Genomic DNA, 70,344 nt, shown 5'->3' on the forward strand with positions numbered 1-70,344 from the left:
GTGAGTATCGCGGCTATACTGCCGTGTTCCCAGCGACCAGAGGACCTCTAGCTTAATTAAATGGGTTGTCGAGCATCACAGAGCTATGAAAAGGCTTAAACGAGAGAGAGAAGAAGATGAGCTGACCGGAGTACGGCTGGCCGCGGTGAGGTTGAGTTTCGGGTGGCGGAGAATGGATTTGGGGGAAATCTTAAATTCGAGCTCTTGGAGGCACGGTTGCTAACGATTGCTGGTGACTGGGTGGGTGATGACGTTACGCAGCTAGGGGAGGGCTCAATTTATAGGCAGCTTCGTCGGTGGCGCACAATTTGGTCGAGCAACGCGGCGGCCGGAGGTGAAGAGGATTACTGGCGCGCGTGAATCGCTGTCTCATGTCGTGGCAAGCTCTCCGGCGTTGATTAGACAACAGTGGGGGTTTACGGCGATGGAGTGTGTAACACCACTGGTGTTTATATTCCGCTCGACAGCAAGTACGAATTTAAACACGTAATATCAGTGGATAAAACGGGTGCTAAATTTTAATCATCTTCGCCTATCGCGATTTTTAATATCGGATTCGTTTCGTTTGTCGCAAGTTCGACATCGTTTTTATCTATCCGGGCTCTTCCTAAATTTTCGTAATGTTTGGAACATCGTTGTTCCGAAAATCGGTGCGTCCGATGATTATTTAAAATTCATCGCTCGCGCGGATGCGAATTCGGAAGCCCGCCCCACTTTGATGATTTTTATCCCGGGCAAATTAGTTTGAACCCGACGACTAAAATGTTTGGGGCAAAATAATCCGAATCGCGCATCGTCCGAGTGAAATCGTGCGCGAGGTTATGATCCCACTCATTCTTCAGCACGCTGTTGTGGCGACAAAATCGCGTATATATTAGCAGATTTTGTTTCGGCTAATTTTAGTCGAATTACACAGAGCAAATTAACGAAGCTAAAATCCGTTTAATTCGGTCTATTGTTTCTTGTCCCGATCTAATTCTTTAGATAAAAATTATGGGTAGAAATTAATCTGACTTTGGAGTAGTCATCAAATTAAATCAAGTGCAGTCTGTACTAGTTGGACTAGTATCTTTTGTTTCGTCCGATTTACATCTTACGCAGACTTAATTTGAGAACAAAATTATCTGTGTAGTCTTTTGTAACAAAAATTGAAGAAGGAAAATTCTTTTTCTCGAGTTGTTGGCCAATTGCCTTATTTCCTAGCAGCTTCTTATCCATCCACCACATTTTCTCTAGCCTTATTTTTCTCCTTACCGTACAGCCAATGCCCAGAACATTTCTATCCCTCTCGCTCGTCATACGCAAGCCGAATAGCCGACTCATGGGATATTTTCCCAGGCCTTAATCTGTATTGGATGCCGCTCATCAGCCTACTGTTCTCTGAAACGAAAAATCTGATTTCCCTTATCCTTATCCGAGCGGTTCCTGGAGAATTCCCCAACCCCCTTGGCTTATCTTCTCCCACGCGCGCGCACGCAGTCTCATTCCGCTGATGCCTTCCTTAGCTTCTTCTCTGCGTCGGCCATCATGGAGCCCTGGTCTTCTCCTCTAACTCCGGTGGTCGACTCTCCGTTCTTCTCGGTTGTCCCTGTATCTCTAACTCCCACAATGTAAGTTCTCTTTGATAAATATCCTAGGTTCACCTCTCCAGTAGCAAGCCCCATCGTCTAGATTTTTTTCTATTTGCCCAGCCATCTCCTATCTGTGCACGTACTCAAGAAGTTCACTCACGTCAGCTGATCCTTATCATCCTGTGAGCGTGCATGGGAAGCCTCACTCTGTATATTATTCTACCAGCCATCCTCATCTCTTCCTCACTAGAGCACATTATTCTCTGGAATATCTCACCACGCCAGCTCCTGGGACGCGCGTCCATCTACTGCGCTCGGTTCCCTGGAAAATCTTCACCACTCGGCCTCTCTGTCACGTATTCCTTCAGCCTGGGATTTTTCCTGACATCGTTCTCATCCGCGCGGGTGGGGTGGGAACAAAATTTGCCGCCGTTCAGGGAAAAATCTCGCCACCGCCCCCTGTTCTTTTTATATGCGCACACACGGTGGTCTTCCTGCTCGCCTGGCTGCGCGTCCAGGAGCTCCCATCGTGGCGCAGCTTCTTCCCAAGCCGCGCTCCACCTCCGATGGCGCTTGGCCGCCCAGCTCTCCCGCTGTCCGCCCGCCTGGCGCCCAGACCATGGCCGCGGCTCTCCTCCAGCTCGCCCTCAAGCCCCAGCCCGGATCTTCCCGTTCCTGGCCGCGCCCCTGGTCCCTGCCATGGCGGCCGTTCCCTGGTCGGAGTGGATCCTCAGCTCGGAGGCTTCCTCGAGCTCGACCGCCCACCTCCCTGCTCGGTCCCTGCTCCAGCGCCTGTTCCAGCTCCAGTACGCCGAGTTCCTCGCTGTCTGCGCCATGGAGCTCGCACCGACGACCGTCAGTTGGTCCTCCTCTAGCCGCGCGTGGTGCGCGCTCTCCCTGGCTCATGTGCCCAACGCCGTCGGCTCTAGTCTCTCGCTCGGGGTGGTTCCGTCGTCTTCCTCAGGCTCGACACGCCGGTCCGACAGCCGCCATCCCCTGCTTGGTCATGGTACCTAGCCGTCGCGCCCCTGGCTCGGCTCTGCTCGCCCCTGTGCTGTCGCTCAGCTCGCTGTGGAGCTTGTCCACCATGGTACTCTGCATTCTGCTGCGCTCCAGACCATCGGATCCTGCGCTCACCCCGGCCGCGACCTCGTCGTCGTTCCTCAGCTCGCGGGTGCCGTTGTTTCGTGTGCTTGGCCATCAGCGTTCAACGGCCGTCACGACATCCCCAGTCTATCGCGTCATGCTCCGGTCGTCGATCGGCTGACCGTCGTCGTCGTGTTCTCTGCTTCCCTCGTCGGTCAACCTCGCCGCGGCTAAGTCCATCCGCCGTGCTATGTGCTGTGGTCTCTGGTCGAGGGACATCAATACTCTATGTCCCTTGCTCACCTCCCTGGTCGTGCTCGCCGGGACACTATTCTCTAGCCAACTACCGTCGGTGGAAGCCCTGCCATCGATATCGCATGATATTGGTTGTCTTCTTCGACCACGTCATTGCCTCACAGGATTTGGACACCTTGTCGACACTCGACCACGTGTTCGCTCGTTACCACGCCATCTTCAGCATCATGGTTCTATAAGACTCCGCGCACTCATCGGCACCCGGCTGTCAATCTCCACCACGCAGCGCTGCATCGGACTTACCCTGTATGATGTTCGACGACAAGCCCAAACCAGAATTTATCAATATTCTCACAAGTATTGAGTCACGTTTGAATGCTGGTAAGCAATTTATTTGCTTAGTAATTTTAGGGCTTTGCCGGTAGGCGCTATCGGCATTTTATGCGAGAAATTTTAGTTGTGGAGTAAAGTCAGTACTATGCATTCATGTGCATTATGCAAATCATTTAGGTACAATAATTAATCACGTGATGCGGAGGAAAAGAGCCAAGTCGACCCCAAGCGTGGGCTAATCCGCAGGATGATGCTGATGGACGAACCGGAAGATGGATAATCTGAACGAGTGTCAAGCCAAAGGATGCTCGCCAAGTGGTCGCCTAACAAACACTAACCTAGTGTTACTCAGGCAAGCCCCGGTGCATGCAACCCCTTCATTGTGTTTTTAAATTATTTTTACACACTTTAAGTCTAGTGACTGTGCATTAGGTTCATAGGAGTTGCTTGGAAACCCTTTGGTGCATTGCCTACCTTGAAATCCATACCTTTTATAGATACTTCTGGTGAAGTATCAAAATATGATTTTCAAAAAATGCTTAGCCCTGCTTATAAGCAGATAGAGTTTGTCCTTTGCACTTATGCCTAGCTCAGGTTTATCCTGAGGAAGGATGATTTCTACCTGCAAGAATATTTCCATTGGGAGCATGGTGGGATCTTACTGCAAAGTTCCCTATAATGCTCTTTTCATCCTAGGGAGCACAAACACTCCTAAGGATGAAAGTACTTAAATCGAGACTTGGGCTAGGAACAGGTGATGCTCCGTCCAGGTTAATTAAGGATTGGATGCGTATGTAGGCCTGTTGATCAAGGACTATCTTAACTGGCCACATGCCCTGGAAATGGGACAGGGTAAGCTTGAACCCGGCTATTCCATACGTGAAAAGACAACCGCGCACTGGGCGTGGGAGATGGTGGGAGTAGCGTGTACCCTCCTGGCTAGAGGCTGGATGGAGGAGTACGATGCTCCCGGGTAGCGCAGACCGGTTCACGTTGTGGAGGATCTGTGGGAACGGTTGACATATGCAAGGGTTAAGTGCTACATATGTCGTGTGGTTAGAGATCCTCAGCTGAGTAAATCGATTCGGATCGCCGTTATATCCCCGGAGAGTGGAGACTTGATCTCCGACCTGCAACCTAAGTCAGGATGTAAACATTATGAATATAAATGATGTTGTATTGATGAGATGGTGAAATTAGACCAGATGCAAACAGAGTCTATTAATATTTAATCTGGCGTTAAAATATTGAAAGTAAGGACTCACTTTAGTAAGCTATTTCTGCAAAAATATCTAATTTGATTCTTGCTAAAACTTTTCCTTGATTCCCAAATCCAGCATACCCTTGAGAGTCTTTTCCTTAGTCGGGTAAGACTTGCTGAGTAATTCCATACTCAGGGTTTTATTCCCTGTTGTTTTTCAGGTTCTAACCTTGTCCTGCTGTGATGGTGTTAAGTGCCGGTGGGCTCGGCCTTCTTATAAGTCTAAGTAACCCTTCTATACTTCTTATTGAGGATGGTCATTTGAGCTAGCATATATTTCAAACTTATACTTTTGTAATCACTCCGATAAAATAATATAAAATTTTTGTAACTTGTAAAATTTGGTAATAAGATTTCCGCTGCAAAAATATTGGTGTGTGTGATTTGTGTTACTTAATCCCGCGGTTCTGGTTGTAAGTGGTTTATCCGGTGTTCTTGGGGCAATCGGACGGATCCTGTTAAGTTATCTGGTGCACATGCATGGCCGTCTGAGGTCTTTGAGACAAGGACAGGTGCATGTGGGCCCGATAACTTGGAGGTTCTGCCACAGCTGGTATCGGAGCTGGATTAAGTATATACGGTCACATACGTATTTTCAAAACAAAAGTTTTGGTTTTAAAAACCTATTTTTAACTAAACACATTGTTTGGCTTTGAAAAACTGTTTTGAAAAACTATAATGCTAGCGACATCCTCTGTTAAGCCCTATACTAAGGATTATCAGGTGGCTTAGTTAAAACCACTAACCCACAACCGGGTGGGTATTGCATACATGTGTAATGTTATTTTTGAGGCCATTCAGTCTTGAATGGATCGACGCTCAAGGTAAGGTGAGATGTGAGAGCATGACCGAACAACCGTCGGTCTAGGGAAGTGCTTAATTGTGGCGCTTGATTATATACATGTTTTACATATGTATATATGAAGGCTGCGATGTGGAGTATTTACTTTTCTGGGAATCAGTACCCCATGGATGTGTATGGGTATACAGACATGGGAATACTGAGAAGTGTGATGTACTTGTAACGACGTACCTATACTCAGGTAAGAAGGTGAGTTACCATAATGGGTTGCCCTATGGTTAAAGTGTGGCAACGGCGCCTATGTGTGGCTCAGCGCTTAATGATGAGCTGGCCTCCATATAGCGATATATGGAGTATAACCTGTGATAAACTGTCATGCGTGAACTGCATCATGGGAAAATGGGCTGTGATGGATTTTTCTGCAGGTACACTAACCTCGAAAACGTATGTGTAGCTGACGACTAGCAATATACCGTGAGAATCGTACGTATGCCACCGAGATAGAACGCTATTGCCACAGTATGTTGGCAAAATCAGTGAGGACGAATAGGACGAGCATGCATCCTGATTGTTGCATCATGTTTGTCACCTATACACTCAAAATGCTTCTCTCATCCTTATTCCAGTAACCATTGATTGTAAATAATATGGTGTCTTAGCTCTCAGGTTGTTTTAATCTGACCATTAGTGCAAATGTGTTTGCCCTAGTGCTTGATGTGTCGATAGAAGGTTAGTGACTTGTTTTGCCTAAACCCAAAATTAGGCCATGTTCTTAGTTGGTGAACCATGACCTAAGGTTGATTTTCCCGTTATCCCTCCCTGACCAAACTCACAAATAAATGCTTAGATAATTTATTTGTTGGACATTAAATGTACCCAAGCTTTAAACAGAGTCATGTCTCCATCCTAAACCATGTCCTTGTTCAGTTGGTGCAAGCTGATGTACCTTATCCAGTTTGCCTGTTTTTATGGACCGCCATGTTACTTTATCGACCTAACTTAGGAAAGACACGTCCGACCATTTTCTTAAAGTGTGATGCCTTTGGTTTCCTCTTGTCTCTCGAAGGCATACCCACTTAACCATGTGATTGTTTTCCCTTCGTATCTAATCAGATACTAATCCTTGTCCTCGTGATCTCTATGATGGGCATAGAAATATTCTTGGGCTGAAGCAACAGTCTCCCATCATACTCCTTTCATCAAGTTTAGGTTTTGGCCATATCATGTTCATTTCATCGGTCCATGATCTTTTTAGCTCTCTACTTGTAACCATTCTTACAGGTGGAGTATCTCTTTGTATATTGTCACCCTTGATTACTCTAATGGTGTGGCGCGAGATTTCTTATTGATTACATCTGGTAATGGTGTTATGACTAAAACCGATGGCACCACGATGAAACCGAGGGCCTCCTGTGGGTGATCAGCACATGGTTGCGCTACTTGGCACGCGCTGGTATCACCGTTAGTAGTCATAATCCATTATGAGACTATCTCAATATGTTATCTCTGCACAAATTGTTTTTACCACGTGAGATTCATTATTGGTGCCAGTTTTGTAATGGTGTCATGGTTAAGGACTTATGGTACCGCGGCGAAACTGAGAGCCCCTTGTGAATGTACACGCAAGGTTCTGCTGCTTGGCGCATGTCGATATCGAAGTCTCTAGACATGATCTGTTATAGAATTACACTGGTGTGTTATCTTCCGTGGATATCTTCCTTGAAACGATTTCTATTTTGTTTGTCAAGTGATCAAGCAACATCTATCATCTCTGTTGGATCAAAAGGGCATACCCCTTTCATGTGTGGTCTATTTTCCTTGACTTTGATGGTGACTTCACACATACACGTTCCCTTTGCATCCTTTGTGTAAAGGTGAAGCCTTGGAGCTTTTTAGTGTTGGAAAATAGCTGATTAGCTCTCAAAATGGAGATTGACTTTCCCTGCTGCTAATATGCAGGAGTTTGTTCATTCACTCTCTTATTCAATCCATGTATTTCCGGACCAAGTCATTTCATCTCATATGAAGAAACGGATGAACAACCCCGATCAAATGGATCTCTACCCAAATACATGATAAACTGTTAACAAGAGTAAACTCTCGACCATTGGACTGCCGATGGTACTGAGAGGACTTACTCAATGTCAAAAGTAGTTCAACAAGTTGGTTTTACTAACTTGTAGCTACATTGTGAACAAAGGTTGAGTTTAGAGATCGTTTTGTCGATTTGTCTAAACTCACTTTTGTACAACCCATCTTAAGGAAGTATTTATAAGAATCGAGATTAAGTCGGCCAGTAACCACCCAATTATCGCTCTAGTCATGCCTCGATTGCCTCACATGTGTTTTTCCAACACGTGTGACTAGTCGAAGTCACGCTAGTGCGGGATGAAATCGGTTCATCGTGAAGTCAACATTTGCTGATAATCTTCACTGATGTTTCCTCGAGTCTCCATTAGCATCATTGGACTTGGATTTTCTGGCTAACACGAGTAACTGTGATGTTATTCGACATTCACACCCGTCTCATGTGCTATGAATTAACCGTGACCACTTGTTGGTAAACCTCCTTTTGTGTGTTTTACCCAAGAGGTTGCATTTGACTCTGTTTGGGTAATATCGCGTATTTACCGCTCGCCCAATAGACTCAGATAATACACTGTCATCAGAAAAAGCAAACTACACACATGGAACCTTATGTGTTTTTTTGGCAGATATTGTCTCTATTAGTGGATATCTCTAAATTAGCCTAAGGCGATGCATGTTATGTCCACTAGAGAAAACAACATCCTGAGACACTCATCTTTGCTTGAAGCTGTCTTATGATTATCGCTGATATGGATATGGGTTACATGCTACTCTACTCTTAAAAGTCTTTCGCTCCGAATCTCGGGACGAGATTCTTTTAAGGGGGGAGGGCTGTAACACCACTGGTGTTTATATTCCGCTCGACGGCAAGTACGGATTTAAACACGTAATATCAGTGGATAAAATGGGTGCTAAATTTTAATCATCTTCGCCTATCGCGATTTTTAATATCGGATTCGTTTCGTTTGTCGCAAGTTCGACATCGTTTTTATCTATCCGGGCTCTTCCTAAATTTTCGTAATGTTTGGAAAATCGGTGCGTCCGGTGATTATTTAAAATTCATCGCTCGCGCGGATGCGAATTCGGAAGCCCGCCCCACTTTGATGATTTTTATCCCGGGCAAATTAGTTTGAACCCGACGACTAAAATGTTTGGGGCAAAATAATCCGAATCGCGCATCGTCCGAGTGAAATCGTGCGCGAGGTTATGATCCCACTCATTCTTCAGCACGCTGTTGTGGCGACAAAATCGCGTATATATTAGCAGATTTTGTTTCGGCTAATTTTAGTCGAATTACACAGAGCAAATTAACGAAGCTAAAATCCGTTTAATTCGGTCTATTGTTTCTTGTCCCGATCTAATTCTTTAGATAAAAATTATGGGTAGAAATTAATCTGACTTTGGAGTAGTCATCAAATTAAATCAAGTGCAGTCTGTACTAGTTGGACTAGTATCTTTTGTTTCGTCCGATTTACATCTTACGCAGACTTAATTTGAGAACAAAATTATCTGTGTAGTCTTTTGTAACAAAAATTGAAGAAGGAAAATTCTTTTTCTCGAGTTGTTGGCCAATTGCCTTATTTCCTAGCAGCTTCTTATCCATCCACCACATTTTCTCTAGCCTTATTTTTCTCCTTACCGTACAGCCAATGCCCAGAACATTTCTATCCCTCTCGCTCGTCATACGCAAGCCGAATAGCCGACTCATGGGATATTTTCCCAGGCCTTAATCTGTATTGGATGCCGCTCATCAGCCTACTGTTCTCTGAAACGAAAAATCTGATTTCCCTTATCCTTATCCGAGCGGTTCCTGGAGAATTCCCCAACCCCCTTGGCTTATCTTCTCCCACGCGCGCGCACGCAGTCTCATTCCGCTGATGCCTTCCTTAGCTTCTTCTCTGCGTCGGCCATCATGGAGCCCTGGTCTTCTCCTCTAACTCCGGTGGTCGACTCTCCGTTCTTCTCGGTTGTCCCTGTATCTCTAACTCCCACAATGTAAGTTCTCTTTGATAAATATCCTAGGTTCACCTCTCCAGTAGCAAGCCCCATCGTCTAGATTTTTTTCTATTTGCCCAGCCATCTCCTATCTGTGCACGTACTCAAGAAGTTCACTCACGTCAGCTGATCCTTATCATCCTGTGAGCGTGCATGGGAAGCCTCACTCTGTATATTATTCTACCAGCCATCCTCATCTCTTCCTCACTAGAGCACATTATTCTCTGGAATATCTCACCACGCCAGCTCCTGGGACGCGCGTCCATCTACTGCGCTCGGTTCCCTGGAAAATCTTCACCACTCGGCCTCTCTGTCACGTATTCCTTCAGCCTGGGATTTTTCCTGACATCGTTCTCATCCGCGCGGGTGGGGTGGGAACAAAATTTGCCGCCGTTCAGGGAAAAATCTCGCCACCGCCCCCTGTTCTTTTTATATGCGCACACACGGTGGTCTTCCTGCTCGCCTGGCTGCGCGTCCAGGAGCTCCCATCGTGGCGCAGCTTCTTCCCAAGCCGCGCTCCACCTCCGATGGCGCTTGGCCGCCCAGCTCTCCCGCTGTCCGCCCGCCTGGCGCCCAGACCATGGCCGCGGCTCTCCTCCAGCTCGCCCTCAAGCCCCAGCCCGGATCTTCCCGTTCCTGGCCGCGCCCCTGGTCCCTGCCATGGCGGCCGTTCCCTGGTCGGAGTGGATCCTCAGCTCGGAGGCTTCCTCGAGCTCGACCGCCCACCTCCCTGCTCGGTCCCTGCTCCAGCGCCTGTTCCAGCTCCAGTACGCCGAGTTCCTCGCTGTCTGCGCCATGGAGCTCGCACCGACGACCGTCAGTTGGTCCTCCTCTAGCCGCGCGTGGTGCGCGCTCTCCCTGGCTCATGTGCCCAACGCCGTCGGCTCTAGTCTCTCGCTCGGGGTGGTTCCGTCGTCTTCCTCAGGCTCGACACGCCGGTCCGACAGCCGCCATCCCCTGCTTGGTCATGGTACCTAGCCGTCGCGCCCCTGGCTCGGCTCTGCTCGCCCCTGTGCTGTCGCTCAGCTCGCTGTGGAGCTTGTCCACCATGGTACTCTGCATTCTGCTGCGCTCCAGACCATCGGATCCTGCGCTCACCCCGGCCGCGACCTCGTCGTCGTTCCTCAGCTCGCGGGTGCCGTTGTTTCGTGTGCTTGGCCATCAGCGTTCAACGGCCGTCACGACATCCCCAGTCTATCGCGTCATGCTCCGGTCGTCGATCGGCTGACCGTCGTCGTCGTGTTCTCTGCTTCCCTCGTCGGTCAACCTCGCCGCGGCTAAGTCCATCCGCCGTGCTATGTGCTGTGGTCTCTGGTCGAGGGACATCAATACTCTATGTCCCTTGCTCACCTCCCTGGTCGTGCTCGCCGGGACACTATTCTCTAGCCAACTACCGTCGGTGGAAGCCCTGCCATCGATATCGCATGATATTGGTTGTCTTCTTCGACCACGTCATTGCCTCACAGGATTTGGACACCTTGTCGACACTCGACCACGTGTTCGCTCGTTACCACGCCATCTTCAGCATCATGGTTCTATAAGACTCCGCGCACTCATCGGCACCCGGCTGTCAATCTCCACCACGCAGCGCTGCATCGGACTTACCCTGTATGATGTTCGACGACAAGCCCAAACCAGAATTTATCAATATTCTCACAAGTATTGAGTCACGTTTGAATGCTGGTAAGCAATTTATTTGCTTAGTAATTTTAGGGCTTTGCCGGTAGGCGCTATCGGCATTTTATGCGAGAAATTTTAGTTGTGGAGTAAAGTCAGTACTATGCATTCATGTGCATTATGCAAATCATTTAGGTACAATAATTAATCACGTGATGCGGAGGAAAAGAGCCAAGTCGACCCCAAGCGTGGGCTAATCCGCAGGATGATGCTGATAGACGAACCGGAAGATGGATAATCTGAACGAGTGTCAAGCCAAAGGATGCTCGCCAAGTGGTCGCCTAACAAACACTAACCTAGTGTTACTCAGGCAAGCCCCGGTGCATGCAACCTCTTCCTTGTGTTTTTAAATTATTTTTACACACTTTAAGTCTAGTGACTGTGCATTAGGTTCATAGGAGTTGCTTGGAAACCCTTTGGTGCATTGCCTACCTTGAAATCCATACCTTTTATAGATACTTCTGGTGAAGTATCAAAATATGATTTTCAAAAAATGCTTAGCCCTGCTTATAAGCAGATAGAGTTTGTCCTTTGCACTTATGCCTAGCTCAGGTTTATCCTGAGGAAGGATGATTTCTACCTGCAAGAATATTTCCATTGGGAGCATGGTGGGATTTTACTGCAAAGTTCCCTATAATGCTCTTTTCATCCTAGGGAGCACAAACACTCCTAAGGATGGAAGTACTTAAATCGAGACTTGGGCTAGGAACAGGTGATGCTCCGTCCAGGTTAATTAAGGATTGGATGCGTATGTAGGCCTGTTGATCAAGGACTATCTTAACTGGCCACATGCCCTGGAAATGGGACAGGGTAAGCTTGAACCCGGCTATTCTATACGTGAAAAGACAACCGCGCACTGGGCGTGGGAGATGGTGGGAGTAGCGTGTACCCTCCTGGCTAGAGGCTGGATGGAGGAGTACTGTGCTCCCGGGTAGCGCAGACCGGTTCACGTTGTGGAGGATCTGTGGGAACGGTTGACATATGCAAGGGTTAAGTGCTACATATGTCGTGTGGTTAGAGATCCTCAGCTGAGTAAATCGATTCGGATCGCCGTTATATCCCCGGAGAGTAGAGACTTGATCTCCGACCTGCAACCTAAGTCAGGATGTAAACATTATGAATATAAATGATGTTGTATTGATGAGATGGTGAAATTAGACCAGATGCAAACAGAGTCTATTAATATTTAATCTGGCGTTAAAATATTGAAAGTAAGGACTCACTTTAGTAAGCTATTTCTGCAAAAATATCTAATTTGATTCTTGCTAAAACTTTTCCTTGATTCCCAAATCCAGCATACCCTTGAGAGTCTTTTCCTTAGTCGGGTAAGACTTGCTGAGTAATTCCATACTCAGGGTTTTATTCCCTGTTGTTTTTCAGGTTCTAACCTTGTCCTGCTGTGATGGTGTTAAGTGCCGGTGGGCTCGGCCTTCTTATAAGTCTAAGTAACCCTTCTATACTTCTTATTGAGGATGGTCATTTGAGCTAGCATATATTTCAAACTTATACTTTTGTAATCACTCCGATAAAATAATATAAAATTTTTGTAACTTGTAAAATTTGGTAATAAGATTTCCGCTGCAAAAATATTGGTGTGTGTGATTTGTGTTACTTAATCCCGCGGTTCTGGTTGTAAGTGGTTTATCCGGTGTCCTTGGGGCAATCGGACGGATCCTGTTAAGTTATCTGGTGCACATGCATGGCCGTCTGAGGTCTTTGAGACAAGGACAGGTGCATGTGGGCCCGATAACTTGGAGGTTCTGCCAGACAGTGGAAAGGTTGAGTCACGCGGCGCACGGCCGGGAAGCGGCGGTCGCCGGTGAGCTTATCTGTTCCAGTCGTAGGGTAGAGGGGGAAGCACGGGAGGGTCACCGGAGTGGAGCCCAGCTCACGGCGGTGAAGATCTTTACTGGGCGATGCTTACCTGCTGGCCACGGTGCACGAATCACGACGAGCGGCAATCGACGGCGACGGGCCACCGGTGACGGGCAGGGGGGAAAAACCGTGATCTGTTTCAGTTTGGGGTATTGTACCATGGCGAGCTCGTTTCAGACAGCCTGACAGTCAAGTTTGGAACCAAATTTCCTCTCAATTCCTAATGATAATCCATGTCAAGCTCTATAGCAAAATTGTAGAGTAATGTACCATCTACAATGTTGCCATATGGTGTTGCCACTGAAAATCATTGGATCATGTCTGAAATTGGGCTAGAAGTTGGTGGTAGTTCACTGTTAGTCTGAAAATTCAGACCAAACCAGCCTGACAGCCTGACTTTGAGCAAGATTATCTTCCAATTTCTCACAAGAACATGGCTTGCATTCTTAAGCAAACTTGTTATCCATTAATAGGTCTACAAGTTTGATGTGGTACTCCAGGGCAAAAACCCTATATTTGGAAAGATACAGGGCTTCAAAGTTGAGTCCTCAACACTGAATTTCAGACTTAGAATAGAACTTAGGTGAGGTCCATTTTGCATTTAAGTCCAAAATCCAACATTTGGCTTACAAGTCCACATATTTGTGAACCAAATGATTTAAGATACTTATTTGACTTGGTTTTTGCACTTTAGTCCAAAAGTGGACTAATTTTGCACATAGGTCCCTAGGGTTTGGTTTTAGGGTTTTCCAGGGTTCTAATTGAGATTTTTGGTATCCCAGGGGTATAAATGTGATTCAACTTTGTTTTTGGGGACATTTTATGACTCTTTCCCTAAAGCCTTTAGGTTTTCTCAATTTGGGTTAGGTCTTACCCCTTTAATCCCTATTTAGGGTTAAGTTCCCTATCCAGGGTTCTATTTGCAAAACATTAAAACAATACAACTTGTTTGAAATTTTTACCTAGTGAATGCACTCTAGTTGTATCAAACATATGCAATGCCAATGCTTATGATGCTATGCTCAAGTTTTAGTTACAGTAACACCAGGGGTGTTACAGAGTTGCTCAAGAGGTAGCCCAGAAGCCATCACCAGAGCCTGCCATCGAGGATCTGCCTGCCCCAGCTTTGGAAGGCAAGCCCCGGTTTTATACATAACCGTTATATATATATGCTATTTTACTGCACTTAATGTTTGTAGGCTTGTACTGTGCACTTAAGTGTAGGAGTTGACTGAAACCCTAGTTGCATGAATTCAGGATTCCTTTGAGATGGATACTAGTATGCTAGGTCTAGGTCGAGTAGCTACTTTGCTAATTAGGGATCTCGGTAGAAGTCGAGTGATTTTTCTAGCACTCACGCGAGGTCAGGAATTGGTTGTACCCATTTTTATATCGTAATGATAATGGTCTGTGGACAACGATCCATGAGGATGCGTTGTCTACGAGACGGAAATTGGAATAAGGATTAAGGTGTGGTACCGTGTGTCAAGCATTTGAACGTACTAAACACATGCCGAGAAATATGGTAAATCGGTAAGCCTAGTACCTGAGTGAACCTGCCCGCAGACTTTACCCCTCACACGACCTGAGACGTGGTCTCCCATTCCGGTTATGGTGGGTACAAGTGCGGTCACTGCACGATGGCAGTCGGGGTCAGTGAGGCATTGTACGCTAAGGCGGTAAGCCCTGATCTGTTGACGGGGAATCGATGGGGACGGAGTGCCTCGCCACGTCGTGTGTTTAGGTTTACCTAGCAAGGATAAAAACTCGATTCGAATCGTCTGCTTCTCGCAGCTAATGAGACTGCTTGATCCATGCTGCTACATTGAGTAACAAGTGGAAAGGTGTTGATTTGCAAAAGACGTTGTTTGATAAAAATGTTCGATACCATGTATGATTAGCTAGGTACACAACTAGTTTAAAAAGGATCATACTAAAATTTGAAAATCTAAAACATGATTTTAGACTCAGCTAGTGCTTTTGGCAAACCAAACCCCTCAACCAAACAGCTGCATGTCTAGAGGTAGTGGAGTAGACTCCTCACACCAGGTAAGTCTAGCTAAGTATTAGTAGACTCATCCTTGCTTGTGGCATAATTTTTTACAGGTTCTCTGGAGGATATGGTTGCTGGAGTGACTTGGTCGTTCAACTTGCCACCGGGTTGGACAGTTGAGTGGGACCCTACCTCGGCTGGGGAGGAGCATGAGGAGTGATGGGCCAGGCTTCCCCATCCCTCCGTTTGTTTACCGTTAGTCATATTCCGCTGCATTTCAAACAATGATCACTACTTTTGCAAAACTTTGATGATGTTGCAATAATTTTATGTACTCCTTTAATGTATGGTTTTATGCTTTATTGTATTTGCTCTGTGTCTCACCTTCGAGTGAGTACGTGGTACTTGATCCTGTTAGTGGCCTTGTCGGACCAGATCCGAGGGACTGACGTTTTATTCCTATTTAAGTGTGGTCTAGCCTCTAAGGTGAGACTTGGACACTTAAGTTGGAATAATTCGGGCAGTTCCACCACAATATTAGGTATGGACTGGTTGTCTTCACATAGTCCTTTGGAGATTCATTGGCAAGATCAGTGGTTAGCTTTTACTCATGACCAACAAAGAGTGGTTCTTCATGGTCAGTTGGCGGATAATTCCACACCCGAGCAGATTTCTATTTGCCAGCTGTATCACTTGGACAGATTGGATGAACTTTGGTGCACGATTGAATTGCAACACATAGCTGAAAAACAGCCCAACACCAGTCTGCCTCAAGAGATCACAGATCTTATAAAAGATTTTGCCTCCTTGTTTGACCAACCCACTAGTTTGCCACCTCCTAGATCACATTGTCATTCAATTCTGTTGATTCCAGGAGTAACCCCTTTTCGATTGAGACCTTACAGATACAATCCAGCACAAAAAGATTTGATTGAGCGCCAAATATCAGATTTGCTTCGAAAAGGGATGATTCAGCCGAGTTGCAGCCCATTTGCTTCACCAATTATCCTAGCACAAAAAAAGACAGGTGATTGGAGGTTCTATGTTGACTATCATCGTTTAAATGCTCTCACCATAAAAAATAAGTACCTGTTACCAGTGATCGATGAACTTTTGGACGAGTTACAAGGTGTTGTATGGTTCACTAGTCTCAACCTTAGCTCAGGATACCATCAAATCCAAATGGATCCCAAAGATATACCTAAAACAGGCTTCCAGACTCACAATGGACATTTTGAGTATAGAGTGATGCCCTATGGAGATACTGGAGGTCCAGCCACTTTTTAGCTCACTATGAATTTAGTGTTGTCTCCCCTTCTTCATAAATGTCTTGTCGTCTTTATCGATGTCATTTTAATTTTCAGCAAATCTTGGGACCTTCACCTACAGCATGTTCGAACGGTCTTTTCCCTATTGTAGCAACATCAATTTAAAGTCATTAGTCAAGTGGGAGTGGCTACAAATCTGGAAAAGGTTGCTGCAGTTTAGTCTTGGTCGACCCCAACCAATGTCAAAAAGCTCCGTAGTTTTTTGGGTTTAGTAGGTTACTACAGAAAATTTGTAAAAAAAAATTGGCATCATATCTCGCCCTCTTACAAATTTGTTGAATAAAGGAGACCTTTACATCTGGCATTCAGATCATGACCAAGCTTTTCTGATGCTCAAACAAGCTTTTGTGACCACCCTAGTCGACCTTGCCCTGCCCAACTTTACTCAAACATTTGAGATTGAAACTGATGCTTGTGATCGTGGAGTCTGTGCAGTTTTACACCAAGTTGTACACCCTGTTGCTTTTATCAGCAAAGCCTTGGGGCCTCGTCATAGGGGGTCTTTCCACTTATGAAAAAGAGTGTATAGCCTTATGGTAGTGGATCAGTTGCGATCATATCTGATTGGCAATGAATTCATTATTCGGACTGACCACCGTAGCTTAGTTCATTTGGATGATCAACGCCTAATAACATTGTGGCAACAGAAGGCCTTGACCAAGATGCTTGTCTTAGGTACAAATTTGTTACAAACAAGGACAAACCAATCAAGTAGCTGATGGTCTATCGAGATTACCATCCGATCAACTACTATCAGTGACGGTGGTTCAGTCGGATTGGCTTCATAGTTTATCTGCAAGCTATCCTCAACACTCGGACACTGCCTCTCTGTTGCAGAACCTCTTAGTACAGTCTCCTTCGGGTCCTTACACCATCAAAGATGGGCTCATTATCTACAAAAAATGGGTATTGATACCAGCTCAGTCAGAATTCCCTAAGAAATTATTTCTCACTTTCCACACATCCCCTATCGGTAGTCACTGAGGATTTGTTGTCACCTACCACAAAATCAAACAGTTATTCAGGTGGTTTGGTATGAAACAGATGATTCAGGATTGGTGTCAACAATGCATGATTGTCAACAAGCAAAACATGAGCGAGTCAAATACCCTGGTCTACTTCAATCTCTTCCTGTACCGGATGCTGCATGGAAGGTGATCTCAATGGACTTTGTGGAAGGCCTCCTGAAGTCAGATCAATTCAACTGCATCATGGTGATAGTTGACAAATTCTCCAAATACAGTCATTTTATTCCCATGCGTCATCCCTTTACTGCCTTGATGGTGGCCAAATAGTTTATGGACAATGTTGTTGGGCCTGTGCTTCGTCGCCGAAGGTCTTCTAGGAAGAAGCGGCCTTCGGCTGAAGCTGTTTGTATAAGATGGCCGAAGGTCCCTCTTCATGAAGCTTCGGTATTACAAACCGACTTAAAGATAGAATGACCTTTTAGTCCATAAAGGTCTGAGTCAATGTTGTAAACTTTTATAAGGGGCATACTTGTAATCCCTCACAGGCTGCGCCCTGTGCCTATAAATAGTGAACAGTATTCCCTTACTGTTCACGGATTCTGGTAACTGCAACCGCACATTCCGGAATTCAACCTTTTGTCAAGGCAGAGGTACTATTGTATTCAATGATGGGATATATTAAGAAAATATAATATAATTCGTCTATGACTTGTCTATCTCTTTTGTACCTTTTATTTTATGTCATCTTGCAATATCTATTGAAATCTTAGTACGAAGATCTAAACTTCGTAATTTAACTCTCATCAACCTTCGTCCAAGACCCATTATCCTCAAGGGAATAATGTTTCATGGACGAAGGACGTTGACATTTAACATTTTATGTTGCCTTGTTCTTAATTCATAGCACTTGAGAACGAGTCTCCAACATTGGCGCCCACCTCCGGTGAACTCACTTCCACTTTTCGAGCTGATGGCTTCGTTCAACGATCAAGCTGGAGCTGCTTCGGACCCGAAGCTGGTGCTCCCAATCACAGGTGGTTCGTCCTCAGAGCCAGCTAACAAGAAACAAAAGAAGGAAGCACAGAGAAGGGTACAGCATGTTGGGGTGCAAGGACCCTACATCAAGTCAAGATGGTCTCACATTCCTATTACCTTCTCCCAAGAGGATCTTCAGCTCAAGGATTACCCACACAACGATGCCATGGTTATCTCTTGTGTTATCAAAGGATTTCTGGTCCACAATGTCTTGGTTGACACAGGCAGTGCAGCTGACATCATATTTGCTAAGGCCTTCAGACAAATGCAAGAGCCAGAAGATAAGATTCATGATGCTACACATCCTCTCTGTGGCTTCGGAGGAAGAAAAATTGTAGCACTGGGCAAGATTACCATGTCAGTGACCTTTGGGTTCATCAACAACACTAGAACTGAGCAAGTTGTGTTTGACATTGTTGACATGGAATACCGTTACAATGCAATTATTGGTCGTGGCACCCTCAATGCTTTTGAAGCAATTCTTCACCCTGCCTATCTTTGCATGAAGATACCTTCGGATCAAGGACCCATCGCTATTCATGGAAGCCAGGAAGCTGCCAGAAGGGCCGAAGGAAACTGGACTGATTCAAAAGCAATCCATTACATAGATGGAGCTGAAGCTTGTGAACAGTACAAATTCAGAAGGGAGAAAACAGCTTCAGCAGATCAGCCGAAGCCCATGCTCTTATGTGAGGATATAGCAGAGCAGAAGGTGCTGTTGGGCTCTCAGTTATCCGAAGAACAAGAGAAAACCTTGATAAGGTTTTTGTTCAACAACAAAGATGTTTTTGCATGGTCAGCCAATGATCTCTGCGGAGTTAATAGGGATGTTATTGAGCATTCGCTCAATGTCGATCCATCCTTCAGACCCAGAAAGCAAAGGCTTCGGAAAATGTCAGATGATAAGGCCGAAGGTGCTCGCAACGAAGTCAAAAGACTCCTCAGTGCAGGAGTTATCAGAGAAGTAAAGTACCCAGAATGGTTAGCTAATACTGTTATGGTAAAAAAGGCCAATGGCAAGTGGCGAATGTGTATCGATTTTACAGACCTTAACAAGGCTTGTCCGAAGGATGAATTCCCATTGCCAAGGATAGACTCTTTAGTTGATGCAGCAGCTTCTTCAGAGCTCATGAGTCTGTTAGACTGTTATTCAGGCTATCATCAAATCTGGATGAAGAAGGAAGATGAGCCAAAGACTAGCTTCATAACTCCAAGTGGCACATATTGTTATCTTCGGATGCCTGAGGGGCTCAAAAACGCTGGAGGAAGTTTCAGCAGAATGACTGCGAAGGTTCTCCAGTCTCAGATAGGCAGAAATGTGCTAACTTATGTTGATGACATCATTGTAAAAAGCACGAAGCAGGAGAATCATATTGCTGACTTGCAGGAGACCTTCGCCAGTTTCAGACAAGCTGGCTTAAAGTTGAATCCAGAAAAATGCGTCTTCGGAGTAAAGAAGGGGAAATTTCTAGGATGCTTGGTTTCAACAAAGGGAATTGAAGCTAATCCAAGTAAGATTGAAGCTATACTTCGGATGGAGCCACCAACTACAAAAAGGGGGCTCAAAGATTGACAGGAAGGTTGGCATCTCTCAATAGATTCATATCCAGATCAGCAGAGAGAAACTTACCATTCTTCGAAGTGCTGAAGTCAGCCGAAGTCTTTCAATGGGGACCAATCCAGCAGAAGGCCTTCGAAGAGCTGAAGCAGTATTTAATAGATCTAACAGCACTAACTCCACCTATGCCAGGGGCTCCTTTATTATTATATGTGGCAGCTTCGCACTCAGCGGTAAGTGCAGCACTTGTCTAGGAGAAGCTTGATGGCCAAGCCAGGAAACATGTCCCAGTATATTTTGTATCTGAAGTTCTTATTATATCAAAGAAAAACTACACAGAATTAGAGAAGGTGTTATATGCTGTTTTGATGGCATCCAGGAAGCTTCGGCACTATTTTCAAGCTTACAACATAATTGTTCCTTCTTCACAACCTTTGAAGGATATTATGAGGAACCGAGAAGCTACTGGTAGGATTGGAAAATGGGCTGCAGAGCTCAATGAATTTTGTATTGAATATGTTCATAGATCTTCGATTCAGTCCCAGGCGTTAGCAGACTTCATTGCTGACTGGACGCCAGGGGCTCAGGAGGAAGAAGCAAATAAAGATACCGAAGCATGGACAGTGTTTTGCGATGGGTCCTGGGGAACCTTCGGAGCGGGAGCGGCTGCTGTGTTGGTTTCACCTTCCAAAGTTAAAACTTGTTATGCGGCAAAGCTTGATTTTAGTTGCACAAACAACATTGCCGAGTACGAAGCCCTGCTTCTGGGTCTTCGGAAGCTAAAAGCAATGGGAATCAGAAGGGCTGTTCTTAAAACTGATTCCCAAGTTGTTTCGGGTCATATCGACAAGAGTTGCAAGGCTAAAGATCCGAAACTTGAAAAGTATCTGGACATGGTTCGGAGAGTTGAAGCTTCCTTTGAGGGATTTTCTGTCAAAAATATCCCTCGGGGACAAAATGAGCATGCTGATTTGCTAGCTAAGTCAGCAGCACAGGGGCTGCCCTTACCTTCGGATGTCTTCTTCGAAACAATAAAAGCACCTTCGGTGGAACTTCTTGAAAGAGCAGTCCTCAATATATCTCCTGTTTATAGCGAAGATTGGAGGACTGAGATCATCTCTTATCTTCAGGGTAAATTCCTTTCAGATGACGAAGCCTATAACAGGAGGATAGAGGCAAGAGCTCGTCCATATGTCATGATAGAAGGAGAGTTGTACAAGCATGGAGTTTGTGCTCCGCTACTCAAGTGTTTATCCAGAACCGAAGGTATAGAGTTGATGAAAGAAATACATACAGGCAGTGTGGATCTCACATTGGATCTAGGCCGTTACTTGGAAAAAATTTCCGCCAAGGATTTTATTGGCCGAAGGCAGCTTCGGATGCAGCGGAATTAGTCCAAAAGTGCGAAGGTTGTCAGAAATGTGCACGAGATCAAAAACAACCTTCGTCTTTAACACAGCTCATACAACCCATTTGGCCATTGCAAAGGTGGGGCCTTGACTTGTTAGGTCCGTTACCACCGGCCCAAGGGAACCTAAGATATGTTGTAGTGGCTGTGGAATATTTTTCTAAATGGATTGAGGCAAAGCCTTTAGCTACAATAACTTCGGCCACCGTCCAAAAGTTTTTCTGGCAAAATATTGTTTGTCGTTTCGGGGTACCAAAGGTTATCACTGTGGATAATGGAACACAGTTTGACTCCGAAGCTTTTAGGGATTTCTGTGATCAAATTGGTACGAAGATCCATTTTGCATCAGTCAGACATCCGGAGTCAAATGGACTCGTTGAAAGAGCCAATGGCATTATAATGACAGGAATAATGAAGTCAATCTTCAATCAACCAAGGGGAAAGTGGCCAGATCAGTTAACCAAAGTGGTGTGGAGCCATAATACAACAACATCAAGGTCTACAGGCTTTACCCCATTCAAGTTATTATTCGGTGACGAAGCAATAACTCCAGAAGAAGCTAAAACCGGATCAATAAGGGTAATAGCTTCGGCAGCATCAGGTTCCGAAGCTGATTATTCTGTGGAAAAAGATGCTTTAGAAGGGATCAGGTTGCAAGCCGTGGAAAACATCAACAAATATCAAGCCGAAACAATTAAATGGCGAGATAGAAAGGTTCGGCTAAAGAATATTGAGCCAGGACACTTGGTGCTTCGGAGAGTGGCCAACCCAGAAACAGTGGGCAAGTTACAGTTGAAATGGGATGGACCTTTCTTAGTAGCATCTTCGTCAAGACCCGGTTCATACAGATTGAAGGATATGGACGGCAACGACATTCCTAGATCTTGGAATGCGGATGAGCTTCGGCGATATTATGTATAATTCGATGTAATTTTTCATATTTTTTATTTTTCTTTCATGGCACCCTTTTCCTTTCCGAAGGGGGAGAAAGGTTTTTAATGGGGCCATCACATGTAATTTTCTTTTTTAGTTCTATAAGAGCAAAACCCCCCAAGGAATGTAAATGTAAAAACTGAGAACGCACCATCGAGTGCCGAAAAGTAAAAACGAAGAAGCTCCAAAGTCGTTCCTAAGGGAATGCAGAGCTTACAGCGAAAAGTCAACGCTGATTCCGCCAAAAGTAAAGGCGAAGAAGCTCCAAAGTCGTTCCTAAGGGAATGCAGAGCTTACAGCGAAAAGTCAACGCTGATTCCGCCAAAAGTAAAGGCGAAGAAGCTCCAAAGTCGTTCCTAAGGGAATGCAGAGCTTACAGCGAAAAGTCAACGCTGATTCCGCCAAAAGTAAAGGCGAAGAAGCTCCAAAGTCGTTCCTAAGGGGATGCAGAGCTGAGGTGTGATTAAGGAAATAATGGCTATGAGTATGGCTTGAGGTGTGATTGTTTGGCCATTCATTTGCACATCGCATTACATCATAACATTTGCATTCATAAACATTCATCCAGGCATATGTAGGATAATCATCTTCATGGTATAAGCGGTTGCTTCGGCAAATAAAAAAAAAGAGAGAAAAAAAAGGAGGGGAAGAAAGAGCTTCGTGTATAAAAAGGAGAGCTTCGGAAAGAAGGAAAATATTGTTTTCTATGCTTCGTTGCGTACGAAAAGAAGGGAAGGTGTTTTTTCGCCTTCGGCTCAAAAAAGAAAATTTTGTCCACATCAAAGCATTTCTCATACATCAATGGAAGGATAAGGATATATAACAAGGTATGAACAGAATTCATTAAAGACAAGTTTTAGTTACATTTACAAAAGTTATCTCAAAAGTTTCTCAAGTACTGTCTACAGTCTACTGTTTAATCTCCAAGGAGCTTCAGCTTCGGCGTCATTTTTTAATCATCGGCTTCGGCTTCGTCATCCTACATGAATAAGGTCGTTGTAAGTCAAAATCGAGCTTGCAAGAAAAGGTAAGCACAAGGTATGGTTTCTTACTGGTTCAAGGTGGCTACGAGCTTCGTCTCCAGCCTTTTCTCGCCCACCTTTTGTCCATATCATTTTTACAAATCTATTAGAGATACTTCGGGCGAGATCAGGAATGTCATCCAGAATTGATGGTGATAAAGTGAAATTTGGCCTATTGACAATTTTTCCATGATCGCAGCCAGCTTTCAGGAAGGCTGCAGCAGTGCCTCGAGAAGCCACCCAGGCACAGAAGTCACCGTGCCCAGCTATGACTTCGTCGAGCTCGTCAATCTCACCTTCAATATGTTCGAAGGTCTTCGGTAAATCTTCAGCTGAGGGGACGAATTTTTCATGCTGGCTCCAACTGAGTGAAAAAATTTTCTTAATCGATGAATGCATTTGTTGCTAAATTCCAGACATTTTTCATGAAGGCTTGTCAATAGTTTTCTCAAATCCGAATTTTGTTGAGCTTCGGCTTCAAGTTTTGCATTAAGATCTTGCTTTTCTCGTTCGAACTGTTCAGACTGGCGGAGAAACTTCGTGTTCAGTTCTGTTATTTTTGCTTCAGCTTCCGCCAATGAACCTTCGGTTGCCTGGAGCTCAAAGTTCTTTTTCTCGATAACATCTTATTGCTCCTTTATTTTGCTTTCCAAATTTTCAATTATAACTTCGTGTTTCTTGTCTTCAAAATCTTGCTGCATTTTCAAGGCTTTGCTCAATAGCATACTCTGCACGGAAACAACCTTCGTCAGACATGTTCTCGTTATTAGAAACAATAAAAGTTAAGGGAAAAATAGTTCACCTTGAAATTGGAATAAAATAAGCTACCAACGATATGCTGTCGTCGGTAGCGGCTGATGTCTGTTTCTAGCTTCGGAAAACCGATACTCTTTGACAGAGTACCGATAACTTTGGCCCCAGTTTGATCTCGAATACAATCTAATTTTTCGTCATCAATGCCTCCGAAGAGGAGTGCTCCAGGTTTGTATCCGCAGGATTTTGCATATTCTCTAAGCTCTTCTCTTTCAGCTTTTGACAGTTTTTCTCCAACTAAATTCTGGAATATGAACGCTTCGTTCTCTGAAGCTTCATCAGCAATTTCTTTCCCTTTCTCCGACGCTGTGGTCGCGGCCTCTTCGGCGGCGGTGGTAGCTTCTTCTGCAGCCATGTCTAGCAGTATTTTGTCAATGTGTGCGATTGTACTCTCCAGGTTCAAATCTTCAGCTGCGGCAGCTTCGGCAGCTGCGACCTCCGAAGGTACAATTTCAATATCTGTCCCTTCCGCAGCCGCTGGTGTTTTCTGAGCTGAAGCTCTTGGCGGTGTCTTGTCAATTACTTCTGTCACAGTGATAATTCTTTGTCTTTTCGCTTTGATTACTTTCTTCGATTTTTCGGGCTCCTTGTCCTTCTAAAAAAACTTTGTCAGTCGGGGCCTCAGTGGACTTAGCTTCGCAGGTAAGGATTCAGTCATTACCTTCAGAATTTCCTCAACGTCAGCGACAGAGGGTGATGCGGGGGTTTCTTCGTCGGATATTTTATGCTTCGGAGAAGATGCTTTCTTCCTCTTCGGAATTTTCTTCTTTGATAGTTCTTTTTCATCTTCATTTAAGGCTTCAGTTATCCTCTTCCTTTTTTGGCCTCCGGCACCTTTGTTCAGATTTTCGTAATCAGGGTATTCGAAACCCAGGGCGTCCAGCACTCGGTTTAGTCTTCGCTTCGGACGGGTGCCGAAGGCTGCGGTCATCAACTGATCTTCTTTTTTAGAATAATTGCCAAGTATTTCATTGCACATCGCTTCAATCGTTTCCAGCCACTCTTGGCAAGGTGTTTTAAAGTATTTCTTAAACTTGAAGTAGTAAGGTAAACGTACAAGTTCACCTTCTTTCTTTTCCCCCTATAGCTTCGGCATTTCCCATTCTTTTAAACTGGGAAAAACTTTGAAAGCCAAAAACTCTTGAACCAGGTCCCTTGTGCTGATATGCTCTGCAATAATTCTGAATTCATTCATTGCTTGTTGCGTTGGACCTTCGGGTGTCATATTGCAGCGAGGTCGGGTTTCTCCGAAGATTAATTCGAGTGGACTTTGCACAAGTTTTTCCTTGTCGTCATCAACCTTAACATAGAACCACTCTGATTTCCAGCCTGCTGCCCATTTGCTTCGGTAGCTAATTACAGGAAACTTTGTAGATTTCCGATAGGCGAAGTTATAGCAACCAAAATTGTCGTGCAATCCATCCTTTCTAGCCTTCGTTTGATAATGCAACTCGTGAACCCGGCAAAAGCTGTCCGCAAATGGTTCCACTGCTTGGCTTCGGAGTGCCCAGATATAAACAATAAGTCTGACGATAGCGTTAGGGGTCAGCTGGTGAAAATAAATACCGAACCTCTTCAGTACCTCTGCAATAATCCCATGTAGGGGGAATCTTAATCCAGCTTTTAGAAAGCTTTTGAAAATAACAATTTCATCCTTCTCCGGCTTTGGGGTAGTCTCTTCTCCCCCGAAGCGCAATAGCTTCTTCTGATTTTCAGTAAAAAAGCCCGATTTTACCATCTTGGACAGATCAGCCTTCGAAACAGTAGATTTCCCGAAGTCCAAATGGCTGGGTTTGCTTGGCATAGCAATGCGATAATCATCTTCGGGATCAGTTTCCTCAATATCTTCTTCCTCTGCTTCAGCGATTGCTTGTTCTGCATCTTCACTAGGAATCTTTTCCGAAGTCACTAGCCCGGATCGTTGCATGGCTTCGGAAATGGGGACAGTCTCCGAAGCTTCAATTTCGTCCCCCTCACGTTCAACCCTGGCGGTAGAGCGCACTCTGGCCATTTAATTATGAACTTGTGGAACTTTAATACTTTCTTCCTCCGAAGCAGGTTTCAAACAGGAGCTTCGTTCAATTCCGACAGACAAGCTTCGGCGACGGTTAAAAATTTTGGCAGCAAAACAGTGCAAATAGCAATGAATGCTGTGGTAACTTCACACCTACTCGTCTGTTTATATAGTGCTGCAGGTAAGAAGGCGAAGCGCCAGGATTTTTACACCAGGCGGACACCCGCTCGCACTCGCTGCGTGGTGGACCGCAGAGACCGAACAGTAACTCTGAAAGGTGGGGCCGCTACACGCTGAGAAATTGAATCGTTTCTCGACAACGAGCTCAGGGAAGGTGTTTTTTAGACCTTCGACGCTCCGAAGCTTAAGAGACTTTTTTCACGGATCAAGCTCGTTACGAAAAACGATCTAGCACCGCGAAAGGGGCTACTGTTGGGCCTGTGCTTCGTCGCCGAAGGTCTTCTAGGAAGAAGCGGCCTTCGGCTGAAGCTGTTTGTATAAGATGGCCGAAGGTCCCTCTTCATGAAGCTTCGGTATTACAAACCGAATTAAAGATAGAATGACCTTTTAGTCCATAAAGGTCTGAGTCAATGTTGTAAACTTTTATAAGGGGCATACTTGTAATCCCTCACAGGCTGCGCCCTGTGCCTATAAATAGTGAACAATATTCCCTTACTGTTCACGGATTCTGGTAACTGCAACCGCACATTCCGGAATTCAACCTTTTGTCAAGGCAGAGGTATTATTGTATTCAATGATGGGATATATTAAGAAAATATAATATAATTCGTCTATGACTTGTCTATCTCTTTTGTACCTTTTATTTTATGTCATCTTGCAATATCTATTGAAATCTTAGTACGAAGATCTAAACTTCGTAATTTAACTCTCATCAACCTTCGTCCAAGACCCATTATCCTCAAGGGAATAATGTTTCATGGACGAAGGACGTTGACATTTAACATTTTATGTTGCCTTGTTCTTAATTCATAGCACTTGAGAACGAGTCTCCAACAAATGTGTTTAAGCTGCATGGCTTCCCACAAGCTATCATTCAAACAAGGATAAAGTTTTTACGAGTGCTCTTTGGAAGGAACTCTTCCGGTTGATTTGTGTAGAGCTTCGCATGTCAACAGCCTATCACCCCTAAACGGACGGCCAGACAGAACAGGTCAACCAATGTCTTGAGATTTATCTTCGATGTTTTGTTCATGCTTGCCCCACCAAATGGAAGTAGTGGATTGCTCTGGCAGAATATTGGTACAATACAATTTATCACTCCTCCCTTCAACTCACTCCTTTCGAAACTCTATATGGTCATACTCCTCACCAGTTAGGAATGGACTTGCGTGATACTTGTATGGTTCCCTCCTTGCAGTCGTGGCTTCAGGAACATAAAGTAATGGTTCAACTTGTGCAACAACAGCTCCATCAGGCACAACAACGCCAGAAACGTCAAGCAGACAAACATAGGACTGAGCGTTTTTTCGAAGTGGGTGATATAGTGTACCTGAAACTCCAACCTTATGTGTAGTCCTCTCTTATCAGAAGAGCTAACCACAAACTTGCCTTCAAGTTCTTTGGTCCATATCTAGTGATTGCCAAGGTGGGGGTCTATCGCCTATAAGCTTGACCTACCAGCTTCTTCTCACACCCATCTCGTTTTTCATGTTTCTTCGCCGAAGAAGGCTATGGGTCCCCAAGAAAAGGCATGCTCTGATCTTCCTTTGTTTTCAGACGCCTTACAGTATCCAGAATCTGTGTTGCAAAGTAGGGTGCTTCATCGTGCGGGCAATCAAGTTTCTCAACTCCTCATCAAGTGGTCCTCCTGGCCGGCTGATCTGGCCACTTGGGAAGATGAAGACGCCATCAAGCATTAATTCCCCAATGCTCCGACTTGGGGTCAAGCCACGTCAAAAGGGGGGAGAGAATGTCACAAGACCTGTTGGGAGCCCAGAACCGAAAAGGACCAAACGACAATACAAGCCCAACAGAGCGGTGTATGGGTCGTACTGGACTCAGTAGGGGAGTGTATTTAGTCCTAGTCCCTTCGCCAGCTTCGTTAGGGTTAGGCGAGGATAGAGTTGGCTGGAAGAGAACAGCTTGGCCGGCTGCGTCCAGACTTGGAGAGTGTCGAGAGGCTTTTCATTTCCGTTTGCTACCATTGATCTATGTAACATGAGAACTTCGTGAGAGAGAGTACTGGGAGCGGTGCTCATCGTCACAAGATCCTTGGTGTGATTACACCGTAGCCAGTCACACAACACACTGCATTTGATTACCGTTGGCATACCATTGGATGGCTGGACAATGAGACGATGACGTGGCTCAATGTGGTGGCAGGATTGCTCCGGCGCTTAATATATAGAAAGAAAGAATAGAAAAAGATTAACCCACGTAAGGGTTTCTTAACGCGTATCTGCTCCTCCGGTGTAGGAAAAGAACAACAGGGACACGCAGCTCAAAATGGCCAGTACATCATTACTGCGAGCCCGCGAAGCGCTTGCATGTGCTACTGGGCTCTTCCACGGCGCTACTGATCTCCGATGCCAGCCCGGAGACTCGGTTCCGCGAGCCTGGCAGTTGGGCCTCCAGGAGGGCCGATCGACGCGGGCCGGCCACCGACAGGCCGTTTGCATGCTTGGTCGGCGTGGGCAGTCGGCAGCACTTGGCCCTGCTCCTCCCATGCGGCACACTGATGAGCCACAGGTGCACACTGATTAGCTGCTGGCCTAGCTATCTCCGTGCTGCTATGCTAGCCTTTTGCATGCCTTAGCTACCCGGCCTTTTAATTTCTCATGATGGTGGTCGATAGATGACGATGCTTTTATTAATATTATAATATACAAGAGTACGTGTCTTTAATTTGAACTCCGTCGTCATGATGGCACGGCCATAATTAATCAGGGCGTAGCAGACGTGGCTGCTGTGTACCACACACACGTGCGTGCATGCGCACATAAATGATGTCGTTTCAACAAAAATAAACAAGAAGAACTCTAGGAACGGTCCCGTACGTGTCCACACCGACTAAAGCATGATGTTTGAACGAATACAGAGACGAAACAGCTAGCACCCTCGCTAAAAAAATGCTATGATGCCGTCTCACCATCACGCAGCTAGCGTACCGTCAGCATCGGAACCTAATAGATCGTCGGTTCAGGTTTAATTTGACCTTTATTTCGACTCCTGTACATATATGCAGCAACAGCGTAACTGCCTTGAATAATTGGTATTCATATACATTTGTTTCCTTGGTAGTGTTTGATTTCGGAGCCAGTCGAAATAGAGTTACTCTATAAATACTTATCCACAAAATGATAGAGCACTAAATAAATTTTAGTTTAACAAATAAATAGAAATATAGTCTGTTCCTTAAATCTTATATTATAAAATTTATAGCCTATTGTCACCCCTCGCCCCCCATCCATCTCATCGTATTCCAAATTTCCAACCAAACACTACTGGCTTAGCCTCATATGTATGGCCGTACGTGTTGATCCGTCGTCCATATATATGGACACACAGCAATCCATGTATCATCATTAGCAGTAGTTAATTAGTCGACCACGTCGGCGTCCAGAATATGAATATGTATGTTGTTTCTGGCTGTCTAGCTAGCTAGCTAGCTCCTAATTAACCACCATGATGCACGGCGAAGGAAGGAAGGAAAAAGTGATGGATGGACATGGACGACTGCCGCCAGGAGCCCAGGAGGGCGCGAGCTTTTTGGATGCCTGGTATCCCGAATACTCGGCTTCATAAATATAGTCACCCGAATGTGTCAATTGCAACTGTAGTATTATAACAGCAGCTCGTTCGTTCGTTTGGTACCGTAGACGAGTTTAGCTGTTCTGGGACGATTTGAATGTGATTAGGAAGATGAACAGGACGACGGCGTCCTCCTCGCTGCTCTCGGTCGCGGTCGCCTCCACACCGCTGCACGCACGCACCAGGGTGCTCGTCGTCCCGCGGATCGCGACGCAGCTCTCATCCACGGAGGAGGATGTCAGCGAGCCTTCGACGACACCACCAGCTCCGACGAGGACACCGAACTGGCGGAGGAGGTGTCCAACGGCTTCTTCATCGTCGCCAGGCTGCCGCCGTCGTCGACGTCCGAGGACCCGAGCCCGGTCCCCGAGGGCGGGGACGACTTGGGCACTGCGGAGGAGTCGCTGGACAGGACTAGACTCTACCGCGCGCGCCATGGCGCTGCTGGTAGGCACGCGGCTGTCCTCGCTCTCCTCGGCGTCCTCCTCGCCGCTCTCGCCTGCCCATCGACGGCGGATTGAGGAACATGCAAACATCGGCCAGTGAAGGGACAGCAGCAAACACCGGACGACGCTGGGGAGACTCCCTCTCTACGGACTCCTCTGGCTGGCACGCACCTTCGATGTTGGCCGCGAACTCGTCGATTGCGAGGACCAGCGCCGGGACTGGCGGCGGCTCCATTGCCGACGAGCTCAGCTGCAGCCGAGCGTGGGAAGAAGCCGAACGAAGAAGAATGGGGAGTCCCGAGTTTGATCTGTTATGAGTAACGAAGAGCAGTTCTTCAACGAAACAAAACGGCCACCCTGTACTTTAGTTTTCGGTTGATGACACTCGGCAGCGAGTAAACCTCTGCACGATATCAAATTTGCAAACAAACGGCAGTTATAATACCACAAATCCAATTACAAGGTTGAGGATAATAATTTTACGAAGCCCTTGGTTCGAGATACCGAAGATCCAATAAACTCGGAGGGCGCAGCGCAGGCCAGGCGGCGTTGGTCCGGCGTCCTGGTTTGTGCGCGTACGTACGACGTGGCCCGTCTCGGCGTTTGTTGGTGCCACCGGCCGGTCCGATCCGGTCCCGTGACTCCACGACGTACGGCGACACGGCGACACCAATAGCTAGCTTAGCTTCTTTTTCCTTCGATTCTTCATACAAGGGATGTGTTGTGTTGTACGTGCCGGCCCATCGTATGCGTACGTACGGGTATCCAACGACGGTACACATGTGGCGCCGCTACTAGTCTACTACCGCGTGCATTGCATGCACGTACGGGCATATATACGCATGGCTGGCTGTAACACTGTTGTGGAAGCAGCGGCGGCTTGGTTGGTGGTCAGCGCCGCCGCCGCATGCAGTTCGTGGGCTACGGTGGAGCCCGGCGCCGGACGCTGCCTGGTCCAAGTCCAACGTAAAAGTGGTCGTTGCTGCACGCGGGCAGCTCCAGCGTCGGCTCACATGACAACACCAACCCCGCGTCGGCAGGTCCTGCGCGGGTGGTGTGTCCAGGCCTCCTAGCCCTGGCCCTCCGCTCCGACCGCACGGACGACTATCCGCGGGCCTGCCTGGCGGGTGTGTGTGTGTGTGTAAAAAGACGGCGTTTTTATCGCCGTGCAGAGTACAGGTGCTACCTGGTGCAGTGCAGGTGCAGGTGGCCAGGCGCAGCGCCGCTACGAGGTGGGCAGTGGGCTTTCTCTTCTCGCTCCCGCCTGCGGCCGGCGCGCGGCGCCCACGGTCCATATGGAAGGCGCCCAGCCTCTCCTCCGCCAGTCTGCCGCCTGATGCCATTGCCACGCCCAGCGTTTGGCTGGCTTTGGGCTGCCTTTTCACCCTATCCCGTGCCGCGTGCCTACCTCTAACTAGCCCCTGATCTCCGGCGTCCCTCCCCCGTCTCTCGGCGTCGGCGTCGGCTCCCCTGGCCCGCGCCCCGCGCCCGGCGTCCCTCGCTCCCTCCAAGTCCAATCCATCCCATCCCTGTGACCCTGTCGTCAGTGCCATCCCGACAGACCGACCTCTCGCTTGCATTGTTCAATCATTCCACACCGTACCCTGCTGTGTTCATCGCATCATCTATCCCAGTTTCCATGACTCAGTTCTCACGAAAAATAAATAACTAATTACGTACGATGCGTCAATGTTTTACATCGATGAAATCGATTTTTCAGTAACAGTTCTCAATTAACCATTCGAACCATTTCCATAGGTACATAGATAGCTGGATCTGAAAACGCCTGTAAAAGGGTTCTGAACCATCTCTACTACACAGGCTATTTGTACTAGTTGATATGTCGGGGACTAAGGGCCTGTTTGTTTACCCCCGAGATTATATAATTTGGATTAAATAATCTTAAGAGGCAAACAAACAGTCCAGCTTATTTGACTAGATTATATAATCTAACCCCTTGGATTATGATAATCCATAAGCAAGTGAGGAGGTGCTTATTTCAGATTATTTTTTTCCCACTTCCCCACTACCCTTTCAAGTTTCCTAGAAATTACCCACCATTGCCATTATAATCCACCGAATCGTTTTTGCGCCTAGTACTAGTCAATTTGGGGATGAAGAAGGTGACATGAATGCCTTCCGTGATAATATTGCTAATGCAATATTTGCCAATGTCAATTGATTTTTTTTTTCATATATGAGTTTCAACCTAGTACAAATATAAAGGGCATTCTTGTCTTTCTCATACAAAAAAATCTTATTAACAACTCAAATAATCTGGGTAAACAAACAGGACTACCGAGATTATATAATCCAGATTATATAATCCTCCAAAAATAATCCAGATTATATAATCCATGGGGGTAAACAAACAGGCCCTAAAAGGGTCCGTCGTCGCCTGTCAACTCAACCGCACCACGCACTTTGGGTACACCAAACCAAACCGCCGCTGCAGAATCGCAACGGATCCACTCACGTAGGTCTGGAACTGGAACAAGTATACGTCGGTCCGCAACAGAGACGGCACGGTGGTTGCGCGGTGGTTTGCCTTGCGATTTGCATGCATGCATGCATCACGATAATAATCGGCTGCACCCACCGGACACCGGCAGAGCAAGCAACTCGCTACCTAATCCTAATAATCGGCTGCAGCCACCGTACCTAATGACACCCTGCAGCAAAAGCAAGCATGCACGCAGCAGCAGGACGCGCGCCATCACTGAGACCCACCCGCTACGCGTCGCCGTCTCCCAGCCGCCATCCCTCCCCGCTAGCTACTATTCGCTAACGGCTAACCCTTTCTCTCTGCTCGCCTCGCCATTACTGTTCGGACTGAGCTCTGCCTGCTGGAGCCTGGACTACATCGTGATGATGGCGGAGGTGCCTGCGCTCCTCTTTAACAATTTCTCCCTTCCTTTCCTTCTTTCTTTCTTTCTTTTATGCCCGTCTCCTTTTCTTAATCTTTTTTCCCCTGACGAGCGTTCGAGCGCGCGAAGCCCTGGGCCTGCGCGTATCTTCCTGCAGGGTTTCATTTCGTCCTCCCGGCCCCTCCCTCTCTTTATTAGCTTTCCTAATGATTTCCTCTGGCCTCAGCTCGAGCTCGCTCGTGCGTGGGCCAATATAATCCTCCACAAATCCCACCCCGCCTCTCATCACGGCCTCCCCTCCCCTGGTACTATACGCGTGTTCCGCCGCGAGCTCCATTAGCGCGGCTAGCTCCCATGCTCATCGCTTTCGCTGACCTTTGAGAGCCATATTCTGTTCCTCCTCCTCCTCCTCCTCCTTCAGTTGGTAGCGCTCGTCATCATTCCAGGCAGCAAGATCGCATGACACACAGCTGAAGCTCGGCTTTGGCGCTTCTTGGTGACCGAAGCACGCGCAGCATCCATCCGCCATGGAGAGTGCCGGCGGACGACCAGAGGCGGCGGCGGCGGCGGTGCTCAAGGTCAAGGGAAGAGACGCCGGAAGAAGACCGAACGGGGCTCACTCGTCTTCTTCCTGCCTGCAACACCGACACTCCAGAAGGTTAGTTAGCATCAAGCATGAAGCACCCATTCTGGCTTTTTTTAGTTATTCACTTATTCCTTGTTTCTTTCTTTCTTTCTTTCTTTTTTCCAGCGAAACTGACCGTATGTTCCTTATATTATTATATACACTGCAATTCTCTGTGCCCTGTCTTTGTCGATCACTTCACTTCGCTTCAGTTGATATGGACCGCTCAGCAACGCTGAAACTTTGTGTTCTAGGCTTCTGCTGTACTTCCAGAGCTGTTTTTTTTTTCCAGCTACCGCTGTTCGATCCCTTTTCTGTCGGTGAATACTGAATAGCAAGACAGACACTTCAGCTGCACTTCCAGAGCCATTTTTCCAGCTCCGTGTCATCTGCTTGCTAGTTGCTACCATGTTTCTGGCGCCATTCTACTGGAAAAAAAAATAAAGAAAGAAAGATCATAGTTATCCAGTCGTCAGTAGCTTTAAACCACGCACCGATCCTCTTGTTGGCTCGGTGGTGTCCTTCTGACCTCAACCAGTCATTGTGTTTTTTTTTTCCAGAACAACGAGCGCGTCGTACGTAAATGCTCCCGACGTGTCGCCGCGACTCTCCGCCGGTCACATACCTGTGGGTAACCTAACCCGCCTTCGGTTCTTGCTCATGTTCGTCAAACTGACATACTGAAAGCTCGCGTCTTCCACGCCTTTTATTTCCATGCATGGTTGCGCAGGCGGCCATCAGTCGCAGTGAGGTGCTCGACGACACAAGGCGTTCGCTCGACCTCCCTGACCAGTTTCCCGAGCATCGCGTCGCCGCAGCCACAGAGAGAGCTGAAAGAAGCGGTTCGAAGGTTAGTGTTAGCTGGCTCATGATCTTGGAGGGCCAGGGCCTAGCTGTTTTTTCTTTCTTTCCAAAAGCTGTTATTAGAGTGCAGGTCTTCCGACTTCCGTCCATGCTTTATTACCAATCACATTCCTGGCTGTTATCCATCTCTTGTGCCAGCACAATGATGCTTTGTCATATCTAGGGAGAAGTGAGTAAAAGCCATGAGTGATGATTATGCTTCTCTTCTTCTTTTCCTTCTTAATGACGTACTGCCAGTACGTACGTGCTGTTGTCAGGGAACTGTATCCGAATTCCAAATTTTGAACATGATTTAGCAAGACAGACAGAGAGAAAGAGAATAGTTGACTAGTTGTAAACTTGTAATGTATGGATCATGCCTTTCATTCGATGGCTACTGATCTTGCTTCGAGCGCAGTCTGCCGCGGACCTGGCCTGGGAGATAGCCGTCCTGGAGGAGCAAGTCGTCCGCAAGGAGCTGCACCTGCTGTCCCTGTACAGAGCCGCGTTCGACCAGTACCTCGGCGTCTCCCCTCGCGCGTCTGCTCAGGTACGCAACCACAACCACCCGTCACCTCTGCAAACGGGAGCACATCAATGTCCGGAGGTCAGTCATGCCGCACTCTAAAGGAAACGGACAAAACAGTTACGTTATGACCCAATCATATGTGGAGCAGGAACCGCGCCATGAGCGCAGCAGCAGAAGGGCTACTGCTGCTGACGACGAAGGCGCCCTTCGCCTGAGGAGCATCAAGGAGTCTGCGTCCTACAGCCTACCAACGCTCTCCGATTCTAAACGCGTAGTATGAGCAGCGTCTCTTCTCTCCGACCAATCCTTCCACCTTTGGCTCTGTTTCTACTACCAGCTGGTTCTTGAGTGTTGACTGTTGACGACAGAAACCATCTGATCTAACACACGGCTCTTGGTGGTGTTCTGCTGAAGCACGCGCAGGAGCTCTCCAGGTGCTCCTCAGGGCGGTCCAGCCTGGCCAACTTCCTGAGCGCCTCGATCGCTGAGTACGTGCCTAAGATCTCGTGCAAGCTCTCGGAGGACATACTGCGGTGCGTCTCCGCCGTCTACTGCAAGCTCGCGAGCAGGCCGCTGTCGCAGGAGGAGGAGGAGGCGAGGTCCGAGACGCCGCCGTTCACGCCTTCTCTCTCGGTCTCGTCCGCGTCGAGCTCCTTCTCCCTCAAGAAGCAGCACCCCGTCCGTGGCTGGAGCCCTCGGTGCTACTACAACGCCGACGCGACTGCGACCCCGGACGCGTACGCTTCGTCCGGCGGGAGCAGTGGGCGGTACAGTGGGGTGATGGTTTTCCCAGGGATACATGTAGACGAGGAGAAGTTTGAGTATGCCTGCAAAATGCTGGACACTATCAGGTAAGCAACCATGCAAAAAAAAAAAAAAAGAGGATTAGAACCATGGGAATAGGAAAATGTTTGATTAAATTACAGGTGGTATTTTGTGACCCAGTAGATCGCTGATCAAACGGCTGGAGAAGATTGATCCTAGAAAGATGGCACATGAAGAGCAGCTCTGTTTCTGGGTCAACATCCACAATGCCTTGGTTATGCATGTAAGTTCAGTGCTGTTAACACCTGACGACTTGAAGAATGTTCAGACTTCTAACATCCCTTCTGCAATATGGAAGGCTTTCATGGCCTATGGATTACAGGAAAAACGGATGAAAAGCACTGACTTGATTCTGAAGGTATACTTACCATATACTTTTTAGCAAGCAGTCAAATAACAATCACGCTGGAATCAGGAAATGAGTTTCTCTGACAGTGCTGGGCGATTCTGTTCTAGGCTGCATACAATGTGGGTGGGCATTCAGTGAACTCCCAAACTATCCAGAACTCGATTCTAGGATGCCAGTCCCACCGCCCTTCACTGGTACAGTATCTGTCTATCTAGGAACCAAACCAGCAGCCAAGATTTTAAACAGACAGAAAGACAGTTCTGTATGTATCTAATCACTAACACACTGATGGGCATGAAAAATTTGCAGTGGGTTCGGACACTATTTACGCCGACGAAAAAATCTGGGAGCTCCATACATCCATATGCGCTTCAGTACGCAGAGCCAATTGCGCACTTTGCGCTCTCGACCGGCGCGTTTTCAGACCCACCTGTAGGTTCTGCAGCTCTTGCCAATTTTCCAGGTTCCCAACCATATATACCTTGCTTGGGTTTATAGATGATGTTAATTGATCTCTGCAGGTGAGGCTGTACACAGCCAAGAAACTGTACCATCAGCTGGAGCAAGCCAGGGCCGAGTTCATCCAAGCAAATGTCATGGTCCGGAGGCAGACCATCTTCCTGCCCAAGGTTCTCCACTTCTATGCGAAGGATGCTTCCCTGGAGCTACCTGACCTTGTTGACATAGTGTGCGAGAGCATGCCTGAGCTGCAGCGAAAAGAGATCAGGCAGTATCTTAGGAGGAGGATCGACAAGTGTGTTCAGTGGTTGCCCTACAAGTCTTCTTTCAGGTACACTGTGCATAGCAGTTTGGCTGAGTAGGCACTTTTTTTTCTTCTCTATGTGCTTGTAAATAAGGAGCCATGATTCTAAGAACAGTCGTCTGTTGGGGTGTGTGTGTGTATGTAAAACTATATTGTGACAGTTCTTTCTTTCTTAGAGGAAAATTACAGCTTATCTTAAATCCTCTTTGTGCTTTACCACACTACTACAGATTTGCAGATTTCAGTTGTACCAACTATTGGAATAGTAAACCCTAACCCTAGGGGTTGGGTGATGTATTAATAGGCTGAGTAAACTGAGCCAGGCCCATTACAGAGGGGTGAGATGGTCATTACACGGGGAAGACCCCAAACTCTAAACGGGTATTCTAACACCCCCCGCAGTCACAACTCTATCCTGTACAGATGTTGAGACTGGATCGAAAGTCTAAAAATACACTCGACAGTAACCCCTTGGTGAAGATATCGACGAACTGCAGCGTGGTGGGGACGCTGAGAACCCGAACGTCACCGGTAGTGACACGCTTGCGGACGAAGTGCAGGTCGATCTCCACATGCTTCATGCGCTGATGCTGCACGGGGTTGGTGGAGAGGTAGACCGCGCTGACGTTGTCGCAGTAGACGAGGGTGGCGCGCTGGAGGGGACTGTGGAGCTCGTGGAGGAGCTGGCGCAGCAGGAGGCCTCTGCCACGCCGTTGGCCACGGCACGGTACTCGACCTCAGCGCTGGAGCGAGAGACGACGGGCTGACGCTTGGCGGCCCAAGAGACGAGGTTGGCGCCCAGGAACACGGCGTAACCGGAGGTGGACCGGCACGTGTCGGGACAGCCAGCCCAGTCAGCGTCGGTGTAGACCACGAGCTCCGACGTCGGGGATGGTCGGAGAAGGAGGCCGTAGTCGAGGGAGCCACGGAGGTAGCGCAGAATCCGCTTGAGAGCGGTGAGATGGGGCTCCCACGGAGTGTGCATATGCAGGCACACCTCCTGGACGGCGTATGCGATGTCGGGCCTGGAGAAGGTGAGGTACTGGAGCGCGCCGGTCAGGCTCCGGTAAGACGTCGCGTCGGCGACCGGAGGCCCGTTGTCCTCAGAGAGCTTCGCCTGAGTGTCGACAGGCGTGGAGCAGGGCTTGCAGTCAGACATACCAGCCCGCTCCAGGATGTCGATAGCGTACTGGCGCTGGTGGAGGAAGAGACCCTGAGGCCGGCGCTCGGCGGTGATGCCGAGGAAGTGGTGTAGGGGCCCCAGGTCTTTCATCGCGAACTCCCGCTGAAGGGCGACGATCGTGCGGTGTAGAAGGTCGGCGGTGGATGCCGTGAGCACAATGTCGTCGACGTAGAGCAGGAGGTAGACGGTGTCGTCGCCGCGCCGGTAGATGAACAGGGACGTGTCCGACTTGGCCTCAACGAAGCCGATGGAGGCCAGGTAGGAGGCAAAGCGACTGTACCAGGCCCGTGGCGCTTGCTTGAGGCCGTACAGGGACCGGTTCAGCCGGCAGACCAGATCTGGACGGTCAGCGTCGACGAAGCCGGTGGGCTGGCTGCAGTAGACAGTCTCCGTCAGAGTGCCATGGAGGAAGGCATTCTTGACATCGAGCTGATGGATCGCCCAGTCGCGGGAGAGGGCGAGGGAGAGGACGGCGCGAACAGTGGCGAACTTGACGACGGGGCTGAAGGTCTCGTCGTAGTCCACTCCGGGGCGCTGTGTGAAGCCCCGAAGGACCCAACGGGCCTTGTAGCGGTCGAGGGAGCCATCCGAGGTCAGCTTGTGGTGAAATAGCCACTTGCCGATGACCACGTTGGTGCCTGGTGGACACGGCACCAGGTCCCAGGTGTGGTTGGCCAAGAGGGTCGCGTACTCCTCCTCCATAGCATGGCACCAATGTGGGTCGGCGAGGGCAGTGCGAACGGAGGAGGGCACCAGGGAAGCGTCGGGTGGAGTGCTGGACGTATCAGCTGCCAGGATCAGCCGGTCGACGGGGCGAAGAACGCCAGCGGCGCGCCGAGTCACCATCGGGTGGACGTGTCCAGGGTCGCGATGGATGGCGACCAGGTGGTATACGGACGGCTCGGAGCGGACCGCCGGAACGTCAAGAGCGGCGGGTGTGGCCAGCTCGCGGCGGTGATAGACGACGGCGGGGTCGGCGAAGCGGGTCGCGCTCGTCGACGGGCCCGAGTCAGGGGGCGCCGAGGTAGTGGCGTGGCCGCGGCGGTGGTAGACGAGCGTGAGGTTGGTGAAGCGAGCCAGGGTCGACGGGGCCGCGCGTGGCGCAGGCATGATCGACGTGGACGCGCGTAGCGTAGGCGGGGTCGACGGGGCCGCGCGTGGCGCGGAAATGGACGCGAGCTGTGGCGTCGTGGCTGCACGAGGAGCAGGTAACGACGCAAGACTGGGCGCCGGGGGTGGGGGGGAACCGGGTCGCACTCGAGGAGGGAGTCAAGATCGGTGGGTGGGGTGGAGCCTGCAAGGGGAAACACATCTTCATCGAAGACGACGTGACGAGAGATGATGATGCGGTGGGAGGTGAGGTCCAGGCACCGATACCCCTTGTGGTCAGAGGAGTAGCCGAGGAAGAGGCAGCGAGTGGAGCGAGGAGAAAGCTTGTTAGGGGTGGTAGCGGAAATGTTAGGGTAGCAGGCACAGCCGAACACGCGCAGGTGGTCGTAGGAAGGGGTTGTGCCGTACAGGGCGAAGTGAGGTGTACGGTGGCTCACTTCCTTCGAGGGAAGACGATTGAAGAGATGCGTGGCGGTATGAAGGGCCTCTGCCCAGTAGGTGGCAGGGAGAGACGCCTGAAAGAGAAGGCAGCGGATCATGTTGGTGGTGGTGCGAATCATGCGCTCGGCCCGGCCGTTCTGAGCAGAGGTGTAGGGACACGAGAGACGCAACTGGACGCCGTGAGTGAGGAAGAAAGAGCGGGAGGCGTTGTTGTCGAACTCGCGGCCATCGTCGCACTGCAGGGCACGGACTGGGCACCGAACTGGGTGGATACCCAGGCGAAGAAGTGAGTGAGGGTGGTAAATGTGTCGGACTTCAGCCGAAGGGGGAAAGTCCATAGGAAATGGGAGTAGTCATCCAGAATGACCAGGTAGTATTTGTAGCCGGAGAGGCTAAGGACAGGAGATGTCCAGAGATCACAGTGGACAAGATCAAAGGCCTGAACAACCCTGGACGTGGAAGTGGAAAAAGGAAGACGGGAGTGACGGCCGAGCTGACAAACATGACAGAGGCGCTTAGAAGAGCCCCGAGTATATGATATGTCAGAGTGGCCGGAAAGCTGGGACATGACGTCAGGTCCAGGGTGCCCGAGGCGACGGTGCCAAATGGCGGAGGAGGTGGTGGTAGTAGCAAGAGCATGTGATGTGGTGGTAGTAGTAAGTACAGGAGAAGAGGCTACTCTGGTGTGGGGAGTGGAGGGCAAGTGAAGAGAATAGAGGGGGTCGGAGCTGTCACGGCGAGCGAGCACAGCATGTGTGGGAAGGTGGCGTATGGTGAGGCCCCAGGGGTCGAACTCCATAGAGCACTGGTTGTCACTAGTGAAGCGACGAACTGAGAGGAGGGGATGAGTCAGTCCGGGAGCAACAAGGACGTCGTTAAGGCAGAATGGTCCTGGAAGAACCGATGTACCTACTGAGGTGACTGGGAGGGTGGAACCGTTGCCGACGACGATGGAGGTAGGATGTGAGGGGTGGGGTGGATGGGAGTGGAGTAACGAATTAGTGGTGGGGGTAGTGTGGAAGGATGCCCCGGAGTCAACCACCCAATCGGTGGTGGTTCGGGGAGGTAGAAGTGGCGAAGGTACGGTGTGAGCGGAGAGGGCCAAAGAAGGTGCCCCGACAGAGGCACTAGGAAGGGAGGGAGATGACACGGGTTCAACCGCTAGGGAGGCGATCGCAACATGTGGGAAGACAAGCGGTCCAGGCACGTGACGGCCCACCTGAGGGTGGACCTCGACGCAGTCCTGAAAAATAGGGTTCCAGACTGGATCGAAGGACACGAACATGCCCCGGATGAGCTGGCCGTCGTGGAGGAGGACACGCACAACCACGAGAGCGGCTGGCGAGGTAAAGCTCATGGCGACCGGTGCAGGAGGGTCGAGGCACTGCTGGGGCCAGGGCACGGGCAGCCGGCGCAGGGAGGCGCGGACTGGACAGCCGAGCGCGGAACAGCAGGGGTGGCTGGGTGCTCGGCGTCGGGCGTCCTCGGCACGGGACAATAGGGGCGCTGCTCAGCGCGGAACAGCAGGGGCGCGGGTCCTCCGGACGGGTGCTCCTGGACGGCGCGGGGACGACGGACGCGAGCAGGAAGGGCGCGTCGGGTCCTGCGGGTGTCGAGCTCGGTCCTCGGCGCGGTGTCGGTGTCGAACGCGCAGGGGCAGGGCGCGGTTGTCGCGCGGGGTGAGCTCCTGGCGCGTCGGGGCTTCGGTCGGTCGGCGTGGGCTGGGGCGGCTCTGCTGGCACCTAGGCACGACGGTCGGGGCGCGCGGGCGTCGCGGCGCAGCAGGGCCCAGGCGCTCGGGTCCGGCCTGGGCGAGATGGCGGCTCGACGTCGGCTTCCTGGCGCGCGTGGGCTCGGGCAGCGCGCGGAAGGGCGCTGGTGCGGTGGCAGCGCAGGGCGCTGGAGCGTGCGGATGTCGGGGCGGGGTCGCGCGGGGCCTGGCCGAGTGCGCGGGGTCGGCTGGCAGCGCGGCTTCAGGGGCGCACGGCTCCGCGGGCAAGCAGAGAAGAGAGGGAAGAAGAGAGAAGACAGAGGCGGCGGCTAGGACGCGACCTGCAGGGGCGGCGGCGCCTGAGTTGGTCGGAGGTGGAGGGGAAGGGGCGGCGACCAACAGGGGAGGAGCTGGCGGCTGGGAGCAGAGACCGAATTTTCCTCTGATACCATATTGGAATAGTAAACCCTAACCCTAGGGGTTGGGTGATGTATTAATAGGTTGAGTAAACTGGGCCAGGCCCATTACAGAGGGATGAGATGGTCATTACACGGGGAAGACCCCAAACCCTAAACGAGTATTCTAACACCAACCTTAGAAACCGTCAAACCGATGTGGAACTTATCCATGTTCCTCGTTCTGGGAACAATCACGTCATTGTAGTGTTTTTTTAAGTACCATACCACATTGACATACCACGTCCCCGTTCTTCGACCACATCGATCCGGGAACCTGGTTGCTAAGGTATCAAGAGAAGAAAACACACATGCTTTGCATTTTGTTTGCTCTCAAACAGAACATAGAGATTTTATGTACTTAGGGTGTCAAAGATACCAGTTGATACTTGTAAAGGACCTTGAATTATTAGTTATCATTGCCCAAATGTTCAAAAGAACAACACAACCTGACGGTACAAACGGAAAGATTCACCTGAGAATAAAACAAACTACCTTGGATTGGACTAGAGAAAAGTTGAGTACCTAAACTGCTGCGACCAAACCGAATTTCATGGCAAACTTCTTGTGGTTACAGTCTAGCATCTCGCTGAGGCTGCAGCTCGAGTTCATCTGCTTAAGCACCTTGTGGCGGTACTCCAGGCTCCTCTTGAGGCCATGGCGAAAGAACTGGGGGTAACCTACCACCTCGCCCATGTCCCGCCCCATCTCTTCGACCAGGAACTTGATCCTTGGCTCCAGGCAATGTTTGATGCTCTTGATGAGAACAGGAGGGTAACCAGCTACCAGTGCCGTGACCTGATCCCTGCTGAATCCGCGGCTCTGTAGGAACGCCAGATTGGGCCGCAGGATCTTATCCACGTCTCGCGACAGTATATCGGGGAAGGTCATGACCACCCTCTGGAGATCTGGCCCCTGTAACCCGACTTCCGACTTGAGGAACTCGGCAGTGGGGCGCAACCGCTTGTCGACGCTGTACCCCATGATATACGGCTCCTTGGTGAGGATCTTGCCGATCATGCCTTCCCTGTCGACGCCGAGGCCGGCGAGGAAGCCGACGGTCTGCGAGAACTTGGCCTCGATGCTGTAGCTGATGAGGCGCGGGTTGACCATGAGCAGCTTGGCGAGCTGCCTCTCGGAGACGCCGAGCGTCTGGAAGAAGGCGAGGAGCGGGCAGAGCTTCTCCTCGACGCTGTGGAACAGTATCTGGGGGAACTTGGCGATGGCCTGCGCCACCTCCCCGGGCCTGGCCTGCAGCGTGGCGAGGCACTGCACCGTGGGCGCGAGCTTGCCGTCCACGGACAGGGTGAGCAGCTTGGGGCACTTGGCCACCACGTGCCGCAGCTTCCGCCGCTCCATCTTGACGCCGGTCAGGAGGTAGTCCCACACGCCCGGGGCCTCGCCGGCGTCGAGGCTGTGCAGGTTCCTGCACCGCCTGGACATGCGCGCCACGGCGTCGTCGTCGAACCCGTTCTCCCGCAGCCAGCGCGCCAGGCTCTTCCCGCTGCCGTTGCTGACGCTGCCGGCCATCGTGGCCTCCTCCTCCCTCTGTCGAAAGACCGGAACTCTTTCTGAGATTCCATCGAACAGGACACGCGCGCGAATTAGAGTGCCAATGAACGACACCCTAGCCGCAGAGAATTGGGAGCGAGATGCATCACGCTACGTGCGCTAAGGGTAGACAAAGTATTACCGACAGTAATCACTCACCTTGGTCTTGCACCAGGCCGCGGAAGAGAAGAGGAGGGAGGCGACTACGCGAGTGAGGATAAGAGAAGACGATGAGGGGATAGCTAGCGCTGATTATCTGTTGCATGCATCCGTTCTTACTCCCACAACGAGGAGGCAAAATAGGCCCGTATGGCCCATGGGCCGGCCCATGGCTACCTCTGTGCTCGGTGCATTTCCTCCTGCTAAAGTACCTAATGTTCAAGACTTCTCTGAAGCTGCAAACATGAGAGACGTTCAGTTTTCTAATGGCACAGTTCAAGTTACTCTGTTACTGTTACTGGTCAGTTTATTCCAATGGCAGCTGTCACCAACAGAGTGAGGCAAATGCATGAAAAGCTTCATTCCTGGACATTTTCTTCTGATTACATCCTTTTTTTTCTCAAAACAAAAATATGATTACGTACTGGTTGATGATGATGGCATGTCACTGCAATTCAATCAAAACTGGCACAACAAAAGAATTACATTCTTTACACTTAAATCCTCACTAGGATCTTTACTCTGTTTAGGAGTAGATTCCAATTTCCAAATGCTGCGAGATAAAGGGGGGTCCTTGAGGAGGACATCCTGGAAGGAGATCTTCCCCTCAATACGCGCAGGCACGGCACTGGCAGGACTTGAATCGCAGTGCAACCGACAGACCTTGGCACTGTACAAATCCACTGCCAGATTTCATTTCTGAGGAGATAGGCCAAGTGAAGACGCAATTTCTGCCAAGTGCTGCCCTGTTGAATTCGTTATGAATGCTATAGGGACTACAGGCTGAAACACGAACTCATCATCCACCACCTGGAGGTCATAGCATGTTTTGAGTTCCATTGCTTTAGACTCTGCAGCTTCAGCCTCCTTACGTAGTATCTCAGCTTCTTCGTTATCATCTGTTTCAGCTGCAGCAGTCAGTTCTGCTCTAGCAGCAGCACAGTCTAACCGTAGTCTTCTGTAACTTGTCAACGCTGACTCTCTTCCTTTGAGTTCAATAAGCCCTTCGCATTCCTGTATCTTGTTCGTGGTTGCTACAATATCCTTTTCTATTGTCTCTAGATCAGTAGCGGCTTTCTCCAACTTACCATACAGCTCGTCCTTTTCGGAGTTAAGAGCTTTTGCCTCTGCAGCTATCCTTCCTGCTTCCTTAAAGTTTCTTGAGGCGGCAGCAACTTTCTTTTCAGCCTCTAGTTCAGGGCCTCTTTTGTCAATGAAACTCAACTTCTGCTTCAGTGCTTCCGTTTCTTGCTGTATGCTTGTTCGCCTTGAAGATACCTCCTGCAAAACATAAAATCCAGTATAAAATATTTAGAATAGCTTACATCCAAAACAAAACATAAATCACAGTATTTAAATAATATAAATATCGAAAAAATAAAATAAAAGAAGAGTTGATGTACCTGAAGAGTACTTCTTGCATCGGTAATTTTTTGCCTTTGCATTTGAATGACTTGCAAAATTTCCTCCTCCATTTTTAGCAACCCAATTCTATCCTCTCTTGACTTCAAGATCGATGATGCAAGCTTTCTTCTTATTTCAACTGATTGTCGACAAGCTTTTGCTTCAGAGGAACAAGCACCAATTATGTCCCTCAACTCTGAATCCTTTTGATCTGTTAAAGTAATGAACTTATCAATTTCATTCTTCTTCAACAAAAGTGCTTCAGTCTCTAGATCCACTTTACTTTGGTCTTCCTTCAAGGAACTGAGCTTCAAGTCAATATCTGACTGAGAACCATGGAATCTGGAGACCACTGCACTGATTCTTTCTTGAACTTCATGGATCCGGGCATTGTTTTCAGCTATCTCTGCTTCTTTCAACCTCACCAACTCTAGAAGCTCAGCTAACTCCTTAGTGAGGATTTCTCCTTTTTTACTAAGCATATCCTTCTCCAGTTTGTCTTCTTCAACCAAATGCTCTATTGACCCTTCCAACCCAGAACGTGCTTCTAAAACCAACCGTGTTTCAACTTCCATTTCTAACTTCTTTGTTTCTAGTAACTCCAATGAAGTTTGCCACTCTTCTATTTCTTTCGAGGATAATTCTTGTGCGTGCTCGCTCGCTGAATTAGCGTGTTCAGTGGCATCCTAAGAAAGGTACAGTTTTACGAATCCAGATTAAAGAGTAGAAGCCACTGCAATTATATTTATATACCATAAATAGCAATTGCTTGTCATTTAGTCTGTACTTGTACTGTAGATTATCTTATTTTGCATTAACTTTTAGCTGTGGTTTTGGAAACTAGATGGTTCCCGCAAGTTACTAACAGGAAGGAAAGATATATTGGACAAAGCTATGTGATGCAGCACAGGGATCTAATTCAGAAACTTAGGCAACAAGTCCCATGTAAAATAGTACTCCCTCTGTGGCAAAATAAAATTCGTTTTAGGCATTTAGTGGATTCATACAATAATTAATTAATATATGTGTTTTGCATATGTGTCTAGATTCATCATCATATATTTAAATATAGACATAAAAATCAAGTGCTAAAGTGAATACTAATTTGAAACGAAGGGAGTAATATTTTATCCTTTCCGATCACATAGGATAGCTCACTTTTATAGCCTGTAGTCAAAAGGTTGGAAATATTATTTTGTTTGAAACTTTTTGTCCAATAATTACACAGTAAACATAGTGGGTGACTATTCCTTGAGCATTAACAAAAATTGTATCCAATAGACCAATACTGCACACATAATATGATAGGACGTTCCAGAATTTACACAATCTATCTTGTGCTGAAAATAAGCCTCCCTCATAAGATCATGTGTATAAGTGTTCTTTTCAAACAAAGAGAAGTTTAGACCAAGGCTGTATTACAAGGTAAAAACTGTAAACATGAGATATTATTAGTAAAAATTCATATTTGAGGGTGGAAATTCAGATGCCTATGTGTGAGCAATGGTTATTTAAAGCTACAGTTCTATGCGAAGATAAAACAATACTGACAAAGCTAATGTACCTTCGCAAATTGCTCCATGAGGGCAGCAGCTTCCTCCTCTGCAGCAATGCGAGACTCAAGCACCTCCTGCAACTCCGAATCCACTGAATCATAGTCAAGCTCAGCACCACGCAGCGCCGTCGACAGCCGATCCTTCTCCTTCTCGAGCGTGGCGAGGGAGTCGCTGATCCTCTCTGCCCTCTCAAAGTCCTCGGCCTCGCAGGCCTCCTCCAGCTCCCTCTCCAAATCCTTATGCCCGGATGCCACGGAGGCCGCCTCCTCCGCCACCTTCCTCCGCCGTCCAGCCAAAAGCCTCCTCTTGGCAGCCACGGCAGCAGCCGTCTGCTGGATGGAGTCGAGCTTGCTGGAGATTTGGGATCTGAGGAGAGCCAGCCTCTCCTCGACCCCCAAGGCTACAACTGCAGCGTCTTCATCCTCTTTCCCACCACCATCGTCCTCAGTTGCCACCGCCTCTACACGCGGTGAACTGGTATCCACGGCCACCGCCTCCGCGTGTGCCTCGTAGCCGTTGGCATAGACATCGACTTGCCGATCAGGGAGCTGGTCGAGGATGCGAGTGACGGCCGCATGCGGCGAAGCGTCCAGGAAGGAAATACTGCTAGCGGAGATCGCGGCAGCAGCTGCGGAGGCAGGAGGGGAAGGCGGCGCGGGCTGCGGCAAGCGGCCGTACCCGATGCGCACGGCCCGCTTCTTCTTGCGTAGCGATGAGGAGGACGGCTGCCGGGAGAGCTCCGCAGCGGCTGCTGGCGGCGCGGGAGCAAGCGCCGCGTGGCTCCGATCCTCGCCTTGCGGGGGTGGGGGCGGCTGCTCGAGCGAGAGCGGCTCCTGCGGAGCGAGGAGGGTGAGGTCGGAAAAGAGGTCCTCGTCGAGCGGCGGCGGCGCGGACGAAGCCGCGTCGGCGTCGGGGCGAGCGGCGGATGTCAGCTCAGGGACAGGGGCGGGGGTAGGGACCGAGTCCTCGGCGGCGGCGGGTTCTGGCGCGAAGAGGACCATGCCCTCGAAGAGCGAGCTGCCGTCCTCGCCGCCTCCCCACCCGTCGTCCTGGGACGCCATCGCCGCCTCCTGACGACCAATCGGTGGCTGACGGATCGGGAAGAGTAAAGACGACTTCAAGGTGGACGGCGGAGTGGACTGAGCAATGGATGTGCCGTGGGCGACGCCGGCGCTGCGTGCGTGCGTTGTTCGATTAGATCATGGAGTGATGATGAGGCATCCCGCATCCGAGTCTGTCACCACGTTAACTGCTTCGGATGAGGACTGCTTGCTTGCGTGGCAAGGCCATGTTATCGAATGTGATGCAATTCTAATTTTACTGCTGAAGTTTGGAATTGCGTGTATAATTCCACACAATAAGAAATGCGAGGCTAATAAAGCTTTCCGCTGTAGACTTATAGTCCAATATTAAAAAAATTGAGTCTTTCATTTTAAATATCAATTACATATGCAATCAAACAATAAAATATATAACCAAACAACAGAATTTAGAAAAGCTGATTCTAATTCATAATTCCATGCATCAATAACTACATCTAAAATAGGGTGTATATGGAATTTTGTACCTCACAGAAGACCTTACAGCCAGTACTGGGGGAGAATCGTCCTTGTTTGCCTTGGAAACATGCCAAGGATTTCATTCTTTGCTTCCTGTGTAGGATCACGAGGCCAGGCACCTGCTGTCTGCTGCCGCCAGAACTGGGTCGTGTTCCACACAAACAGAGAAAGGCACCATCTTTACATGACAGACAGTGGTGGATCCAAGATTGGATCAAAGGAGGAGCTATAAGTTAAAATATGTTTGGCGGAGCCACCAGCGGTCATCTTGGGGGTGAGTGTCACGACAACGTCCTCGCAGGCCTGACTAGCGTGTTGCAGCAGGTCTGTCATGGTGCTGCTTGCAGCAGGGGCAAAGCCAGGATCCAAAATTAGGGGGACCAAATTAGAATAAGGAGGCTGTTAGAAGCATTTTTTGCACTATTTACATTAGAATTAGCTAAAAACTAACATGTCCTACAGAATTAGGGGAGCATTAGGGGGGACATTGCTCCCGTGTCCCCCCTGACGTCGCCAGCCTGCCCCTTGCGTTGGGTACATGCGCGCTGCTAACTGTTAGATGTGTATTGGCCGTGCGCGCTAGCTCATGACTATGTCCTGTGTGGTAGCGTGGATTTACACCGCTGAAGCATGGACGGGTCCAGTGTGGATGCGCTCTACCACCTAGCGTGCTGCTAATACAGATGGAGGTCAAATACATGTGCTGAATGACACTATCACAAAGAAGGTTGTGGTCTATCTTAGTTAACCTTTATAGGCTGTATTTATGTTATAATATACTCCCACGTTACAAAATAGTTGTCCTTTTAGCTCTTTGTTTTTATGTCTATATTCAAATGGATGATGATAAATCTAGACACATATATAAAACACATGCATCAATCAAAAATTATATAAACCTACTAATTCACTAAAATGATGACTACTATTTTAAGATAGATGGAGTATATATTATTAGGACACGTCATAAAATAGTTGTCATGGGGGGCGACCGGGGCTGCAACCCCGGCATCCCCTCTCCTAGATCTGCCCCTGATGACAGGAGTCTGATTGATTTCAAGGAGGTTCTAAATTCTAGCAAGAAACGAGAAAACCCTCGCGCGCATTCGAAGTGCAGCTTCAGTCTGTGAGATTCTGAAACCTTCGTTCGAGGCCCTGACTATAATATAGCCAAGGATCTTACAAGAATCACAATAATAATAAATCCACTACATACTCCCTTTTTGGGGATGAGTGGGAGCTGCCACCATTGTCATCAATGTTGTCTATATTCTTCACTTGGGTTGAGCTTGACCTCCCGCTAAGGACTTATTCGTTTTGCTCTTAATCCATATGGATCGGATGTGATTGAGTGAGTTTCAATCCCAAACAAGTCAAAATATTTCATAAATTTTTCAATCTCATCCAATCCACATGGAATAGGAATAACCGAACAAGGACTAAGTGGAGCAAGAATGAAATTCAGATACTGGAACATCAACGACTTTATAGATATACAAACGTAAATTGAGTGATACTTGTTTGGATACTCTAGTATTCACTAAAATCCACATATGTTGAGTTGGATTGTGGTGAATACTAGAGTATCCAAACAACGTCTAAGGGTGCGTTTGGTTGCGGAACGCCTAGGAATAGCTAGGACAGGGACGTTCCTGGCGTCCCCTTTTGTCTCTCTAATTTCGAGGGACAACTGGGAAAACAACCTTATCTTTAGGATTATCCCATTTTGTCATGTCCCATCATTGCAACCAAACGCACCCTAAGAGCTTCAGTCGTTGGAGCTGCCACCATTGTCCTCCATGTTGTCTATATTCTTCACTTGTGACGTTCTTCTCTCGTCAGGGTTGAGCTTGACCCCGCTAGGGTGCGTTTGGTTGGAGAGTCAATTAGAATGGAGCGGCTCCAATAGAGCCATTCTATTCCGCGTTTGGCAAATAAAATAAAACCGCTCCATTTTTTGTTTGGTTGAAGAATAAGATAGAGCGGAACCGCTCCATCCTCTGTCTGGTTGGAGAGTCATATGAGTGTAGAGGGTAGGAGATGGAGGAGAGCACTCGCATTCTGTCGTTTTTGTGGAGCGGGAGCATTCCAACTATTTATGGTAAATTTTCAAATTGAGACTTCAGGAGCCGTTCCGCTCCTCTTTTGTTGGAAACCAAACATCCAAAAAATAGGAATGGAGCCACTTCATTCTTCTCCACTTCTCAATCAAACACACCCTACTGGAGCAAAAATGAAATTCAGATACTGGAACATCAACGACTTTATATATATACAAACGGAAATTGAGCGATACCTGGGAAATTTTCCTTAAGGCCTATGAGTTGGGTTGGGATGAATACTAGAGTACCCAAACAAAGCCTAAGAGCTTTAGTCGATGGAGGGCAGTCCTCCCCTCGAAAATTGAATAGTAAGAGATACTAGCCCCCTCAATCTCCTCTAATACTCTTGCTTCCAAATAATCCCTAAAGTTTTCAAGCCTTTGGCACGAAGGCACAATTCCTCCTTCTCGGTACTGCTATCTTGAAGTACCTGGTTTTGGTAGTGTTAGAAATCTACGGCTACACTAGCCGTGTTGAGGAAGTACTGATGGCTGCAAAGGGAGAGGTGCATTTGTTGGGATAGGCCATTTGACAGACATGGGACAACATGGCTTCTATGTCGACAACTGAAAGGGAAATGTGCCCTTGGGCCATTTCTAAGTATTTTGGTGATTAAGTGCCAACACAAGTGCTTAAATGTGAATCAATGCCCATGGATGAACAAAGTGCAAATCTAGAGCAAAGGTATGTTTCTAAGTCTTAGTACATTGATTTTGTGTACTAATATACTTGTCTAAGTGTCAGGAACAGGAAGAAGAAGAAAAGAGGAGAGTTGGCTGTGTACAGCCAAGATGCTGTTTCGGTCTGGGGCACCGGACTGTCCGGTGGTGCACCGTACAGTGTCCGGTGGTGCACCGTACAGTGTCCGGTGGTGCACCGGACAGTGTCCGGTGCGCCAGGCTGCCTCGGCCGAAGAGGCCGCTCTCGGGAATTTGCTGACGGCGTACGGCTAAAATTCACCGGACTGTCCGGTGTGCACCGGACTGTCCGGTGAGCCAACGGTCGGCCGGGCCAACGGTCGGCCGCGCGATCTGCGCGCGACACGTGGCCAAGCCAACGGTCGAAAGGGGGCACCGGACTGTCCGGTGTGCACCGGACATGTCCGGTGCGCCAACGGCTCCCGCATCTGCAACGGTCGACCGCGCTGTTTAAGGAAGGAAATCGGGCACCGGACAGTGTCCGGTGTGCACCGGACTGTCCGGTGCGCCCGACGACAGAAGGCAAAGATGGCCTTCCAGATTTGTTCTCAACGGCTCCTAGCTGCCTTGGGGCTATAAAAGGGACCCCTAGGCGCATGGAGGGAGAACTCAAGCAACCTTAGAGCATTCTTGATCATCCACACTCAGTCTTTGCGCATCCGTTTGTTATTCTAAGTGATTCGAGCTCCGTTCTTGTGAAGAACTTTGAGATAGTCTTTGAGCTCGATTCTTGGCCGTGTGTGTGCGCATTTCGCTGTGGATTTGTGTGTGTTGCTTCCCTCCCTTACTCTGTGCTTCTTTGTGAATCTTAAGTGTAAGGGCGAGAGACTCCAATTTGTGGAGATTCCTCGCGAGTGGGATAAAGATAAGCAAGACAAAACACCGTGGTATTCAAGTGGGTCTTTGGACCGCTTGAGAGGGGTTGATTGCAACCCTCGTCCGTTGGGACGCCACAACGTGGAGTAGGCAAGTTTTGTACTTGGCCGAACCACGGGATAAATCACCGTGTCTTCTCTGTGTTGAATTCTTTGTGATTGTCGTATTGTGCAAGATCTCCTCTTTAGCCACTTGGCAATTACTGTGCTAACCCTTAACAAGTTTTTGTGGCTATAAGCTTAAGTTTTACAGGATCACCTATTCACCCCCCCTCTAGGTGCTCTCAATTGGTATCAGAGCCGTTCTCTTCAAGAAAGGGACTAACCGCCCGAAGAGATGGATCCTAAGGGGAAGGGAATCGTGATCAACGACAAGGAAAAGGAGTTCTTCGTCAACGAGCCAAAAGATGACAAATCCAACGACTCTGGCTCGGGCCACAGACGTAAAGATGGGAAGAAGAAAAAGACAAGACGTATCAAGGAGATCGTCTACTACGACAGCGACGAGTCTACTTCTTCCCACAAGGACGACGACTACGACAAACAAAAGACGGTTAACTCAAACTTCTCTTTTGATTATTCGCGCATCCCGCACAGCTCAAATGCTCATTTGCTCCCCATTCCACTTGGCAAGCCTCCTCACTTTGATGGAGAGGACTACGGATTTTGGAGTCACAAAATGCGTACACACCTATTTTCTCTCCATCCAAGCATTTGGGAGATTGTGGAAAGTGGAATGAAATTTGATAGCTCGGATAGTCCTTCATTTATTAATGAACAGATCCATAAAAATGCACAAGCTACTACTGTGTTGCTAGCCTCTTTGTGCAGGGACGAGTATCACAAGGTGAACGGCTTGGACAATGCCAAGCAGATTTGGGACACCCTCAAGATCTCTCATGAGGGGAATGACGTCACCTTACTCACCAAGATGGAGTTGGTGGAGGGCGAGCTCGGACAATTTGCGATGATAAGGGGCGAGGAGCCGACGCAAACATACAACCGGCTCAAGATCCTTATCAACAAAATAAGGAGCTACAGAAGCACGCGATGGACGGATCACGACGTCGTCCGCCTAATGCTAAGGTCATTTACCGTTCTTGATCCTCATCTCGTGAATAATATTCGTGAGAATCCCAGGTACACGAAGATGACGCCCGAGGAGGTACTCGGAAAATTCGTAAGCGGGCGGATGATGATCAAGGAGGCAAGATACGTCGACGACGCCTTGAATGGTCCGATCAACGAGCCTCAACCCATTGCTCTCAAGGCAACAAGGAGCAAGGAGACGCTACCCAGCAAGGTGGCACAAATTGAGGCTGCCGGTCTTAATGATGAAGAGATGGCCCTCATCATTAAAAGATTCAAGACGGCGCTAAAAGGTCGAAAGGGGCAGCCAAGCAAGGCTAAGACCAAGGGAAAGCGATCATGCTTCAAATGCGGTAAGCTTGGTCATTTTATTGCTAACTGTCCCGACAATGATAGTGATCAGGACCAAGGGAACAAGAGGGAGAAGAAGAAGAATTATAAGAAGGCAAAGGGCGAGGCTCATCTTGGCAAGGAGTGGGATTCGGACTGCTCCTCGTCTGACTCCGACAATGAGGGACTCGCCGCCACTGCATTCAACAAGTCATCCCTCTTCCCCAACGAGCGTCACACTTGCCTCATGGCAAGAGAGAAGAAGGTAATAACTCGTAATGATGTCACTTATGATTCTTCTAGTGACGATGAGTCCAGTGATGATGAAATAGATTATTCTAGTTTGTTCAAAGGATTGGATAGAAATAAAATTGATAAAATCAATGAATTAATTGATGCCTTGAATGAGAAGGATAGACTCTTAGAGAAACAAGAGGATTTATTGTATGAAGAACATGATAAATTTGTAGAGGCACAAAAATCCTATGCTTTAGAAGTTAAAAGAAATGAAGTACATTCTAGTGAATTATCTTCTTGTCATGAAAACCTTGCTACTTTAAAGAGTGTTAATAATGACTTAAATGCTAAACTAGAAGTAGCTAGTAAATCAACATCTTGTGTAGAACATGTTGTGATTTGCACTAGGTGTAAAGATTTTGACATTGATGCGTGTAGTGAACACCTAGCTTCAATTTCTAAATTGAATGATGAAGTGGCTAGTCTTAATGCTCAACTTAAGGCTAGCAAAAGCAAATTTGATAAGCTAAAATTTGCAAGGGATGCCTACACGATTGGTAGACACCCCTCAATTAAGGATGGACTTGGCTACAAAAGGGAAGCCAAGAACTTGACAAGCCATAAGGCTCCCATCTTCATCAAGGAGAAAGGGAAGGCCCCTATGGCTACTAGTACTAAAAAGAACCATGCCTTTTTGTATCATGATAAGAAAAATTCTAGAAATGCTGTTAGAAGTTATGATGCCTTTGATTCACATGCTTATGATTCTTATGCTATGACTGCTTCTAGTTCTCATGTTGTGCATGATAGAAAGGTTGGTAAAAGAAATGTTATTCACAATATGCCTAGAAGAAATGTTGTTAATGCTCATAGGAAAGTTCATGGACCTTCTACAATTTATCATGCCCTAAATGCTTCCTTTGCTATTTGTAGAAAGGATAGGAAAATAGTTGCTAGGAAGTTAGGGGCAAAATGCAAGGGAGACAAAACTTGCATTTGGGTCCCTAAGGAAATTTGCACTAACCTTGTAGGACCCAACAAGAGTTGGGTACCTAAGTCCCAAGCCTAAATTTGCCTTGCAGGTTTATGCATCCGGGGGTTCAAGCTGGATTATCGACAGCGGATGCACAAACCATATGACGGGGGAGAAGAAGATGTTCACTTCCTACGTCAAGAATAAGGATTCCCAAGATTCAATTATATTCGGTGATGGGAATCAAGGCAAGGTAAAAGGGCTAGGTAAAATTGCAATCTCCAATGAGCATTCTATCTCTAATGTGTTTTTAGTAGAGAGTCTTGGATATAATTTGCTATCTGTTAGTCAATTATGTCATATGGGATATAACTGTCTATTTACAAATGTAGATGTGTCTGTTTTTAGAAGAAGTGATGGTTCACTAGCTTTTAAGGGTGTATTAGACGGCAAACTTTATTTAGTTGATTTTGCAAAAGAAGAGGCCGGTCTAGATGCATGCTTAATAGCTAAGACCAGCATGGGCTGGCTATGGCATCGCCGCTTAGCACATGTGGGGATGAAGAACCTTCACAAGCTTCTTAAGGGAGAACACGTGATAGGTTTGACTAACGTGCATTTCGAAAAAGATAGACCTTGTGCAGCTTGTCAAGCAGGTAAACAAGTGGGAGGAGCGCATCACGGCAAGAATGTGATGACCACTTCAAGACCCCTGGAGCTGCTGCATATGGACCTCTTCGGACCTGTCGCCTATCTGAGCATAGGAGGGAGTAAGTATGGTTTAGTTATTGTTGATGACTTTTCCCGCTTCACTTGGGTGTTCTTTTTGCAGGATAAGTCTGAAACCCAAGGGACCCTCAAACGCTTCCTCAGGAGAGCTCAAAATGAGTTTGAGCTCAAGGTGAAGAAGATAAGGAGCGACAATGGATCCGAGTTCAAGAACCTTCAAGTAGAGGAGTTCCTTGAGGAGGAAGGGATCAAGCACGAGTTCTCCGCTCCCTACACACCCCAGCAAAATGGTGTGGTAGAGAGGAAGAACATGACACTAATCGATATGGCAAGGACGATGCTTGGAGAGTTCAAGACCCCCGAGTGTTTCTGGTCGGAAGCCGTGAACACGGCCTGCCACGCCATCAACAGGGTCTACCTTCATCGCCTCCTCAAGAAGACTTCGTATGAGCTACTAACCGGTAACAAACCCAATGTATCTTACTTTCGTGTATTTGGGAGCAAGTGCTACATTCTAGTGAAGAAAGGTAGAAATTCTAAGTTTGCTCCCAAAGCTGTAGAAGGGTTTTTGTTAGGTTATGACTCAAATACAAAGGCGTATAGAGTCTTCAACAAATCATCGGGTTTGGTTGAAGTCTCTAGCGACGTTGTATTTGATGAGACTAATGGCTCTCCAAGAGAGCAAGTTGTTGATTGTGATGATGTAGATGAAGAAGATGTTCCGACAGCCGCTATACGAACCATGGCGATTGGAGAAGTGCGGCCACAGGAACAAGATAAACGAGATCAACCTTCTTCCTCAACTATGGTGCATCCCCCAACCGAAGATGACGAACAGGTACCTCAAGTGGAGGGTCTTGATCAAGGGGGAGCACAAGATGATCAAGTGATGGAGGAAGAAGCGCAACCGGCACCTCCAACCCAAGTTCGAGCGATGATTCAAAGGGATCATCCCGTCGACCAAATTCTGGGTGATATTAGCAAGGGAGTAACTACTCGATCTCGATTAGTTAATTTTTGTGAGCATTACTCCTTTGTCTCTTCTATTGAGCCTTTCAGGGTAGAGGAGGCCTTGCTAGATCCGGATTGGGTATTGGCCATGCAGGAGGAACTCAACAACTTCAAGCGCAATGAAGTTTGGACACTGGTGCCTCGTCCCAAGCAAAATGTTGTGGGAACCAAGTGGGTGTTCCGCAACAAACAGGACGAGCACGGGGTGGTGACAAGGAACAAGGCTCGACTTGTGGCAAAAGGTTATGCCCAAGTCGCAGGTTTGGACTTTGAGGAGACGTTTGCTCCTGTGGCTAGGCTAGAATCAATTCGTATCTTGCTAGCATATGCCGCTCACCATTCTTTCAGGTTGTACCAAATGGATGTGAAGAGCGCTTTCCTCAACGGGCCAATCAAGGAGGAGGTGTACGTGGAGCAACCCCCTGGCTTCGAGGATGAACGGTACCCCGACCACGTATGTAAGCTCTCTAAGGCGCTCTATGGACTTAAGCAAGCCCCAAGAGCATGGTATGAATGCCTTAGAGACTTTTTAATTGCTAATGCTTTCAAGGTTGGGAAAGCCGATCCAACTCTTTTTACAAAGACATGTGATGGTGACTTGTTTGTGTGCCAAATTTATGTCGATGACATAATATTTGGTTCTACTAACCAAAAGTCTTGTGAAGAGTTTAGCAGGGTGATGCCGCAGAAATTCGAGATGTCGATGATGGGCGAGTTGAACTACTTCCTTGGGTTCCAAGTGAAGCAACTCAAGGACGGCACCTTCATCTCCCAAACGAAGTACACGCAAGATCTGCTAAAGCGGTTTGGGATGAAGGACGCCAAGCCCGCAAAGACTCCGATGGGGACCGACGGACACACCGACCTCAACAAAGGAGGTAAGTCCGTTGATCAAAAAGCATACCGGTCAATGATAGGTTCTTTGCTTTACTTATGTGCTAGTAGACCGGATATTATGCTTAGCGTATGCATGTGTGCTAGATTTCAATCCGATCCTAAGGAGTGTCACTTAGTGGCGGTGAAGCGAATTCTTAGATATTTGGTTGCTACGCCTTGCTTCGGGCTCTGGTATCCAAAGGGGTCTACCTTTGACTTAGTTGGATACTCAGACTCCGACTATGCTGGATGTAAGGTCGATAGGAAGAGTACATCAGGAACATGCCAATTCTTAGGAAGGTCCCTGGTGTCGTGGAACTCTAAGAAACAAACCTCCGTTGCCCTATCCACCGCTGAGGCCGAGTATGTTGCCGCAGGTCAGTGTTGCGCGCAACTGCTTTGGATGAGGCAAACCCTCCGGGACTTTGGCTACAATCTGAGCAAAGTCCCACTCCTATGTGATAATGAGAGTGCTATTCGCATGGCGGAGAATCCTGTTGAGCACAGCCGCACAAAGCACATAGACATCCGACATCACTTTTTGAGAGACCACCAGCAAAAGGGAGATATCGAAGTGTTTCATGTTAGCACCGAGAACCAGCTAGCCGATATCTTCACTAAGCCTCTAGATGAGAAGACCTTTTGCAGGTTGCGTAGTGAGCTAAATGTCTTAGATTCGTGGAACCTGGATTGAATTGTAGCATACATGTATTTATGCTTTTAATCATGTTCCTTTTTGCATATTGTTGCTTATTATGGTGCTCAAGTTGTACAAACACTCCCTGGACCTCACAAGTCCGTTGCAAAGTGATGCACATGTTTAGGGGGAGATGTGTTACAACTTGACCCTTTAAGACTAACCATGTGTTTGAGTTTGATGATTTAGTCTCGAAGGAGGATTGAAAGGGAAAAGGTGGACTTGGACCATGAAAGACTTCCACTGCACTCCGATGAGAGGGTAACTATTCCAAGTTCATCTCATGAAATCTTATTGCCATTTGCTCTTAATTGAAGACTTTGGTGAGGCAATGGGGTTAAAAGGCCAAGATTGATCCCGTTTTGGTGCTTGATGCCAAAGGGGGAGAAAATAAAGGCCAAAGCGATAAATGGATCAGCTACCACTTGAGAGATTTTGAAAATAATAGAATAGAGTTTTTGTTTTGTCAAATGCTTTTATTATCTCTCTTGTCAAAAGTTGGCTTCTTGTGGGGAGAAGTGTTGATTATGGGAAATAGGGGGAGTTTTTGAAATCTTTGATCAATCTCTTTTGGAATGACTCTCTTTATGCCTCAACATGTGTGTTTGACATAGAGATAGAGATTTGAGTTTGATTTGCAAAAACAAACCAAGTGGTGGCAAAGAATGATCCATATATGCCAAAATTGAATCAAAATCAATTTGAGTTTTATTTGAAGTGATTTTGCACTTGTTCTAGTTACTTTATGTTGTGTTGGCATAAATCACCAAAAAGGGGGAGATTGAAAGGGAAATGTGCCCTTGGGCCATTTCTAAGTATTTTGGTGATTAAGTGCCAACACAAGTGCTTAAATGTGAATCAATGCCCATGGATGAACAAAGTGCAAATCTAGAGCAAAGGTATGTTTCTAAGTCTTAGTACATTGGTTTTGTGTACTAATATACTTGTCTAAGTGTCAGGAACAGGAAGAAGAAGAAAAGAGGAGAGTTGGCTGTGTACAGCCAAGATGCTGTTTCGGTCTGGGGCACCGGACTGTCCGGTGGTGCACCGGACAGTGTCCGGTGCGCCAGGCTGCCTCGGCCGAAGAGGCCGCTCTCGGGAATTTGCTGACGGCGTACGGCTAAAATTCACCGGACTGTCCGGTGTGCACCGGACTGTCCGGTGAGCCAACGGTCGGCCGGGCCAACGGTCGGCCGCGCGATCTGCGCGCGACACGTGGCCAAGCCAACGGTCGGAAGGGGGCACCGGACTGTCCGGTGTGCACCGGACATGTCCGGTGCGCCAACGGCTCCCGCATCTGCAACGGTCGACCGCGCTGTTTAAGGAAGGAAATCGGGCACCGGACAGTGTCCGGTGTGCACCGGACTGTCCGGTGCGCCCGACGACAGAAGGCAAAGATGGCCTTCCAGATTTGTTCTCAACGGCTCCTAGCTGCCTTGGGGCTATAAAAGGGACCCCTAGGCGCATGGAGGGAGAACTCAAGCAACCTTAGAGCATTCTTGATCATCCACACTCAGTCTTTGCGCATCCGTTTGTTATTCTAAGTGATTCGAGCTCCGTTCTTGTGAAGAACTTTGAGATAGTCTTTGAGCTCGATTCTTGGCCGTGTGTGTGCGCATTTCGCTGTGGATTTGTGTGTGTTGCTTCCCTCCCTTACTCTGTGCTTCTTTGTGAATCTTAAGTGTAAGGGCGAGAGACTCCAATTTGTGGAGATTCCTCGCGAGTGGGATAAAGATAAGCAAGACAAAACACCGTGGTATTCAAGTGGGTCTTTGGACCGCTTGAGAGGGGTTGATTGCAACCCTCGTCCGTTGGGACGCCACAACGTGGAGTAGGCAAGTTTTGTACTTGGCCGAACCACGGGATAAATCACCGTGTCTTCTCTGTGTTGAATTCTTTGTGATTGTCGTATTGTGCAAGATCTCCTCTTTAGCCACTTGGCAATTACTGTGCTAACCCTTAACAAGTTTTTGTGGCTATAAGCTTAAGTTTTACAGGATCACCTATTCACCCCCCCCTCTAGGTGCTCTCAACAACGTTAAGCTTCCACAAGGAATTACCCTTGACTTTCTTGTGATTTTCCATGTACATTTCGAGTTCCCCCTCTATGTACTGTCCCTCGGCACTCATATATTTTGTTAAGTCATCTTGCAGCTGCATAAGAGCTATTGCATCTGCCAAATAAGGAGATGGACATGTGTCAAAAAATAAGGAGACAACAAAATCCATGAAAAACACAGCACATCAACATAGATGATGCCAAAAACTGCATTATATGTTCTCAATATTTTCAGACAAAACTCTGATGGTTAGTTCTACATTACCTGTGTCAGCTGTTATTTGGGATTTGATAAAATGCCCTTTGTCTCTAAACCATTCAGCAATAAACGGAACCCCAAAAACATTGCTTTCTTTCCAAGTCCTCATAGAAGGACACACACGAAATGATGAAGGGGCAGGTCAAACCCGCGCTCATAGAAGGACGCGAGCATGACCACCTCGCTGTCCCCGGGACAAGGCACCTCACCTTCACTTTCCAACCTCCACTCTGATGCCTCTCTCGAGGGAATGAACCCTTTCTTCTCTAGACAAAGGAGACGACTCTCCCGGATCAGGGAAACAGGGAATGACACCATCCGTGCAGTGGGCAAAGTGGACGGGCACAAGGAGGCAAGGAGGCACGACGAGAAAGCACAAGCAACTAGAGGGCTTCTAGGGGAGAAAGGAAGCAAGGGCTCGAGCGCAAGAATATGGTAAGCGAAACTAACCCCGATCACTTCCTCCTCTCTACTTATGCAGGGGATAGGGGTGACACCTGAAAAGTGGGGCCACCACAAACAACACTGACTGGGGCCACAATGGGTATCAGGCAGAAAAGACTGTGTGCCTTGCATGTTTTCACCGCCTGGGATAGAGCGCCAACGGGGCACGCCACATAGGATGCCCCAGCAACGAGCGAGGCGGTTAACCAAACCACCACTCCACCCCAACGTGATAGGGCAGGCAGGCTATTTCGCGTCCCGTCAAGCCACCCACGCCGAGCGGTGTCATGATGACCACCCATTTACCACACTACGGTAGTGATTGCATCAGACCAACCAGGTAAAAATTGAACTCATCTTAATTTCTCACGCAGAGTGAGGGGTGGATCGAGCAAGCACCCAGCGAGTCACAAGCTAGGTGATCGACCCATAGGTCATTTGCTCGCATCCACATCCAGGATAGAACCTCACATTTCTCTGCGGAAAACAGGATAACGGGGTGGCCACAAGGCCCCTCTTTGGTCGGCTATACCGACCAAAGGGCCAGAACAAGATCGAATAAGGAAGGACTAAATGAGATGCCCCTAGGGGGTCGAGCCCCCTAGTGGGACCACTCGCTGAAACTAAACCCCGCCAAAGGGTGGTCGGATCTCACTTGGATAACGTGTTTGGAGCTCGACGACCGCTTTCCCCATGCCGACTAGGTCGGTGGAGGGAGGTCCTCCCCTTGGAAAGAACCTCGAGAGAGCTTATGAGGGGAGAAGCATGATGTAATACCCCAAATTGTGGATAATAGAAGCGAAGGGATTAAGTTATATATATGGCCTTTATCTATTTATGCAAATGAGTGCTCATGTTTAAAGTAACCAAGTCAATGTATGAAATCTCTACTACTTATTAAGGCGGTAAGGGGTAGGCTGTCATTCCGTGTTCTGCCATTCCCGTTCCCCCTCCCCGCACTGTCTTTCTCATTCTCCCCTCCCCGCAAAGCCCATTCCCATTCACGGCTGCCATTCCGTGTTCTGCCATTCCCATTACCCCCTCCCCGCACAGTCTTTCTCATTCCTCCTCCCCGCAAATCTCATTCCCATTTCCACGTGCATCCCACGTCTAGCTAAAATTAAATTTAAAAAACACAAATGTGGCTCCAATAGGATTCGAGCCTGCGACCTCTCAAGCAAATGTGCTCGTAGCTACCACTACACCACATGTGTGTTTATGTCAATATCTGTTACAGTAAAATATATACTACATCTCTCCCAAAGCTCACCTGCTACCTTTGCACAATGTGTAGTAGTAGATAATTATCAACGAGATTCCTGAATTATATTTTTGGATGAAGGGAGTAGTATTTAAAAAAGAGCCTTGCATGCAATTTCTTTTGTTTGAGTAATGTTTTCAACTTAAATTCTTTTTTATATGTGTGACATTTATTCTCCGTAATATTTTTCCATGGCTCTGACTTGTGAGTCATTTTCATAAACCAACGCCAAAGATGAATCCATGTTTCTTACTTGGAAACCCCGAACAAACACCACTGGCACGAGGCGCTCGCGTTAGTGTCGCTCATCGACGACGAAAAGAAGCTTGGCGACTGTCAACATCTTCCTCAACAAACCCATGGGAACCTGTCGCTACAGATGCGCCAAACCCACCGTGGGGGAGGGGGTAGCTCGGAGTCTTGGGCTGAACCGGCTAGACTCCTGCCCTAGGGGGTATATACGCGGCCCTCTGACTCTCCCCGCTCACCCACCTTAAGCCGCCAGGAGCCGTATTCGCCTGAGATCCACTGTCGAGTGTGGGAGAGGTCAGCCACCGAGGAAGCTTCGATTTACCGGTGTTGGGCCTCCGGTGCGTGTCGGGGGTACACCATGGGAGCTGGGGAACTTGCAGGGTGCATCCGTGCGTGGTGGTGCTGACAAGAGCATGGTGAATTTCACGCCGACGCAAGCTCTGCATCGCAGTGTCGCCCTTCACCGAGAACATGAACCTCCACGCCCCTCCCATGATAAGGGTCATCTCCATTGATTTCCCATCGCCCTCACGACATGTAAACACAATTAGGTAGGCACGTAGGGCACTGGGGCACCTGATCGGTGTGCTCGCCGGAACTCTCAGATGCGGCGGCACACAACCACCATGTTCTGCGCTGGGTGCAGCAGAAGCTCAGACAACCGCTGATCTCCTGACGGGTGGCTCTGATGCGGCCGCAGGCGTACCCTTTGGCCTAATTAATCTGCACCCTCGGATCGATATCTGGTGGTTCCGAATAGGTTTAGATTCATTAAATCTTATTTGTTGATCCTAGATCTGACGTGCGGCGACGCATATCGGTTTGGTAAAAGCTGAAATCTATCCAGGCCACGTGATCCAAATCCAACGGATTGATCGCGCCAATACCCCTTCAGCCGACCCCGTTTTGCAAAAGGGTCCTGGGGGTTTTAGTAAAACAACCCGCCATCCTCTGGTCGTAGTAATTAATCACAGACAAGTCCTATTTTCTTAATATTTTAGCCATGAACTTTCCAATAATAGTGTCCACGGTCCAGTCAGCTTATAATTATGTAAAAAGATTCTAAAATTGAATTTCTAGTATAGAATTAATTCATTAATATTAGAAAATCCATAACTCTCTCTTTTTAACTCAGATTTTAGTGGTTCTCGAACCTAGAGTTCCGTCTCGACACATAGAACAATATTATACAATTTATTCTCATGTTTGGTGTGATGATAATTTTTGCCTATACCATATTTGTATGCATTGTTGCGAGTAGATGAGCAAGTGATTGAGGAACCCGGAACCCAGCAGGTGGAGAACTCTGAGTAGGAGCTCGTTGAAGGCAAGTTGTATCCTTGATCACTTCTATTTACCCAATAATGTTCGTTTTAATTATTATGATCTGCATAGGTTAATTTTGATGGGACCTAATAGGTCACCCTAATTTGGTCATCTTTATACCTTGATTACCACTGAACTTTTGGGTAGCATATGTTATTGCTTTATGTGGTTTTGGGTGTTAAGATACACATTATTTATGATCATGATATTTATTGTCAATGAGTTATTTACTGTTTATGATAAGATCATTATGTTAATGGGAATATGGAGAACCACCCGGGAAAACAGTGCTACCACAAGGGTGGTATGGGACGCCCTTGACTGACTAATTAGGAAAGCTGGTGGTGGACTACCTTACCTGAAAGGGGCAAGGGCGGTAGGGGAGTTGTCAGTATAGGGTGGTTCTTGGGTTGATCATGCTGCGATGGCTTTTCAGACGAGGGATTCCTATATTGCTCTCCTCAGAAACCATAGCGGGTTTTCTGAAGCTAGTGGAACTTTGTAAATGCCTCGTAGTGCTACCCTGCCTCGCCTCCTCGGTAGAGGTGTATGGGGTCCGTATAACCCCATGGCAGATGGGTAACACGACTTGTGTGTAAAGATGTGCAACCTCTGCAGAGTGTAAAACTGATATATCAACCATGCTCACGGTCAAGAGCGTCTCAGACCCTCACATGAGTAACTTATGAAATTAAACTTAATTGGTCATTTGCATCACATTGTGGTTTATTATTAATTATGATCTCTGATTTATTTGGGTTGCTATTTACTTATACTTAGTAACTGCTAATAAAATTTGACCAACTTATTAAAAGCAATGCATTGCCTTAACCATTATTTGTTGATTAGCCTGACACTATACATGGGCCCCCACTTTTGTGAGCTCATGCACATTATTCCCCACACTTGTTGAGCGATGAACTTTTGTGAGCTCACTCTTGCGATAAAACTCTTCCCCTACAGGTGAAGAGCAGGTAGCCTAGGAGGAGGACTACTACGAGGAGTATGACGAGGTCTAGGAGTCGTCTCCCAGTCGACTTAATGGCATCAAGGAAATAATATTAGTTCGCTTTATTTATTATTAGCATTTTGTAAGACATTCTCATTTTGTAATAATATTTGTGACATTTATCTCTATACACTTGGTCATTGTATGTGTTGTTATTCTTTAGCGCACATATGATACACACCCGGGTTTGCCTCCTTAAATCTGGGTGTGACAAAAGTGGTATCAGAGGAAATGTTGACTGTAGAACGAAACCTAGATCGAACTGGACAAGACCCTTGCCTACTTACCTTTACTCTGGTTCTTTCTATACTTTTCTTGGTCATGGCGCACCTTTAGTTGTTCCACTCTGACTACTCTTATCTTTTCTACTCTAGAAAGACAGAAAGGATTTAAAACCTTGGAATCATATATTTATGAATCCCTATAGAGATAGGAGACCTAAGACAAAAGAAAATTTTATTCTCTTTTATCGATATTTAAGTGTTTGGATGTTTGTTCTGATGATAAATGCTTGATTTGCTTCTTTGATTGAGCGAAATAGTATAGTAGGGCATTCTAGCATGTACCACCATAGGATAATGTATTAGTATTAGTTAGATGATAGTCTAATTTACTAAGCTATTATGACCCAAAAGAACATGAACTAAAAGTTGGGTGTCTCGTAATTATTCGTCTTATCTGCAATTCTATCTTACCATGTGTTTCTAACCTAGATAGTCAATACCAGGAAGGGAGGCGGTATCAATCTACCTGCTCGTATTCATCGAAGGAGGGTAGTTACCCAACCACAACCGGAGATGAATCCTCCTCTGAATCCTCCACCGACTGAGACAGATGTTGTGGTTGTCGCTCAGATGCAACTACTACAATAGATGGCTAACACCATGATGGATATGCAAGTGTAGATCCATCAAGATCGTCAAGATCGACAGCAACCACCACCACCTCCACCACCACTAGCTCCACCTAGGGACAAGCAACGGGAGTTCATGAGTCATAAGACACCCACCTTCTCCAGCTCTCCAGATCCTCTTTAGGCAGATGATTGGCTGAAGACAGTGGACACAATGCTTAATATTGCTCAGTGCACCGACAGGGAGAAGGTCATCTACTCATCGGGTCGCCTCACTAGCCCGCTGCCGACTGGTGGGATTCATATTGTGCTGCTCATGCCGCTGCTGAGACCATTACATGGGCAGAGTTCTCTTCAGGAATTATCATATTCCTTTTGGGCTAATGAAGATCAAGAAGAAGGAGTTACTTTCACTTAAGTAGAGAAACATGCCGGTGAGTGAATATAGAGATAAATTCATTTAGCTGTCAAGGTATGCTCCATAGGAAGTTGTTGATGATGAGAGGAAACAAGAGCAGTTCCTGGAGGGACTTATTGGGCCACTCCAGTACCAGCTGATGTCTCACACCTTTCCATCTTTCCAGAAGCTTCTGGACAAGGCCATAGCTCTCGAACACAAATGTGTTCAACTTGGCGTGATGAAGAGGAAGGCCATCACCCAGGGCCAGGGGAGCAGCAACATTCGTCCTCGCTTTGCTCCACCCTAGGGTACACTAGCTCGTTCTGGAGGAGGGCAACGGTCTTACCAGCGTCCTGCTCAGCAGACACCTCAGGCCACCCCTCAGACACCGCGTCCTCGTTAGGCTGCCCTCACTGGCATCTCGGCTAGACATGCTGGCCAGAACACCGCTATGGGCACCACCAACTTCAAGTATGGTGAGGTTGGGCATTATGACAACACTTGTCCTAAGAGGAACCCCAACACACCAGCTCGAGGCAGTGGTCAGGGCAAGCAGCAGACTCTAGCTAGCAACAAGGGGTTCAGTATTGCCAGAGTCAAGCAGATCAGTGCTGAGGCTACCACTGATGGTGCTGACATTGCTATTGGTACGTTCCTTATTAATTTAGTTCCCGCAACTATATTATTTGATTCTAGAGCTACGCGTTTGTTCATTTCTGCTCGTTATGTCAATACTCATGAATTACCTCTTCACACTATGCAAAAACCCATGGTATTAATCACCCCTAAAGGGCCTATTGAAGCAAATTTTATGAGCAACAGATTAACAATAACAATCATGAGGAGGGAATTATGGTCCATGTTCATAGTGTTAGAAGAGAGCAGTATAGATATGATTCTTGACATGTCATGGTTGAGGAAAGCAAAAGCAGTTATACATTGTGCTAAGGGGACCATATAACTTACTAGTCTAAAAGGAGAGAGATTTGAAGTCATGATTACCTTAACCCCATCCACCAAACCCGTCATTTATATAGTAAATGGTAAATTTGTGGGCAGACATATCCATGTGGTTAGGGAATTACCAGATGTCTTTCCAGAAGAGTTACCTGGAATGCCGCCAGATAGGGAAGTGGAGTTTGTTATTGATCTCTTACCTAGGACCGCTCCTATTTCTAAAAGGCCATACAAAATGTCAGTGGAAGAATTAAAAGTACTTAAGAAACAACTAACAGAATTGCAGGAATCGGTTTATATTCGTCCTAGTTCCTCACCTTGGGGAGCACCAGTTCTGTTTTTGTTCAGAAGAAGGATGGTTCCCAGAGGATATGTGTTGGGGACTTGTTCTCAAATGCTATGAATTAAGAACAAGGCAACACAAGAAATATTAAACGTTAAAGCCCTTCGTCCTTCGAAGCATTATTTCCCTTAGGATATAATGATTTTCGGACGAAGGTTATGAAGGACATATCTTCATAAACTCAACATATAATAATGAAGAAGGAATCATATGAGACACAAAAGATAGCGTAAACCATTATGTATTATTATCAACTCATTTCCGTATTATTATTATAGAAAAGTAGAAATAATATCAAATTACAAATGTACCTTCGGCTTGAAAGAAAGGCGAAAGTACAAACGTGACGCAAAAGCAAATGCCAAGTCAGCGTGTCCAGTATGGGGGTACTGTTCACCTATTTATAGGCACGGGACACAGCCCATACAAAATTACATCCATGCCCTTTACATTTGGTAGTAATTCTATAGTAATCCACCGAGGTCTGAATGGCCTTTTCATCTTTAAGTCGGTTTCCTTTTCTGCTACCACGCCGAAGCTTTCCTGCTCACATCTTCGGCGCTGTATCAACCTTCGTATTATTTGGGCTTCTCCTACTGTGATATCGACTCGAGTCCGAGGATACCTGTTCACACATTATACTCCAGAAACACTGTTAAATCTTGTTTTTGAGGACCTTCGGAAGCCGAAGGCCCCCAACAGTAGCCCCTCGCAATATTAATTTGTTAGAATAATAATAAATTTAGATTGCGACATGGACGAAGGCCTTAAGCCAAAGGTCCGAAAAAACACCTTCGCTTTGCTAGAATAGCAACATTCACTGACAAACGGGGTCTTTCAATTTTCAACGCACTGGGCGTATAAATAAGAGCATACCGCGAGCTCATTTGGTACGCTCTCTTGCCATCTGCTCTTGCCCACTCAATTTTTAGCTCTTGCGCACCAAGACTTGCTTAGCTTTTTAAGTTTTTAAGCTTCGGCGTTGAAAACAGTTTTTTAGTGTTTCCGAAGATGTCTGAAGATAAGAAGGCTGCTGCCGAGATGAAGCTGAGTCTCCCTGAAGAGAAAAATCTGGGGTTTCTTATAGCAATGTCGAAGACCAATACATAAAAAACCACCAAGGAGATTTTAGAAGGTTTATCTGAAGATACTGATGACAACGACAGTTATGATGTGGATAGTGGTGGTGAAGACTCCGAAGATCGCCCCTGGCGACCAAGCCATTCGGTTTTTGGCAAATCAGGTATCAAAGAAAATCATCTTGTCAACATGAGGGGAAGATATTTCCGGGACTTATCCATTGTGAGGGCCGACGAAGGAGAGAAAACTTGCCCGTCCCCTGAGGAAAATGGAGTCGTAGTGTTCCGAAGCTTTTTGAAAGCTGGACTACGATTTCCCCTGAGCAGCTTTGTCGTAGAGGGCTGAAAATGTTTGAAGTCTATCTTCATCAACTTACCCCCGAAGCAATCATAAGGCTGAATATCTTCGTGTGGGCCGTGAGAAGCCAAGGTCTGGAACCTGATGCGAAAAGTTTCTGCAACATACACGAATTATCATGCGAGACAAAACCCTGGGGTAAGGAACAGTATCACAATAATTTTGGCTGCTACAGCTTCGTTTCTCGGTCTGGGTCAAGCTGTCCCGTGCCAACCTTTCGGAAGAGATGGCCCGGCGATTGGATGACAGAATGGTTTTATGTGAAGAATGACCTGAAAACACAGGAAGATATTAAAGGTATAATTATGCGCCCTATTTGGCAAAGCTTCGGCCTGCGGAGGCCGAAGGTTGAAATGAATGAAGCTGCCGAAGAATGCCAGAGAGCCTTCGGAGTTATTTGTTCTTTTATTGGAACGAGAGATTTGGTCCAAGAGCATATTGCCTTCAGAGTATGGCCGCTCGCGGAAAAATGGGAAATGCCACAAGAGACTATAAAGGAGGCTGACGAAGGTGGACTTATCAGGCTGAAGTATACTTTCAAATTCGGAGACAAATTCGTAGAGCCAGATGATGACTGGCTAAAAAGCATTGAAAATTTAAGTGATGAACTACTTGGGGTTTATTCAAAGGCCGAAGATACTGCATTGTCAGCAGTCTTCGGAGGCCGGAAAAAGAAAAGACTGAACCGAGTGTTCGACGCAATCGGGTTCGTCTACCCTGACTATCGTTATCCCATTCGAGGGCAGAAAAGAAAGGGCACGACTTCTGCGAAAGAAGAAGCTGCAGCTGTTCCTAGTGAGCCAGCACCGAAAAGAAAAAGGATAAAGGTCCTCACACATCGGCCACGCTATATTGAACCAGCCTCGGTGCCTGAGTTCACCGGAGAGACCTCTTCGGGCACCGAGGCTGAAAAGCCAACCTTGCTGCCAGAAGTCGCAGAAATGGCCGAAGCGCCAACAACAATATAATTGGAGGAACCAAAGATTTTATTACCAGAAACCAAAGAGATGACCGAAGCGCCATCGACAGAAAAGATGGAAGAAGCAAAAGGATCAACTGAGGGATCAAAAATATCAGAAATTTTAAGTCCTTCAGCAGAAATTGAAGTAGCAGGAACTAAGAAGGGGCCAACAGTGACCCAAAAAGAAAAAGAATGGTCAATGTGCTAGATGTTCTGGAGACAATTAAGTCCTCAAGCACAACTCCGAATAAAACTGTTGAAACTTCCGAAGCGGAAACTAAAATTTTTGATATTCAAGCTCCGAAGCAACAAACTGAGGCTGAAGCTGGGCCTTCAGAACCCACGAAGGTAAAGTCCCTGGAAACCGAGGAAGAAAAAATGACGAATCCCATTCTTGTTGAAGAAATCAGTGCTGTTGCCCCCGAAGCGTCCCCCAAAGTCCTTGATTATATTGTTCGACATGCTTCGGGGAAAAAATTATCAGAAAAAGAAAAGCAAGAGGCCCAGCTTTACGCCCAAAAACTGAAGTATCCAAAAGGGGCGTTAATATTCAACGGCAGCGGAGAAGAAGACTTCTTGTATTGTCTCCCTGACAGCAAGGAGATTTCTGTCTGTCGAGAGATGAGCAAGAGCTTCGGATTCCCAACACTAGAAGACGGGCTCTCGGTGCTGTCGAAAAACGAACTGGCCGACAGCTTGGCGTACAATAGCTTAAAGGTGCAAAAATGAGATCTTTGTATTTTTTCTTGAGACCAAAATTTTTCCTTTGCTTAAATTTATTGACGCATACACATTTTTCTTTGCAGGGCCTTATACTTAGCAATGCCCTCAGGGCCCAAAAAGATGCCGAAGACGAAGGGTGCGTTATAGCCCTGAACAACCTTCGTTCCGAAGTAATTGAAATAAGGAATGAAGGTCTCGAAAAAGATAAAATATTACATTCATTGATAAATAGAATAAAAGAAGACGAAGCTACTTTTAAAGGTCAAGCTGAGGCTTAGAAG

The 70,344-nt window shown here is 47.5% G+C and overlaps 4 protein-coding genes and 1 long non-coding RNA gene across 9 annotated transcripts; 3 read left to right on the top strand and 2 right to left on the bottom strand.

The window, feature by feature from the left end:
* The first annotated feature begins 1,487 nt into the window (after positions 1-1,487).
* Positions 1,488-3,060, top strand: LOC103653173 (uncharacterized). Its single transcript, NM_001345946.1, has one exon. It carries the CDS (start codon positions 1,764-1,766, stop codon positions 2,586-2,588), a length of 825 nt encoding a protein of 274 aa, NP_001332875.1. The 5' UTR covers positions 1,488-1,763; the 3' UTR covers positions 2,589-3,060.
* A 6,208-nt stretch (positions 3,061-9,268) lies between these two features.
* LOC100280327 (uncharacterized) lies at positions 9,269-11,375 on the top strand. Its single transcript, NR_159991.1, has 2 exons — positions 9,269-11,074; positions 11,204-11,375. It is a non-coding gene; the product is annotated as an uncharacterized lncRNA (long non-coding RNA).
* Positions 11,376-32,947: 21,572 nt separating this feature from the next.
* Positions 32,948-37,276, top strand: LOC100193686 (uncharacterized). Of its 5 annotated transcripts, none has more exons than XM_020551298.2 (12): positions 32,963-33,112; positions 33,521-33,757; positions 34,285-34,351; positions 34,455-34,574; positions 34,986-35,117; positions 35,245-35,370; positions 35,511-35,947; positions 36,045-36,144; positions 36,220-36,279; positions 36,378-36,464; positions 36,580-36,702; positions 36,792-37,252. In XM_020551298.2, exons 2-12 carry the CDS (start codon positions 33,627-33,629, stop codon positions 37,089-37,091), a joined length of 1,683 nt encoding a protein of 560 aa, XP_020406887.1. In that variant the 5' UTR covers positions 32,963-33,112; positions 33,521-33,626; the 3' UTR covers positions 37,092-37,252. The 5 variants fall into 5 exon arrangements, with proteins under 5 accessions (XP_008676583.1, XP_020406887.1, XP_020406886.1 ...); XM_020551297.2 differs by lacking the exon at positions 32,963-33,112 and adding an exon at positions 33,158-33,404; XM_035966672.1 differs by lacking the exon at positions 32,963-33,112 and adding an exon at positions 33,158-33,404 and having other exon boundaries at positions 35,520-35,947.
* Positions 37,277-42,291: 5,015 nt separating this feature from the next.
* LOC100286256 (uncharacterized) lies at positions 42,292-43,731 on the bottom strand. Its single transcript, NM_001401776.1, has 2 exons — positions 43,644-43,731; positions 42,292-43,481 (listed from the first exon to the last, which is right to left on the bottom strand). The coding sequence occupies exon 2, from the start codon at positions 43,461-43,463 to the stop codon at positions 42,459-42,461; it is 1,005 nt and encodes a 334-aa protein (NP_001388705.1). The 5' UTR covers positions 43,464-43,481; positions 43,644-43,731; the 3' UTR covers positions 42,292-42,458.
* A 250-nt stretch (positions 43,732-43,981) lies between these two features.
* Positions 43,982-47,765, bottom strand: LOC100383143 (uncharacterized). Its single transcript, NM_001175809.1, has 3 exons — positions 46,612-47,765; positions 45,047-45,733; positions 43,982-44,924 (listed from the first exon to the last, which is right to left on the bottom strand). The coding sequence occupies exons 1-3, from the start codon at positions 47,662-47,664 to the stop codon at positions 44,337-44,339; spliced, it is 2,328 nt and encodes a 775-aa protein (NP_001169280.1). The 5' UTR covers positions 47,665-47,765; the 3' UTR covers positions 43,982-44,336.
* Positions 47,766-70,344: the final 22,579 nt, after the last annotated feature.

This window comes from Zea mays, chromosome 4, assembly GCF_902167145.1.
Source record: "Zea mays cultivar B73 chromosome 4, Zm-B73-REFERENCE-NAM-5.0, whole genome shotgun sequence".
Classification (NCBI taxonomy): domain Eukaryota; kingdom Viridiplantae; phylum Streptophyta; class Magnoliopsida; order Poales; family Poaceae; genus Zea; species Zea mays.

What these genes read in the sequence shown, in the direction of transcription:
- LOC103653173 (NM_001345946.1), top strand. Translation starts at nt 1,764, where the DNA reads ATGGGAAGCCTCACTCTGTATATTATTCTACCAGCCATCCTCATCTCT.
- LOC100193686 (XM_008678361.4), top strand. Translation starts at nt 33,627, where the DNA reads ATGGAGAGTGCCGGCGGACGACCAGAGGCGGCGGCGGCGGCGGTGCTC. An exon ending in TCTCCGCCGGTCACATACCT is followed by an intron (nt 34,352 to 34,454) that starts GTGGGTAACCTA and finishes ATGGTTGCGCAG; the next exon opens with GCGGCCATCAGTCGCAGTGA. An exon ending in ACAATGCCTTGGTTATGCAT is followed by an intron (nt 36,145 to 36,219) that starts GTAAGTTCAGTG and finishes GCAATATGGAAG; the next exon opens with GCTTTCATGGCCTATGGATT.
- LOC100286256 (NM_001401776.1), bottom strand. Translation starts at nt 43,463, where the DNA reads ATGGCCGGCAGCGTCAGCAACGGCAGCGGGAAGAGCCTGGCGCGCTGG.
- LOC100383143 (NM_001175809.1), bottom strand. Translation starts at nt 47,664, where the DNA reads ATGGCGTCCCAGGACGACGGGTGGGGAGGCGGCGAGGACGGCAGCTCG. An exon ending in TCATGGAGCAATTTGCGAAG is followed by an intron (nt 45,734 to 46,611) that starts GTACATTAGCTT and finishes TACCTTTCTTAG; the next exon opens with GATGCCACTGAACACGCTAA. An exon ending in ATGCAAGAAGTACTCTTCAG is followed by an intron (nt 44,925 to 45,046) that starts GTACATCAACTC and finishes TATGTTTTGCAG; the next exon opens with GAGGTATCTTCAAGGCGAAC.